Source organism: Saccostrea echinata, unplaced genomic scaffold (genome assembly GCF_033153115.1).
Source record: "Saccostrea echinata isolate AGI-Se365-2 ecotype Australia unplaced genomic scaffold, CSIRO_AGI_Sech_v1 ptg000025l, whole genome shotgun sequence".
Taxonomy (NCBI): domain Eukaryota; kingdom Metazoa; phylum Mollusca; class Bivalvia; order Ostreida; family Ostreidae; genus Saccostrea; species Saccostrea echinata.
The window spans coordinates 9,140,234-9,212,322 of record NW_026889774.1 but is presented as its reverse complement, the minus strand read 5'-3'; the positions used below and the strand labels follow the sequence as shown (position 1 = coordinate 9,212,322).

General features: G+C 32.6%; 5 protein-coding genes across 5 annotated transcripts in view; 3 read left to right on the top strand and 2 right to left on the bottom strand.

Moving 5' to 3' along the window:
- The window catches only part of LOC133191954 (phosphoglycerate kinase 1-like), an 11,511-nt gene extending 3,073 nt beyond the window's left edge, over window positions 1-8,438 (bottom strand). The window contains exons 1-11 of the mRNA XM_061327733.1: window positions 8,294-8,438; window positions 6,544-6,594; window positions 6,151-6,303; window positions 5,734-5,878; window positions 5,227-5,330; window positions 2,717-2,836; window positions 2,473-2,587; window positions 1,943-2,122; window positions 1,754-1,830; window positions 1,448-1,548; window positions 699-797 (exon numbers count right to left, since the gene is read on the bottom strand). Of these exons, the coding sequence (XP_061183717.1) occupies window positions 699-797; window positions 1,448-1,548; window positions 1,754-1,830; window positions 1,943-2,122; window positions 2,473-2,587; window positions 2,717-2,836; window positions 5,227-5,330; window positions 5,734-5,878; window positions 6,151-6,303; window positions 6,544-6,594; window positions 8,294-8,355 (1,207 nt within the window). The 5' untranslated portion in view covers window positions 8,356-8,438. The remainder of the gene's footprint in view (window positions 1-698; window positions 798-1,447; window positions 1,549-1,753; window positions 1,831-1,942; window positions 2,123-2,472; window positions 2,588-2,716; window positions 2,837-5,226; window positions 5,331-5,733; window positions 5,879-6,150; window positions 6,304-6,543; window positions 6,595-8,293) is intronic.
- The window catches only part of LOC133191967 (microsomal glutathione S-transferase 1-like), a 190,902-nt gene extending 176,162 nt beyond the window's left edge, over window positions 1-14,740 (top strand). Inside the window, exons 2-4 of the mRNA XM_061327757.1 lie at window positions 10,483-10,626; window positions 10,976-11,070; window positions 14,419-14,740. Of these exons, the coding sequence (XP_061183741.1) occupies window positions 10,507-10,626; window positions 10,976-11,070; window positions 14,419-14,662 (459 nt within the window). The 5' untranslated portion in view covers window positions 10,483-10,506 and the 3' untranslated portion in view covers window positions 14,663-14,740. The remainder of the gene's footprint in view (window positions 1-10,482; window positions 10,627-10,975; window positions 11,071-14,418) is intronic.
- Window positions 14,741-14,945: 205 nt separating this feature from the next.
- On the bottom strand, window positions 14,946-20,197 carry LOC133192341 (uncharacterized). The gene is made up of 4 exons (XM_061328358.1): window positions 20,002-20,197; window positions 18,775-19,038; window positions 18,366-18,479; window positions 14,946-15,235 (listed from the first exon to the last, which is right to left on the bottom strand). The coding sequence occupies exons 1-4, from the start codon at window positions 20,195-20,197 to the stop codon at window positions 14,982-14,984; spliced, it is 828 nt and encodes a 275-aa protein (XP_061184342.1). The 3' UTR covers window positions 14,946-14,981.
- A 1,857-nt stretch (window positions 20,198-22,054) lies between these two features.
- On the top strand, window positions 22,055-33,222 carry LOC133191962 (titin-like). The gene is made up of 8 exons (XM_061327751.1): window positions 22,055-22,197; window positions 22,890-22,950; window positions 23,299-23,416; window positions 24,098-24,301; window positions 24,536-24,589; window positions 24,984-25,021; window positions 28,785-31,721; window positions 31,887-33,222. Exons 2-8 carry the CDS (start codon window positions 22,891-22,893, stop codon window positions 32,172-32,174), a joined length of 3,699 nt encoding a protein of 1,232 aa, XP_061183735.1. The 5' UTR covers window positions 22,055-22,197; window position 22,890; the 3' UTR covers window positions 32,175-33,222.
- A 23,766-nt stretch (window positions 33,223-56,988) lies between these two features.
- LOC133192590 (glutamate-gated chloride channel alpha-like) lies at window positions 56,989-62,898 on the top strand. Its single transcript, XM_061328581.1, has 8 exons — window positions 56,989-57,386; window positions 57,524-57,588; window positions 58,098-58,159; window positions 58,575-58,810; window positions 59,608-59,690; window positions 59,841-59,969; window positions 60,863-61,206; window positions 61,827-62,898. Exons 1-8 carry the CDS (start codon window positions 57,313-57,315, stop codon window positions 61,965-61,967), a joined length of 1,134 nt encoding a protein of 377 aa, XP_061184565.1. The 5' UTR covers window positions 56,989-57,312; the 3' UTR covers window positions 61,968-62,898.
- The last annotated feature ends 9,191 nt before the right edge of the window (window positions 62,899-72,089 follow it).

Sequence of the window (72,089 nt, the reverse complement as noted above, 5' to 3'; positions counted from 1 at the left end):
AATAACTGACACAGTTTTAAGTCAATTTAACTATGAAAACGTGAGGTTATTCAAGTTAAAAATCAGTGAAATTTTAATTTGAACGTAAATAACATATATCATGTTTATCTACACTCAATCTCGTACTTTTATTTTTTAGCTCAGATATACCATATATAGCTTTAAGTATCTTGATATAATATACTTTTGTACTGAGTTCTTTTTAAATGTATACGTAGGATGAAGATCGAGCATTTTGAATTTTTTTTTTTACAGACGGACCAACCAGGGTCACATAACTCCTCCGGTCTTACCATTTGATTAGTACACTGTATATACACTAGATTCAACCACAACATAAAAATGGCCTATGTCATTGTAGTTAGCAAGAATTGGTGGAATTACCTGCAGGCCACAGGATCACACTGAATATCCAAACATGCAAAAATTTTCAAGTTTGGTATGAACAATTTTTTAGACAACCTGAGAGCTGACCAAAATTTGAACTTAGCTTGTCACATGACATTCAGATGGAAATACCAAGTTAAGTATAGATGTCCAGTTCATCCCCCCCCCCCCTCCCCCACCCACATAAATTTTTTTGCTGGGATATAAAAAAGTACAATGGCCCCTTTCAAACAAACTATTTGGTAAAGGTTCATATCTCCTTTCTTACAAAGTTGCAATTTGGAACACAGTTTAAATTTCAGCAGACTTACCCTCTAACAACTCTAAGCTTGCTCCACCACCTGTAGAAACATGGCTGACTTTGTCCTCTGTTCCAAACTTAGCTGCACAGGTTGCGGTATCACCACCACCTAAAACGGAACCAAACAAAAATCTAAGGGTATGTAAAAATGATTTTTTTCACTTCTCTTAAAAAAAAAATAGAAACATGTCCACAGGACATGAATACCCTCCTCACGGTGCATTTGTATTGCAACATGAAAACACACTTTAAATTGTCTCACCGATTTTTATCAATAAACACAATTTTTTTCTTAAAAATATCTTGAACACATTTTAGCAGTTGCACAAACACAAAATAGGGATAAATGAGGGCAAGGTCAAAAAAATTATGACACAGTTCAGTAGCACTCACAAAAACATAACAGTGTTTGAATTTGGGTTAAAATATCTTGAACAGTTTCTTTGAAACTGAGCAAAACTCAAAGTGTGATGGATGGAAAGACAGAAGACAGAGAAACATGACAAACACTCTATGCCTCGGCCATATTCAAGGAAGGCATAAAAATGATTCTTTGCATTCTACATGTTCTTTAGATATATATATAGAAGCCATTTAGTGATAACTTATTTAAATCAGAATTAAGATCATTCACCTTTTTGTACCCAATGCTCTTTTAAATCAAACAAATAATGTAAGTATGCATTACTGCTCAAATAAACCCTTTGAGACTTTAAAACAAGTAAAATTTGAATTTTTCCTGCTTATAATACAATGTACCAATGATTGTTGTGGCTCCTCTTTGTGTTGCTTCAACTACAGCATCCATCACTGCCACTGTCCCTTTCTTAAAGTTTTCAAACTCAAATACACCTGGAGGTCTGAAAACATCAACATACAAATTTCATTTTAAATTTGAACATGGAACGAGCAACCTGTGTAGCACGTACAGTGCAATAAAAATTTTAAAGTTTCTTTTTGTTCATGTTCAAATGTCTCTGATATTCGGTAAGTTAGACCAGAATCATCAATTGTTTGACTATAAAGTACTCTAATTTAACAAAAATTATTGTTAACAATTCTTACCCATTCCATACAATAGTTTTGGCTCTGCCTATGACCTCCTTAAATTTAGCTATGGACTGGGGACCTACATCCAATCCCTGCAAAGAAACAAAGACCATTGTTCGAGGACTCAAAAATATTCAACATAAATTCAGCATCAAATTGTGGAACAAGCTGTTATTACTTTCACTTGATTATTATTATCCTCACCATACTACCATCTGGGATCCCTGATTCTACGGTGGCGGATCCAACAGTGGCATCCTCAGCAAATTTATCCCCTGTCACAAAGTCTGAGGGGAGGGTGATTGTGACATTGTTCTTGGCAGCTTTATCCATCAAGTTCTTAATGATCTTTGATCCCTCCTCATCATAAAGAGAATTACCAATCTAGACAACATAATAAATGTGGCTTTAGGTTTTGAGAATGAGCTGACCAATCTTAACCAGATTACTAAATTTCAATACAGAATCACACTTCAGGAGTTATCTTCTCATTGAAAATGTACCAGTTAAAAATAAATTCTGATCTATTTTGCAGATTTCCCATATTTTCTTCTGCAAAGAATAATAAAAAAATGATTCAAAAAATGCCAGCAAACATTCTATTACAATGCTAAATTTGAAGTTTTTTTGACAAAAAGAACTTGCAGAAGACCTACAGACATTGATTCAGAAACTTCACTGATTGGCAAGGATTCTCCTCAAACTCACTTTAAAGAGATTCTCTTTAAACTCACCTTCATATCATTTAGAACCTTCAAAAAAGTAAAAGCCATGCCACCCCCTATAATCATTTCATTCACTTTATCCAACATGTTTTCTATCAGCTGAATTTTGTCTGCAACCTTTGCCCTGTAAGAACAAGCAATTCAAATTGACAAATGTAAATACTGGAGTCTATTTACAGTGTAACTAAGATTAGCTTTTCATGAAATATTTATACAGACGAATTAAATGCAACATGAAATTGTGAGTACTTACCCTCCTAAAATGGCTAAGAATGGCCTGTCTGGGTTTTCCAGTGCCTTTGCAAAGTAAGTTAATTCTTTCTTTAGCAAAAATCCTGATGCTCTCTGTGCAAGCTGGCACCCAACCATTGAACTATGAAGAAATGCGACATTTTTCTTTGAAATGCAAAGATATACCGTAAATCTGAAATTTTTACCGTAGATAAATTTTTAGCAGATTTGTGCGTGCAGTGCAATCGCAAAAATATTTTTCTTAAAAATAATCAGCAAAAAAAAAAAAAATAAATAAAATGTAAACAAAAATTTTGCTGACAGCTGGTGTCTATTTTTAACCCGGTGAACAAGTGTTGGTAAGCAGTGGTCATTTTATGAAGCCCGCGTTTACAACAGATTGTTAACGAGATTTGATTTAATAAAGTGTACGAAAACTTTAAACAGTTTAGATGTATTATGTCTTCTAATATTTTTGTCTGATTATTGAACGTTGGCATCGTTTAATATTATATGTACATGCGTGATTTATTGTATGTACATATACATGCGTAACTCATTAACTGTTATAAAAAAAATTTAGTGCTTTTTAATTTTAGCGCCAATGACAATTCGCAAAATGTTGAAACGTAAAAATTAATCAACAGCTTTTTGACACAAATTCACAAAAATAAATCGACGTAAAAATTTCCAGATTTACGGTATGTATCATAGCATTTCTCAACTAAACAAGAGCAATCTAATTAAAATAAACTCCTTTGATCAACTCACATACATTTGCTACCTAAAGTGATCATACGTGAGTGGATCAAAGAATCTAATTTTAATTAGACCAAAACAAGAGCCAATGGGCCTTGACCATTATCAGAGTATTGGACTCTCTGAGACATCCATGCAAGTTTTTTTTTTCTCGCTGTTTTGCCATAATTTTGTGCCCTAAATGAAATTTCAGAATTTACCCTTGTTTCTTTGTTGCTTATTCAAAACCCAAGAAGAAAGATTTTTGTCTTCCACTGACCATGAAATTCTTCAGATGACAACAATACATGTACAATAAATTTCTGAAAGTACCGTATCCCTATCATCTAAACCCAGATCCTGAATATGAAAAGAATATCATAACATTGCTAAAAGGCACTCTGCTCATTAAAATCGAGTAAACATATGTCTGAAAGATATCAAGAAGAAGAATTTCCAAGATGTTTTCCATGGAAAATATAGAAAGAGGTGAGAAGCTGGTTAAAAGGTACCAACAATATTCCTATTCTTTCTCACAGAAGTGAAAGTACAACACATTTTTTTAAGATGTACAGGTAAACTTCGTTATCTTGACATCGACGGGACCATCGGAAAATGTCGAGATATCCGAGGTGTCGAGATATCAGAGTTGAGACTTGACGTCCAAGATGCATCGCAAAACAGAAGCTTATTATATGTACATGACTTCAATATAGACTGTAGCTCAACATATTTCAGAATTCCTTCTATTTTTATTAAAAATCTAAGAAGTTATTTTAAAAATCTTGCTTATAAAACGTGTTCTTTATCGAAATCTTTCTAAATTCACAAAGTTTCAGCACAAAGTTACAGCATTCGCGTGTAACTTCTAAACTTGCCTTTTTGTCAGAACAGGATACAAAATGCCCTCTATAAACTTCGAACCGTATAAAAGTCGACATCCGATATATGGAAAAAAATTAAATGCGGATTATTTTTCTGATTTCATTCAGGAAGAATGTACATTAAAATTAATTATTTAAAGAGATTTGTGTATTTAAACTAATGTAGTGATGTTACAGATGCATGAATTACTGCTGATTCGGTCAATTGTGTCGTTAGTTGGATTGTTTCCTGTTGAATACATTTTAACTACAAAATATCATTAAAACATCTTTTTAATTCCTTCGTTTGAATTATTCAGTGTGTTTGTTATTCATTGAATTTTAGTTATCTTTTTCATATTTAAAAGTTATGTAAGGTTTCGATATATATAACCGTCTGTACATTTACGCAGAATCGTGTAGATTAAGCAATGATATTACCCAAGTTGAACATTAAGCAATTAACTTCCCAAAGTCACTGAGGGGGCTTGGGATTCACCTACAAACAGAGTCTATAGAATTAATAAGAAGCGTGCAGTCAAAACATGGGTGTGAAATTTTGACGACGTCGATATACCCAGAGTCGTCTGTGCGTGACGAGCGACCCTATCTGACAAACAGTTAGGTTCAGTAGAGCAGAAAACTGCCGATGTTGACATATACCAGGTAAATTTTGCTCTTGGGACTGTGAATATACGTCGAGATAACCCGGGTTGTCGACATTACCGAGGTCGACATATCAGAGTTTTTGGAAATCATTTATATAGTAAATACTGCCAGGACCGCGGAAGGACGTCGACATATCCCAGGTTGTCGACATATCCGATGTCGAGATACCGAAGTTTACCTGTATTTTGCAGTTTGTTGATATTTTGCAATAAAACACAATTCATGCCTACAAGAATTTTTTTTTTGAAATGAAGTTACTAACCTATGGGCTCTGTGTGCAGTTCCAAATGCATCATTAACATACACATCTCCTAGTTTGGATAGAGACTGACGGAATGCTTCCACAGCTTCTTTTGAGGCTTTGACCTATGAATATAAAAATACTGAAAAATTCCTCTGTATCTAAAGTATTACTGAAGAGATATAATATCACATTTTAAATAAATTCAAAGGCACAGCTGTAAGGCCTAGCTTTGTAGCATATTTTTCCACATATAGTAAAGCAAGCCTTATGTACTTTTTTTAGGTATATACATATATATATAATTGTAGTTTCAGTTAGGCATAACAGAATTCAAGTACTCCTCTTCTGTATGAATTATATTGATGATAACTGCTTTGAATTTTGCACAAGAAAGATTACTATCTGGCAATAATAAAGGTGCATCTTCTAGACTACATGATTGTATTCATAGAAGATGTATATATGTATTAATAGCAAGAAAAGAAGAAGTTATTGTTATAAGGTGACAAAGGATATCCAAACTACCTTTTCCCCTGCCTCGTTGACCCCTTTTCCTTCCTCCTCTACATGGAAGCGGAGATTTTCTAGGAGAATCACAGAACCAGCAGGGGGGTCGGCACACTTTGCCTCCACCTCAGGTCCTACACAGTCCGATAGAAACTCCACTGACCTGAGCATGCATGAAGGAAAGTGTGAAATCAATGTAAAAATGGTAAAAATGTAGTATTTAAAAAGACTCAATTTTTATATTAATCAAATTACTATTTTAAAAGCCAAATTTTTAGTGGAATCATGATTCTAGTGTGTATTCTTATTCTCAAAACATGAATTCTTAGGAATATTAATTGATGTACATATAAATTCACTTTAAACAGTACACTGTCTATTCCAAAATGTGAAGCAATGAATTTATGATACATTTCTTGGTTATTTCAATCTTACTTTCCTAGCAGTTTTTCCAGCTCTGCTTTAACAGGCAGTAGAGAGTATTTTTCTGAACGTTTTCCATCAGGACGGCCTAGATGACTCATCAAAACCACAGATTTAGCTCCCTTTTCCAGTGCATACTTGATTGTGTCTAAAGCTGCTACAATTCTATAAAAAAAAAAAAAACAATAATAAATAAAGGAAACAGATTTTTTGGGTATAAATAAGATAATAGCTCAAAGTGGCTGTTTTCAAGGTAATCTAGGTAAATAAAAAAAATGTATGCAATTAAACATTATAGAGAATAATAATAAAATTTAATGGGGTTTTGGGGGGGGGGGGCTTATTGGGAATGAGCATTTTTAAGCATTGTCATATGAAATTATTTATAGTCCATTATTTACTCACCTCTGAGTGTTAGTTATTTTGCCTTCTTTCAGAGGAACATTGAAGTCGACCCTGGAATTGTAACATTAGAATTTTTTAAATGTAGAAGTTTTTAAAAATCTCCATATAAAAGGATACATGTATTAAGAAAGATTGCTTTGATCGAATCAAATCAATAAAAAAATAAATTTCAAAAGTGAATTAATCATGTTAATTGTTTTTTCTTTTTTTATTTTTTCAAATCATAATGACTATACAATCCACTTTCAATTTTATAGCTATTTTACTTATTTATTACATTTCTTTATTGATAAAAGTTAGATAACACATGTAGAGATATTTATAGCAATGCACATGTTAATCATGTGCTAGATCCAGGGATGTAACGATACAGCTAAAGCATATCATGGTATATCATGGTATCATGGATTGTATCACAATAAAAATCACAATATTTCATCTTTCATAATTTGCTATATGATATGTGTCTCTGTTCTGAAATGAGAAATTCTCTATCACAATGTGAAAAGATAAAAGGTGAAGATTATTTCTTCACAAATACATTATTTAACATTTAATAAGCTCTGAACACAAGTAGAAGAAAGAGAATTAAATTATTTTTATTAGGTTAAGTTAAAAAGAAATAGCACAAATTGCTATAATGTTTTATATTGTGATACAAAGGTGTATAGTTTTTGTACAATATGGTATAATATTCTTGTGTATTGCAGAGGTATTGACATTAACTTTCAGATTCACTTGCCCTTCGGGCAAGTGATCTCAAACTTTGACTTGTCCAAATGCAAAACTTGGTTGCCCAAAATTAGGAAAGAACTTAAGAAGAAAAAATTAATTTCTGTAAACGTTATGATAAGAAAAAACTGTGATAAAACAGCAGCTACCAGTCAGTGAAAAAATAAATTGATGCTGCATTTGTACATAAATTTATACCAATGTACTCATAAATTTAACCTTTTAATGCACACTGCCATGCAGCAATAACCCTTTCCTTTTAATTTCCTTTCAATGAAATTCATATTTCAAAAAAATATGTAAACTAAATAAATATGTGCAATTCTATGAAAAAAAATTCACTTGCCCAATCGGACAAGTACGTCGACAATTTCAATTGCCCGAACTGAGAATTTACTTGTCCCGGGCAATCGGACAACTGTTAATGTTGATCCCTGTTGCGGTATACTGGTATATAATTATATCATAACACCCTTTATTAGATCCCTCATGAACTACTTGTAACTAGCTGATTTATATGCACCCAAATGCTTAAACCAATGTAAAGCAAACAACAAGAGAATTCTCACAATTATTTAACAAACTTCATGCCGATGTTCTATGCATTCATGAAGTTACTGTGTCCAATTGGCGAAGGTGATCAACCTGCATAGTTTCAACATAAGAAAACCTTCCCTTTTTTGAAAAAAATACTAAATGGCTGAAATGCATTAATGCATACATTTTATCAGTTTATTGTAAACAAGATGAAGGAGGAGGAAGAAGATGAAATTTGACAATATTCGTGAAATATTTTACATTCCGTTCCTTATCAAATGTAAGCTAGCAATAAAGCTAAGGATCAAATATTGTCTGATGAACGTGAAGCATTTAAATTCCGTAATTAACGTCAATTGTAATGTGCATGCAAATTAAACGTGCGTGGCCTTGAGAAAGGTAAAAACAAGGTCAGGAGGCCGGCTCTTGGTCTGCAGATGTTTAATGCAATAATGCTTCAGATGAATGTTTTTAATCATACCTCATAAGTACCCTCTTTCCTTTAAGATCAATCTGATCAATTGCCAACTTGTTCAGAGCCATTTTACACCACTTTTACACGAAGTTTGAAGAAGCAGTCGCTAAATTTATTTTTCTCAACCACTTTTTCTCCTTCGTAAACCAAAGAGTTCCCAGTGTGTAAAATAAAAACGGTTTATGGTGACCAGAATGATTCCGATTTGCTAATTAAGCAATGACTCTATGCGAAGCCAGAGACATGGATTTCTATTTTACTCGAGTCGCAATAAACATTTACATGCTACAAATTCTTGATATAATATTTGCAAAGAAATTGCAAAGAAAAGAAATATAAAACAAGAAATTTATGTTCAGGCATTTTTTTTTAAAATAATGCCGTTACATTTTAAAAAATAAGAGTTTTTTCTTCAGAAATCAAGACCATTTCATAAAATTTATACTACATTATATGTCATCTAATAGGATTTTATGTATTATTTAAATGTGTTGTATATATGTATTAATTGCACAGGCCCGTAGGAAGCAATTTCAGTTTGGGGGGGGGGGGGGGGGCACAGCCATACATTTTTCAGTTAGCACTACCAAAAATTTCCTGACAGGAAAAAAAAAAGTCATCAGACGTTTTTATTGAGGGGGCACAAGCATATAGTATCTATGTTTTTACTATAGTAATCTATATATCGGCCCCCCGTGCCCCCCCCCCCCCCCGGTTCCTACGGCCATGTTGCACTAAGCAAGAGTGGATTTGATATGTCCTATAGCACCGTCTCTCGTTGCTCTTTGCTGTTAATCCATGCACATGTATTATTCAATACATTTTTTAAAAGTATGATTTTCATTATTGTATATGTAACATTGGAATATCGCTCCAAGTAGAAGTGGACCAACTGATGTCCTTTAGCACCGCCTCTCGTTGCTTCTTGCTGTTTTTCTTTGTCCATATATATGTAATAATTTATCTACTGATTTTTACTTGTTAATTTTCCATTATCCTTGTAAATTTAGATGTGCCTGTACAAGTTTCTTTGTCAGAGCAAAATTGAGCATAATTAATATGACTCTGTCTCTTATGCATCCTTCCATCTTTTAATAACCAGGGATCTATGTGCTTAAACTACACACCACTGATATACTTATTTTCTACTCATAATGTTACACTCAGTATGTTGTATAAATGTTAATACAAAAATTATATGTACACAACATTTTTTTTCAACTTTCGTGTCTAGTCGTCATATTACATTATACAAGCTGAACAATGAGTTGTTTATTAGGCTACGTTGTGTCTCGTCATCACATCATTATATTACTATGTACAAACTGAACAATGAGCTAATTAGTTACATGTAAATTGTACCAATGTGTTCTATGTGTATTGATATGTAATCATAACTGTTATATGTCAGGCCCCATGAGGCCCTAATTTGGAAATAAATTCTATTCTATTCTATATTAAAAAAACCAAAAACTTAATTACGGTTGGGACTTTTTAGAATAATTAAGCATGGTATATTGTCCTTTCCATAACGTTTATACAATGTAATCCGGTTTTCCCTCCTTGAGATATATAAGATTAGCACTGGTGTACAATTTCATTCAATGTTTCGCCGAAGACTTCATTAGTGAAGTATGAGAGGCATAATTATTCAAAGATTATAGAGTAGAGATCGACGCATTTTAAAAAAAAATCTTTCTGAAAAACTTCGACAAGCAAAAGAAAAAAACTGCTGCATGTGCGTGCGTGTTGGGGGTTTTAATAATAATATATAAAAACAATATCCCATTTGCTTCATAGACAGGCCCATAGAACGCGGGGGGGGGGCATGGGGGCCCCGGCCCCCACTTTTTCTGAGTATAGTATTTTTCTATAGTAAATTTTCCGTTATATGCTGGTTGCCCCCCCCCCCTGTTTGTTGCAGTAAGGTCGTTTGGACGGTAAATAAATAACTTTTTTTTCTTTTTGCTTGTCAGATATTTTTGGAAGTTGCCCCCCCCCCCACTTTTGAAACCGTTGCTGCGAGCCAGATAGACACACTTGCATTTGACTTTTATACACTTATGCATGCTATATCTAGTGAAATTCCTACAACTTAATCTGTATTATGTATTACTGTATCAAGGAAGTTTAAACGGAAGTATATCAGAATTAACAAGTGTACACGTGTCTATCTTACTATGTGACAGCTAGAGTTGGTGTTTTTTATAACAATCATAATGGAGATTTTAGGATTTGATAACCCGGTGTTTGCCCAGTTTGCTTTCTATTCTACCGTTTTGATCCTGAAGACGATAGGACTTGCATTGCTGATCATCCGAAGTCGCATCAAACGAAAGGTACATGCATTCATCTATGAATACTCACAACACCACTCTCACTGGGGCTAGCTGCAGGGCTGTAGCTTCTGGTCTGAAAAATTTGGGATGGACGATCAGAGAGCTTCAGTGCCACCCGTTGAAAGAAGTCTATATTTATCCCATTTTTTTTTCATTCCAGCGATCTACAGATCTGCATGCATGTGTAAATGTATATTTTTATCGTGCATAATTTGAAATATAGTTCCAGTGTTTCAAAATCTACCTACTGTTATTATGAAATACAGATTGTATTATTATTTTTAAAGTTTGTTCGAATTTTCATGTTTCCAACAATAGATAAAGGTACATTTGTATGTGTTCATTCCAGGTGTTTGCATTTCCTGAGGATTGTTCACAAATTATTGTAGGAAAACATCACCTTAAACCAACCTCAGACGATGCTTATATAGAGAGATTACGAAGGTATATAATTATTAAATAGATATTGAATTAAGGTGGCTCTGTAGACAATTAATGCACACTACAGAGTTCTAATTTCATGATCATTAATTTTGTGCAGTAAGATTTACCTGCCCTTAGATGTAGTTCAGTTCAGTTCTTTATTCCGTGGGACATACATCCCATAGGCATTACAGTACAATATTGTATATTTATCAGTTACATACATAGATGTAAGAAAAAATATTATGGTTTATATTAGAGGTGTAACATTACGTCGATGTATTGTGATGCAGAGAGGGTCAATTTGATTCGTCGATACATAAAATAAAGCATCGATGTTTTTCGATACTTTCTGGAAGTATGAAATGTACATATTTTGGTCTTAGATTATTTGAGTTACCAATATGTCGGAACTCATTAAAAATCCAAAAGAAAAGTAAAATTATATTTCTTAGCAGATAAAAAACTTTAGATCTTTATTTGGCTTTATTTCTTTCTTTTTTTTTTTTTTGTTTTTTTTTTTTTGGTTTTAACCAACAATTATATCAAATTAAAACAAGAGGCCCAAGGGCCTTAACGGTCACCTGAGTACAATACAACAATTTAGAGGATCCATAAACTGATAAATGAAGCTTTAATTGTTGCCCAAAAGCAAGAAAAATAGTATGATAAGCATCAACAAAATAATTGGTATAGAATCTATCTGTCCCCCATTTATCACTATTACCATGCAGACTACTTAACAAAATGTCTATTTTTAATCCCAATTTACTACTTCTCACATTGGTCTCTCTTGGCCTTTGAAGAACATTAAAAAAGATAAGTTATTTTGCCTCACTTTTATTCATCTATTATTTCCAAGTCTACCTGATCATTAAAACTATGAAAGTACTTTTTGTATTATACAATAAATATTCTTGCATAATTCTCTTATTCTATTAACCTTTCAAATACATTATTTACTGTGATTAATTATCAAAGGCGAATGGCAAAGGGGAATAACTTTGCTCAGCAGAGTACAAGTTCATAGAGCCCTGGCCAGGACCAGAACACTTGACTAAATAATCCAGGTGTTCAAAATTCTGGTAAAAATACCCTTGCATATTAAAACTTTTACTCTGTTTGCCTTGAATATGCCCAGAAGCATAGAAGATTTTCAAAGAAATGCATGTTCACTATATAATTAAATAAATAAAGCCCCCTCCCCCCTTACACCAGAACATCTTACCCAGGGGCCATGAACTCACAATTCTGGAAGAAGAACTTTGCTCATCATAACTATACACTTGTTTCTTTGCTTTATTACCAGTAGTAGAAAAAATATTTTGAAAGAAATTATGCATTTTCACCATAAAATCAATAGAGCCCCCCTTTACCAGAACCCCTGACCCAGGGGCCATAAATTTCACAATTTTGGAAGAGGCATTCTTCCTTATCATAACCATGCACTTCCTTTGTTTGAATAATACCCAGGAGCAGAGAAGATTTTGAACGAATTTATGCATTTTCACTATATAATCAAAAGAGCCCCGCCCTAACACCAGAACCCTTCACCCAGGGGCCACGAAATTCACAATTTCTGAGGAGGCAGCCATGCTCATCATAAATATGTACTTAGTTTATTTAATATGTAGGAGAGAGAAGATTTTCAAAGAAATAATGCATTTTCACTATATAGTCAATAGAGGCCCGCCCTAAAACCAGAACCCCTGACCCTGGGGCCATGAAATTCACAATTTTGGAAGAGGCACTCTTGCTCATCATAACTATGTACTTAGTTACTTTATTTAATATCCAGGAGCAGAGAAGAAGATTTTCAAAGAATTAATGCATTTTCACTATATAGTCAATAGAGGCCCGCCCTAAAACCAGAACCCCTGACCCTGGGGCCATGAAATTCACAATTTTGGAAGAGGCACTCTTGCTCATCATAACTATGTTCTTAGTTACTTTATTTAATATCCAGGAGCAGAGAAGAAGATTTTCAAAGAGTTAATGCATTTTCACTATATAATCAATAGAGCCCTGCCCTAACACCAGAACCCCTGACCCTAGGGCCAGGAAATTCACAATTCTGGAAGAGGCACTCTTGCTCATCATAACTATGTACTTAGCTTCTTTATTTAATATAGCAAAAAAGAAGATTTTCAATGAATTAATGCATTTTCACTATATAATCAATAGAGCCCTGCCCTAACACCAGAACCCTGACTCTGGGGGTCATGAAATTCACAATTTTGGAAGAGGCACTCTTGCTCATCATAACTATGTACTTAGTTACTTTATTTAATACCCAGGAGCAGAGAAGAAGATTTTCAAAGGAATAATGCACTTTCACTATATGATCTATATAGCCCCACCCTAGCACCAGAACCCCTGACCCTGGGGCCATGAATTTCACAATTTTGGTAGAGGGCTCAATGCTTACTACAATCATGCCAACAGTTTGACTGCTTGATGTCCAGGAGTAAAGAAGAAGATTTTTAATGACTGCATTAATTTTGGTGGTTTTAGCCCCAGCCCTCAGGCCCCAGGGGGGCAGGGACCACGAAATTCACAATTTTTGTTCCCCTTCACCCATAGATGCTATATGCCAAATTTGGTTGAAATTGGTTCAGTGGTTCAAGAGAAGAAGCTGGAAATGTTCAAAAGTTTACGACCGACGGACGACGGACACCGACGGATGAAAACAGATAGCAATAGGTCACCTTAGTGACTCAGGTGACCTAAAAAAAAAAGAAAGAAAGAAATATGCTGAAATCTGTATTTTCTTTATCAAAATCATTTAAACAATTGAAAAAAGCAGCAAATATAAAAACTTGATATATCATGATATATTGCAAAAATTTTCTTTAAAATCGTAATAAACATCATGATACTTTTTCCCGTCATGATACACATGCAGTCCTAATAATTATATGGAGACGCAGTTTTAAGATAAACAGCATTCTTAACTTTATATTAGACCAAGGTAAAGTAACTGAATACTTTATTTGTATGAATTTGCATGATTTAAACAACAATTATTTTGTAACTTTTTTCCCTGGGAATGGCAGGTATATTCTCTGTTGAAAATGAAATACGTTACATACATGTATACACTTAATATGTACATTTTTATATGATATATGTATTATAATATTTTTTTCAAAGCCCGAAAAAGTTTTCTTTGGTGTTATGAACCTCTTTAAGCGCACTATTGATTGTTTTTCAAACTCTTTTTTGAGCCATGAAATCTCTGGGTGAAGAACTATAAACTGCTTATCGTTGTGATTGATGCATGGATGGATCCATATCATTCAAGTTTTCATTTCCTTAAATAACAAATGAACTTTATGTTAATGAATATTTCTATTCATATTGTTTTAGGTGTCATTTAAATAATCTGGAAAACGTCTTCCCATTTGTGACGGTTGGTCTGCTTTACGTTCTGACAGAACCGGAAGCTTCAACAGCTGCTCTTTACTTCCGGATTTTTCTCTTGTCACGTGTTGTGTACGACATAGCATTTATACGGGCTCTTCCACAACCTTCAAGGACTTTTTCATATCTCACCGGAGTTATTATCATATGTATTATGGCTTGGTCAGTCTTACAGAAAGGAACCCTATAAAAACATTTTTATATAAGTGGTGACTGTTTGATATAAGAAATATACTGAATTTGTTATTTTAAAAATTAATTTATGAAAGATCTTTTAAAAATTTTGTAAAATGTCTGTGGAAAGAATTTTTGAAAAAAAAAAACAAAAAAAAAAAAAAAAAAAAACAAACCAATAAAAAACCAACAAATCCAACATATCAATTAAGATATTTTATTTTCCATGCACATGTTTCAAATAGAGGTAGAGGGTAGACAAATGAGTCGCATTACATTGCTTTTTGTTTTAGGCATGGTTGGACAAGATTGTTGTCTTATATTCATTAATATTATCAAGTCAAATGCATTCTCAATGTATTCAGATCCATAAGAATGATTCCACCAAAGATGGTTGACATGATTGCTATGGCAACATATCCAATACCCCGAGAGCTCATGCGCGAGTCATCTACGGAGATTTTCTGTCTGATGGCGATAGAAGTATTTTTGGGAGGGATGCGTATGGTGTCTACGATGTGTTCAATAATTTCTGTCAGATTTAATTTCGTGGTCGGCTTGTGACATTTACAAACACATTCTCCGAATTCTGAAAATGAACAAAAACCAAATGTAAATACTGTTATGAAGTCTGGTTGTAAAAATCAGTTGTTTACATAGCAAAAATTATCGTTTGGAATCGGATTCCTTGTCGGAATTCCTATACATCTTAGGTCTAAGGGTTAGTGAAAGACTATAATTAAAATGTATCAAAAATACTGTTCAAAATATACATTTCCATTGCTGTCAAGCATCAATAGAACGATAAGATATACATGTACTATATTATATAAATACTGCAACTACATGCTGTGTTTATCACATTATATTAAATTTTTTATACAAATAAATATAACACTGAACCGTGAGCGCATAAATTCTGCACAATCAATATTTTTTTGAATATCACCCGTCGTCAAGCAATGTTGACTGTTGCTTCGCAGGAGGAATCAGTTCAACTAATTTACATGAAGGTATAATATAAGAAAATGCAATTGTGACATATAAAAACGCACTCAAAAAATGTGTTTTTTTAAAAGATCAAAAACGGGTAACCGGGTCCGTTAATGCTGTTGCGTGCGTGTTTTAGCTCACCCGAGCTGAAAGCTCAAGTGAGCTTTACTGATCACATTTTGTCCGTCGTCCGTCTGTCTGTCCGTCCGTCTGTAAACTTTTCACATTTTCGACTTCTTCTCCAGAACCATGCACTGGGCCAATTTCAACCAAACTTGCCACAAAGCATATCCTTGGGTGAAGGGGGTTCAATTTTGTTCAAATGAAGGGGCACCCCTCTTCCAAGGGGAGATAATTAAGAATTGGTGAAAATTTGGTGTCTTCTTTTAAAAATCTTCTTCTCAAGAACCATTGGGCCAGAGAAGTTGAAACTTAAGTGAAACCTTAATTACATAGTGTGGATTCAATTTTGTTCAAATCATGACCCATGGGGGTAGGGTGGGGCCACAATGGGGGATCAAAGTTTTACATAGGAATATATATGAAAATTCTTTAAAAATCTTCTTCTCAAGAACAACAAAGCCACAATTAATCATATTGATATGGAATCATCCTCAGGTATTGTAGATTCAAGTTTGTTCAAATCATGACCCCCGGGGGTAGGGTGGGGCCACAATGCGGGATCAAAGTTTTACATAGGAATATATAGGAAAAATCTTTAAAAATCTTCTTCTCAAGAACCACTGGGTCAGAAAAGCTGAAACTTATGTGGAAGCGTTCTGGGGTAGTGTAGATTCTAAATTGTTCTTATCATGACCCCGGGGAGTAGGGCGGGGCCACAATAGGGAATCCATTTTTTACATTGAAATATGTAGTAAAAATCTTTAAAGAAGTCTTCTTCTCAAGAACCACTGGGCCAGAAAAGTTAAAACGTATGTGGAAGCATTCTGGGGTAATGTAGACTCTAAATTAATCAAATCATGACCCCCGGGGGTAGGGCGGGGCCACAATAAATACTACAAGGGGGGGGGTCAAGTGAAAAACAGCAAAGCTAAAGTTACTCAGGTGAGCGTTGTGGCCCATGGGCCTCTTGTTTAAACTTGTTTTGTTTAAAATAAAAACAGATTTTCACTCTAAAATATCATATCCATAGCCGCAGTGTATGATCTTGACATCGTCCTGACCTTGTCACTGAGTCAAGGTCATTACACATCTTTAGGCCGTCAGCATCAATATCCAGATTTAAATCATTCAAATTCAAGATTCCACAGTTATAGCAAGAATAAGATTTCACTTCACTATCTCCTTGCCAAATGGCATTGACCTTTAAGATGTGACCTTGAGTCATCAGCAACAATAACCTAATACTCAGATTGATTTATAAATATATTTTCAAATCAGGGATTCCTTATCTTTTAACCCAGACATCAAAAAAAATTATATCATTGCTCAGTGTGACCATATTTTTCAGATCCTTGAGTCTGGTTTCACACATTTTGTGATAGAGAGAGACAAATATTGACATACATCTCCTGTCTTTGGGGGAGACACACACACTCACATAAACACAAATAATAGCCAAAGTAGCTGTAGAACTGTAAAACGGGGGTTCTGATCGCTATGGAAACCACAATAGCTACTCTGGGCTTAAATTTCATTTAAATGCTACTAGGATTATTTTATTCTCCCCGTGTAATGTGATGCGTTGGTAGTTATTGTAGTGATCGATGCTATATATATAAACTTCAGATTCTAATGTGAAACAAATGTGTAATAATGTGATTGATTGTCCTATTAAGTGGAGGAAACTTCAATAAATACAGAATGTTGTCCCCCATGGAACTTTCTCTAAAGAAATAAAATTTTGTGTTTTCTTTTATATATATACTTTGATGTCGAAGAGAAATCTTGAAATATCCATAAAAGATATCGAATACAAGACATATAGTTTGTTCCTGGATTTTTCGATTTAAAGGAGAACGAATACTGTCAAAATAAACTTCAGCAAAAACAGAAAATCGTAAATCAGTTAATTATTAAAATAAGATCCCTATACAGTTGTATTATACCGGCCAGAGAATAGTAAGAAAGCTTGATGTTGAATCCAGCCTATTGTCAGGGCGAAGAGTTCCTGGACCCTCTATGAACACTGCGACATTTAAGTCCAGACACGACATAGTCCGGACTTTTAGGTACCCTTTCAAAAAGACATAATTTAAAAATTTTCCTGGATTTTGGTGGGATTTTTTATTCTCATCTCATCATGTCAATCTTAACTTCCACAATGTTGTAGTTTTCTTATAAACTTCTCCCAAAACTTAAAATCCCATAGGAGAATGGGGGATTTTTCATCCCACCTGAAATCCCACCAAAATCCCATCAATAACATTTCATCAAATTTACATATTAATCTATAGTAAAATCTAATAATTGGACCCACTATCATCTTCCAACACCTAAAGCATATGTGTATACCCTTGGAGATAATTATATTTTATATGATCCTACAGATCGGGATCGAGTTTAATTGCATCATGCAGGTGGGTGTGTATACTGGGTCCCCATAATTTTCCCGACCCCCAACTTCCCGTTCCAACTTTTTTTTTTATGCCAGACCTCCAACTCAAAATGCTAATGACATTGTTTCGTATGACTTTTATGTTTACTGATCGAGTGAATGGATGAAAAAAATGAGAATAATTGAATAGAAAAACAAATTTCTTAACCTGGTGGGCTTTCGTCGTATGAATCATTGCAAAGTCGTCTATTGGTAGCACACTGGCTAATGGGGACTAAGGGACACAATCGGCGGAACTTGGTGTTGGTTGTTTCCAGCACAGCTGAAAAAGAAATACAAATGTCACAAAGTGTTAAGTTTGAGATTACTAGTATAACAATTAAAAACTTCAAAAATATAAACATATTTAAATTCTGATAATAGTAAACAATCATGAATATATTTGCAATGGGTTTACAAAAAAAAATCCATTCAGCAAGTTATTTACAAATTTAAGGGCCGGTGTAAAATTTTTTTTACCCACATGATTACAATGTATTTCGGAATTGACAATAAACTACATGTATTAATATATTGAGTTATTCTCAAGAATACATGGTTTTTACAAAATATCATACCTTGGATGTCGCATCGTTTGATGAACATCTGGTGATTGGAATCGGATGGACGGTGGTACTTGTCCAAACGATACAAGTTGTCACTCGTCATTAGTCCGCAACTTTTGATGACATCATTATAATTGAAGCCAGAGCAACGATGACCAGTTTCTGAGACGAAATTGTCACAGGCGATCTTACAGATGGAAACGCTGGCATTTTCTATGTGCAGTGATGCCATGATGTTACCAAATGCTTTGTATTTGACGTCATATAGACAAGCACCTGTCAGGAAAAAAAACTGGACTGTATGCAGATGCTGAATTGTAGTTTTATTAGAGTGTTAACATTATTATGATGGCAATTTAAAATATTTGGCTTTAATTAAGTTATATCTGGATTTTGATTGATTTTTAAAAAAAATTATATCTCTTTTACATTGACGGGAGCTTATCCTTTTTAGATCACCTTATAGTCAAAGGCTCAAGTGTGTGAGCTGTTCTGATCAAAATTTGTCCGTTTTCTGTCGTAATCATAAACTTTTCACAATTTTATCTTCTTCTTCCAAACCACTCGGCCAGTTTTAACCAAACTTGCCACAAAGCATTATTGAGTGAAGGTGGTTTAAGTTTGTTCAAATCATGACCCCTGGAGAGGGGTGGGACCGAAATAGGAGATCAAAATTTTACAATGGAAAATATAGGTGGGAAACCTTAAAAATCTTCTCAAGAAAAGTAAACGAATGATTAGTCATATTAAAAAGAAATTATCCCCAGGTAGTGTAGATTTAAATGTGTTCTAATCATGACCCCCAGGGGTAAGGTTGGGTTCCTAGAAAGTTATAGGGGGAAAATCTGCTGAAGAACAGCTGGACCAGAGTGGTGAGAGTTATGGCCCCTGGGTCTCTTGTTATTATCTTTTATTTACTTTTTTTTTTTTGAATTTATCCATTTGTTTGCATTTAGCTATAGATATTCAAAATGTGATTGTTCATATTAGTGTAGAAGATGGTCAATAACCTTTTATTTTTTTTTTTTTTTCATTTAGGGGGTGGGGTATCTTCCTTTTTATTCTTGATTATACATTTTAGTCCCCCTTTTATGTAAAAACATTTTATTTTTCATTAAATTTCCCTCTATTTTCATTTTTAAAATATATATATATATATATATATATATATATATATATATATATATATATATATATATATATGACATTCCTTCCATCTTAAATCTTAAAATTACGTACCATGGGATTCCTCGCACATAAACATTTTCTCATTCTGAAAGCAGTCTGCTGTCTCAAACTTCACTCGCATCTTTTTCAAACTGCCGTACATGCAGTATCTCTGGTCGGTTACGTCAGGAGGACGCGTGCCCCATAACGCAAATGATGGCTCTTGGCAAGAACCCTCCCATTCAAAGCGGGATCTTATCTTCTTCATTGGTGCATGGAGTCCAATCCAAAATTGTGGATCTCTGTGTACATTGGAAATGCATGTAATTATTTTACGCAATAAGCCATGCTAAAGAAATCACTTCTTACATGTACAAGTCTGTTGGCTGTAGGAAACAATTTCAGTGGTGGTGGTGGGGTCATCAGGCGTCATTTTTAGAGTCACAACCATTAATGAGTTGTTTTTTTTTTTTTTCTAATTTAGCTTTTTCTTATGTATAGTGTAGTATATAGTGGCGAAATTATTGAATGTGCACAATTATAAACTTAAATTTCGTTTTCTACAGTAAAGTATAAACTGGCAAATTTTGGGAGAACACCCCCCCCCCCCCCCCAGTTCCTACGGGCCTGTCTTAATTTAATTCCAGTATTCAGCCTTGAAATTTCTAGCTAAACTCTTACCCTTTCTAAAAAATGAGATGACAGTCTCTAGTATACTACATGTATATTTAAACTTTAAATATGTTCACCAATATCATATTTTATAATATTTTTTCTCACTTTGTTTGAATGATCATTTGATCATGAATGTCTGTCTAGGAGTGGAAGTGTTATTATGAGTAGAAATCAATTATAAATGAAACTGTAATTATTAAAACACTCGTGCAGTTTTACCCGATTGTGCTCCATGGTTCTTTGGTCAAAAAGTATTGTAGGACATCCAGTCTCTTCTTAGAATTAATGGTCAACAAAGTCTGATTGATGGCGCGACAGAATCGTTGTGCTTCGTTCCACGTTACGGATGTTGTATATAAAGTCACCCTAGCCGTTTGAGTGCTGCTTTGGCAAACATGTACACCTACAAAAACAATCGTATTTTTCTATATGTACCAGTACAGGTTATATATAAACGATACTGGTAGGTTCCCTATATATTCATATATTAACATATTTTACAAAATCATACGTTACTCACAATTTTCTTATACAGTGTATTAATTGTTGACTTTTTAAAACAAATTTAGTCAGAATTTACATATAGGTACCAATTAAGCCAAGTTAAACATGTACTTACATATTTTACCTAGCAATCCAATGATGAATAAATAATCCATTATTATTATTTTCTTTTATTTTGTGATATGTACATCGATCTTGAGGGGAAAAAAAGAAACACAATGTTATTCAAGTCCAAGTCCATATTATTTTACCGAAATGTGTGTGTGTGTGTGGGTGTGTGTGTGTGTGAGGGTGTGTGTGTGTGTGTGTGTGTGTGTGTGTGAGAGAGAGAGAGAGAGAGAGAGAGAGAGAGAGAGAGAGAGAGAGAGAGATCCACTTACCACAGACAGTATCCACCAATAAAGAATGAAGGTGTTGATATAATCCATCGGTGATCGATAAATGAATGAAAAAAATGTATTTGCTGTACGTCATGATCATATAATATGTTAAGAAAAAATGTATCAGCCTTTCATTGTTTTATACACGTTAAGAAATTAAATATAATTAAATTTAGATTATATTCTTCTTCGTCTGTTCATTATGACCATGTAATGGGGTATGAAGGTTATGATAAAAGGAATAAAATCAAGTAACGTCAAATCTTCATATCCATTGTAGAGTTCGTATGATAAAGCAAACACATATGTTTTGCGTGTAAATAATTTTATATATAACGTTATAGAAATACTGAAGTCTTGCTATTGTAAAATTAAAATATAACATTAAACAACAAGTATTTTTTAATCTTATTGGTGAACCTAAATGTTACATTTAAAAAAAATATGACATAAAGATTTCATAAATACTATTCAATTAAATATATTTTCACAAAGACATAAAAATTCATGTATATTCCGATTTTTAAAATTGCCGCCATTTACTTACTTATGCCGGAATTATCCGAAAGAATGGCATTGTGGGTAAATATCTTGGAAGCGTGCACGATCAAGGAAAAAATCGAAAGAAGGCGTCACATTGAAATTATGATGGTCATTTAGGGAGGAAAATAGTAGAACATTTATTTTTTAAGCAGATCTGTTGTTTAAGGTAAGTTGTCAACGTAGAGAAAACATTTTAAAGTCAATTTAAAGCATGAAAATATAATTACGGGCGATAACTTCCAAGCTATAACGATGATGGCGATTGTGTGGTTAACTGCCCTTGTAGTCAGTGGGCAAGGGCGACAATTGATTGCGTCGATAGCGCTATTCAGTACATGTAGAGCAATTGTAGTGCATCAATCTTGTTGTTTCAGTTATAATTTTCAATGTGTTTCTTTGATTCTGGGGTATATTTTACTAATTTGGGAGCACATTCTTTTGTTTCCGCTTGTCAATTCAATATGGCGGAAAATTTATGCTCAAACGATAGAGGCCCAGCCGGTTGAACGATTTCTCTAGCAAAGCCATTATACGATCATCTCCGAAACAGTAATGTTCCACATGCCACAATAAACACGAGATCAATGATTTGATACTGATGACCAAAGTACAACTACAATTTTTTTTTTTAATTTCAGCTTTTTCTTTTTAATGTGGACAAAAATGTTTTGAAAATGCTAGGCTATGTAATGTAGGTCATGGGTCATAGTTCATAGACACCATGTGACAACAGTTGCTGCATATTTATGCATGCTTGCAGTACACATTTTTAATGAAAATTTCTTAACTCAATATTTAAATGAAACAAGTACAATTAGAGTATGTATATATATATATATATATATTATTTTTTTTTAGAATGGAAAATATAGGTGAACAAAGTGTTGATGTCAATATTTCATCAGGGAAACCCCAAGAGGTATAAATTATGATTAAATTTTTTTGGTCATTGTTATTATTATAATTTTTAAAGAAACCTGGCTAAATGTTACTATAAAAGTGATGATTATTTCTGTAATCATTACCTATGAACATGTTTTAAATGAGAAAAATTCATGCACAAAAGATGTACAGAAAGTGTAAAGTTAAAATTTTTTACAATTTGATAGAATAAATTTAAGAAATTAAAAGAAAGTATATAGTTTTATAAGGATACGATGTCAATACCCATTTTTGAACCATCACTTTATGCAATAAACAATATAAATTCATAAATAGAGAAAATAAAGGATATATATTTATACGCTTCATATTTTTTATTTTCTAGATCAACAATGCAGCAGATGGCATATTGGAAGAAATTCCTGTGACCTCAACTAATGGCTTTCCCGATATGAACAGTCAAATAACAGCAGTGCAAGACACAACTGAAACAGGGGATCTAGGTACATTATGGATGGGTTCTTGAGGAGTGAATCTGATGCTCTGGCTTGATTCTTAAATTTTGAATCTATGTCATGAATGATTAAGGACATATTAATGTTTAATTCTGCATAAACAGGGGTTGAAATATACAGTAGCCTGACGCCCAGGGCTAGTCATTTTAAGACTTGGGATAGCTAATTTAAATGTAACGATAGTCCGTTGGACTAGCAGAACAGAATTTTTTTTTTTGATCATCAGTTTACCGTAGCATTTCTATATAGACTGGTTTCTTTTGACTGAGAACTAAGTTAATTTGTTCCTGTCACCAAAGCGTTTGACACTTTAATTTGTTACGTTTTCAGTTTGCAGGAAAATTGTTAGACTAGTTAGAGATTTGGGCTAGTAAATTTTTAATGATCAGTAGCCCTTGGGCTAGTGGGTTTTTCAGAAAAATTGCAACCCACTGATAAATGGTAGAAATGATTTTAAAAAGATATACTGGTAGTCACATGTCTAGCTTCAATCAATATTGAAATTCTTACAAATAATGCTGTTTTTAAAGCAAAAATTTTGGACAAGATGTTGAATTGATTTAATTTACACCTGCTTTTATACAATCTCTCTCTCTCTCTCTCTCTATACATATATATACCAGGTACATAATCACATTTAAAGCTATTCTTCTTTTGTTGAATGTTTAGGAGCTGTAACCCTGATCCCGGAGACACAAGTGACATCACTTCCAGATACGCAGGTCATGACACAAGACCTAGAACAATTTATGCAGCAAACACAAGAGTCAATGTTAATGTCCACCATAGAGCAGAATGTAGTTGAAGAAAAAACAGAAGAGAACCCAAATGCCCAAGAGCCAGATTCTGCTGTGGAACCAGAAAGTGCACCAGGTTTGGTTTAGTTTTGATGAGATTATTTTGTTGTTAAATATTTAAGCCATTTGGAGACTTAATGAAAAATTGGAAATATATAATTTTTCTAATGTAATTTTAATTATATTATTACTGTATTTATATATGAATGCTTGAATTTCAGCTGGTAAATTATCAAAAGTGAAAACAGTAGAATTACATTCTTTTTCAATTTTGTTTTGCTTGCTTTAAAAAAAATTGTCATTCTTTCAGCTGATGACATTGAAGAACTTGTTAGTACAAATGTCCTTATACAGGTTACTACTGGTAGGTGAAAAATTATTTTATATTTAGGAAAGTATATATAAAAAAGAAAGTGTTCATATTCATCAGAAGTAAGCTTTCTAACATTAATATCATACAGAATAACTCATAAGAAATGTGTTGTAGAAATAAATGCAACTGAGTTCATATTTTGGCACTTATGATGCATCAGTTTAATAGTCTTCACCTCAAATCTTATTTTGATAGAATTATTTTTATAATCATTCTGAATAGGCTAATTCTTGATTAATCAACTTGGCAAAAAGTGCATTGATCATGTTTATGTACATTTTGAACTATTAATTTCTATAACATGCATTTTTGAAAAAATTGTTCCAGTAAATATTTTGATAAATTGTTCTATTTATTAACACTGCAACAATTTTTTTTGTTGTAGAGGGTGTAGTTGTTCAAACATCTGAAGGTGAAAAAGAGGTAAGACGAGAATCATTATTACTAGTGTCACTGAAGTTCTCTAATCCCAAGAAACAATGTAATGTAACAATATAGTTGTTATATTTTACTTTCGTGGATGTTAAACATGGATTGTTCATATTAAAAGGCAGTTGATTTTGAGACTGCCTGTAAACTTTTACATTGTTGATCTTCTAGTTTACTACCCTGATCAAGAAGATCAAACACAATGCAAATGTAAGGCTTATGATTTGAGCATCTAAAATATGTGTACGATTTCTCTATTTATTCATCAAATTTTTGTTTTTTCTCCATCAAATGTTTGAAAAACTGGAATTTTCATAGCTGTCAGTCTTAAGTATTCATTATTATAATTATAAAAGATGTAGTCCCTACAACGTTTGCTTGTATTGTCATGACCATTTATAGGAGGCTGGCTGACTTGCAATCTAAATCATTTTAATGTTTTAAAGTAAACAAAAAATCTTCAGTGGTTGGAAGCCTAGATGGCCTCTTGACCCCATCCTTGCTATTTTTCATTTTATGATGTTGGCAGCTCTGGGTAATGGATGCAAAAATCCTACAACATGAAAAAATAAACTACAAAATAGTTAAAGATGTCATTCTAAGTATATTTGGGGGCCTATGTCATCTTTAAATCTGCTTTTTTTTTTTTCATTTATTCAGTTGACTTCAGAATTGTGTCTACTAGATACATAGATCTAGATTATGTAGAGAGTCAGATATAAAAAATGTAATGAAAAAAGTGGTCGAACGTACAGTGGATCTTTTCAAAAACATTGAGACTCCTAAAACCTTTATCAAAAAGAAATATTTTGTGTGACTGTATCAAAAATAGAAGATGAACATATTGATGCTACACACATTTAAAAGGGCAGCAGTTTAGTATTATACTATGTTGTATAAAAGTTAGATTTTTATGTAGTCTTCTAAGTCATTATTACACTATTTCTTCAGCTAGATGACATGAAGTATGTCTTTATAATGATCTCTTGAATATTCTTAAATTAGGTCCTTAAATTGTTACTTGTTATATATTTTACTATGTTTTAGGATCAAATTTATAAAATCAAAAAAAAAAAGTGATATAAAAATATATTATTAATATTAAGTAAGTTATGAAATATACCCACTATTTTCAGACATGTAAACATTCAGTACCAAGTAATTCTTTATATGTAGCTTATAACACTAGTTTATAAATAAATGTTTGTTGTAAATGTATGCACTATAAAAATGTTATACTTCATTGATTTATACCAAGGTTGCAAATAACCACTTGCTCACTCACAAATATGAGTAATATTGTCTGTGGGCAACCAACTATTTAAGCATGTTATCACCCACATGGCGAGTAAGAATTTTGTTGGACCTTTTCCAGAACCTGATAATGGTTTATTTCCACTTTTAAATGCACTTTTGTTTTAACTGTTTTCTTCCTATAAAATATTTTCAAGACCCAGAATTGTGTCGATGATACTCTTCCTTAAAAGTACGAAAATTCCTTCAACATTTATTTAATTTTCCTTGTTTGTATCAACAGTAGCAAGTTTTCATCCATATCCTATTGAAATGCACACTGTATATTATTAGCTCACCTGAGCCGAAGGCTCAAGTAAGCTTTTCTGATCAAAATTTGTCCCTTGTCTGTCATTGTCGTCGTAGTTGTTGTCGTAAACTTTTCACATTGTCATCTTCTTCTCCAGAACTACTGGACCAATTTCAACCAAACTTGGCACAGAGTATCCTTGGATAAAGGGGATTCAAGTTTGTTCAAATGAAGGGCCATGCCATCTTCCAAGGGGAGATAATTGCGAATTCATGAAAAATTTATGGCATCTTTCAAAAATCTTCTTCTCAAGAACAACTGTGTTAAAAAATATGAAACTTATGTGGAAGCATCCTCAGGTAGTGTAGATTCAAGTTTGTTCAAATCATGACCCCTGGGGGTAAGGTGGGGTCACTCACAGTGGGCGATCAAAGTTTACATAGGAATATATAGGGGAAATATTGAAAAATCTTCTTCTCAAGAACAGCAAAGCTATGATTGGTCATATTTATATGGAAGCATTCTCAGGTGGTGTAGATTCATTCAGATTTGTTCAAATCATGACCCCTGGGGGTAGGGTACGACCACAATGGACGATCAAAGTTTTACACAGGAGTATATAAGAAAAATTTCAAAAAATCTTCTCAAGAACAACAAAGCTATGATTGGTCATATTTATATGGAAGCATCCTCAGGTGGTGTAGACTCAAATTAGATCAAATCATGACCCCTGGGGTAGGGTGGGGCCACAATGGACGATCAAACTTTTACATAGGAATATATAGGAGAAATCTTAAAAAATCTTCTTCTCAAGAACAGCAAAGCCATGATTGGTCATATTTATATGGAAGCATCCTCAGATAGTGTAGATTCAAGTTCAGCGTTTTTTTTCCTTATATAAGTGGTACCGATAAATGGTACCATTCCCAATGCCAAAAAACGTTAATTTTTCCCTATTCTGAGATAAAATTTCCCAATTCAACTGCCAAGCAACAGACTATGATGGCATCATATTTCTTTTTAAATGAAACATTGTACAAGTTGACTAATTCTTTCACTTCCGCTTAAATCGAAAGTAGAGATTAGTCATAATATAGCGGTACCTGTGGTGTAGCGTAGTGTCATACATTTTGACAAATTGAAAGCATGAAAATGCGAAAAACAAGGGACATTGATTTGAAAAACAATAAATACTTGTTTATTCTTTTAAACACGGAGTAATAGGTAATGAGGTTGGAATAAACGGAAAATATGTTTTATTTGTTTAATGACAGAAAATTCTCCTTTGTTCTACTTCGATGCTATTTTTCCCAATTGAACCATTACCGGACCCTTTCCCAATGGGTAGAAAAAAATCGCTGAAGTTTGATCAATTGATGACCCTCAGGGGTAGGTAGGGGCCACAATGAAAGTTTAAACTTGTAAGAAAAAAGTCACAGTTAGTCAAAAAAAATGTAAGCATCCTTAGTTAGTGTAGATTCAATTTTGTTCAAATCATACCCCTGTCCCTTTTAGGGGTAGGTCAGGACCACTTATGCATTTAAGCTTTGCAATACTAAACTGATTCTTGCTTTTTTTCATAGCCACAGTGCTCAGGTGAGCGATGTGGCCCCTGGGCCTCTTGTTCACAATTAGCAGCTTTTTATTCATTTATTTTTTTTTCCGAAATAAGTGTGTTGAAGACGTTTTCTGTTTTTTTGCTGCAAACATGGTAGTTAGAATAATCAAACTGTGTCTCAGGACAAGCCCTCACCACACCAGGTCCGTAGGACAATATCATTTTAATATTAGAACTGTCTACTACCATGAGTAAAAATATTTCACGTTACGAACTTTATAAAGTTGATAAAACATGCTCTGTGTAATTTTACAGTAGAATTATATAATTCAAAATACATGTCTTGAAAGTGAATGAAAACATGAAATTTCATACAAGTGGTGCTGAAACCCGCAGGAAAAATTTAAATGAAAGACCGTGGACAGCAAAGTATTTTTCTCTGAGATTATAAGAAAAGATCAAAATTTTTTTAAAACTGAGTGAACAAAAAATTGTGGGCCCCAAAAATATCAATGTGGGCTTGTAAAACTTGTGAAGTTAGGAGCCCCTAAGGTTTTTAAGTGTTATTTGCAACCCTGTGTGCAGCTTCTTTGACTCAAAAAAGTATGATTAAGTTGACACTTTTATATATGCATTACATTTAAAAAAAATTGTAGGTAACTGAAGAAGTTGAACAGAAAGAAGAAGTTAAACAAGATGACGAAGTTGCACCAGAGAAATCTGAGGAAGTTATATCTGAATCAGAGGCTCAAAAAACTGTAGAGGACTTTGTACAAGAAACCACTGACAAAAATATGACTGAACCAGAAACTCAAGGTACTTTAGAGGAGTATATCTTGGGACAAGATACTGGTGATGAAAGTGAAGCAGTGACAGCAGAAACTGAAGAAGAGCAACAGGAAATGAATACTGAAAGTGAGAACACAGGTGAAGAAGACATCCCAGAAGGAAATGGTGTTGGAGAAGTTGAGTCCCCTGAGGGAGATGGTGTAGACATTGATGATGACCAGATGGAGGAGGCAGTGGATGAAGAGTTAGAGGCAGAAGAAGAAGAGGAGGAGGAAACTGCACAGACATCAGGAACAGCTGAGGAAGCAATGGAAGAGGAGCAGGGGGAGGAGGAGGAGGAGAAGGAAGATGATGAACCGGAACAGAGTAATCAAAAGAACATCAAATCAGCAGTGAAAACTTACCCAAAACGGAGAGGAAAGGCAGATGAAAATGACGAAGAAGAAGAACCAAGCCCAGAGGAAATGACAAAGGAAACAGAGCCAGTAGGCAAAGGACGGGGTAGAAAATCTGCAGCTAAAGAATCTGATATAGATAGTTCTATATCAGAAACACCAGAACCTAAGACAAGAGGGCGTGGTAGGCCACCAAAGGGAGGCAAACCTACTCCTAGTCCAGCAGTAAGTGATTCTGAACCTAAGAAGAGGGGTCGTCGATCATCTTTAAAAGAAACAGCTGCAGAAGAAAGCATAGAGAAAGTAACACCATCTAAGGGTAGAGGAAGACCTAAGAAAAATGAGGCAGAGGAGGAAGGAACACCAGAAGTAAAGTCTGCAAAGCGTGGTAGAGGAAGACCCAAGAAACAAGTTCAGGAAGAAGAGGAGGAAGGAGAGGAGGAGGAAGAAGAAATGAAGGAAGAGGAAGAAGAGGTTGAAGAAGAAGAGGAAGAACCAGTTAAAAAAGGCAGAGGAAGACCTGCTAAAAAAGGGAGAGGACGTCCAAAAAAACAAGCAAAAGAGACTGTGGAAGATGAGGAAGAGGAGGGGGAGGAAGAAGTAGAACCAGAGGAGCCAAAATCTGCAAAGCGAGGAAGGGGTAGACCCAAAAAGCAAGCTGAGAGTGAAGTAGAGACTACTCCAAGAATAACAAGAAAAACAATTAAAGAGGAACCATCAACTCCTAGCAGTGAAACTAAGAAGAGAGGAAAGGGTAAAAAGAATCAGAGTACAGAAAAAGATGAAGATTTGGAAATGGAAGTGGATGATGTTCCTATTGAACTTAGTGAAAATGAGGAAGAAGAGGAAGAAAATGTTGAAATCAAGAAAAAGCGTGGCAGACCATCAAAATCTGGAGAAAAGACCCCAAAAGGGAGAGGAAGACCAAAAAAAGGGGATTCTGAGGAAAAAATTCCTAAAAGAACTCCTACTGCAACAGCTACATTATCAAAGAAACGTAGCAGAGGAGATGAGGACACTGAATCTCAAGACTCTACAACTGATGATGCGCCCACCCCTGCAAAAAAACAAAGGGGGCAGACAAATGATGCTGCCACATCTGATGCTTCCACTGGACCCAGTGTTGGTACAATAAAGTATGAACAATCTGAAGCAGGACCATCATCCAAAGGTCATACTTTGTTGAAGGAACCTGCACAAGGTTCAATGCATACAGGAGACGTCTATGACTTTGATCAAATAGACATTGACAATATCATGACAGCTCAGCCTGGAACTTCAAAAGATGTGTCCCAAGGCACACAAACCAATTTTGTGGAAGTAGAATTGATTGAGGAATCTCCAGGAAAACGATCTGTCTTGACACAGACAGATCCTAGATTGAAGAAAAAGAAGTTTGGTCCCATTGGACAAGACATGGAGACAAGTATGGAGGATGATTTTGACTCCCCAAAGAAGAAGAGGGGTAAAAGGGAAGAAGATGTAGGATTGTTTGAGGAGATGGAGAACAAGAGGAGAGGTATTAGAAATACAGAGGAAGCTTTGAATTGCCCTTTTTGTGACAAAGCTTTCATTGGATTGGTAAAACATATAAAAGGGAAGCACAAAGATGAAACTGATTATGAGGAGGAGATGAGGAATGCCAAGTGGAGAGAGAAGATTATGAGGGTTTCAGTACAGGGCAATGTAGAAGAAGGGGAACAATGCCCAGAATGTGGAAAAGTAGCCAAGAATATCAAGAGGCACATGGAGCTCCATCAGCAAAACAGAATGCAAATTCCTTGTCCAATCTGTGGAAAGGTGGTGCTAAAAACAGGAATGAGTTCCCACATGAGAACAGTGCATTCTGGACGCAAACCTTACAAATGCCCTCACTGTGATTATGCCTCTGCATTCAGAGGTAATCTGAATACGCACATGAAGGGAATGCATCTGCATACTAGGCAATATCTCTGCAATACATGTAAAGCTGCTTTCAAGACACTTGGAGCCCTGATTGGCCATACGAAGAGAGTTCATGAAGGATGGAAATCACCCAATCAGAAGATTTTTATCTGCTCTGTATGCGAGAAGCGATTCACCAAGAAATACCATGTGGATCGTCACATGCTGATCCATACAGGAGAAAAGCCACACAAATGTGGAGACTGTGGAAGATGCTTCAATAACAAATCAAATCTTATGTCCCATATTCAGTTGGTCCACAAGAAACTGTCACCTTACCAGTGTGACATGTGCCACGAAACATTTAAAAGAAAGAAAATGCTTCTGGAGCACATAGGCCGTATTCATGTCACTGCAGGTGAGGCAGCACAAGCTATCATCAGGAAGTTTGAACTAACTGAAGAAGTAGAGGAGGATGAAATGATGCCTGATGATGAATCTGATGAAGATGAACAAGGAGCTGAGGTAAGTTGAAATGAAAATTTAGGATTTCTTTCAGTAGTTCTGGCTGATTTGTCTGTCATTAAATTTAATCAAAGTTATTAAGTGTGAATTATGTGTATACATGTATTAACGCACTACATGTACTTGAAAAATCGATCAATAAATCATACTTAATATTCCCTACAGGGACAAATGGAAGATGGACAGACCTATGTGACAGTGGCTGGAGCAGAAGGAGACTACCATACAGCTGTTGTCAGTGACCCGACTCAGATCCTCTCGGGACAAGCATTGACCACTCTGCAGAGTGATTCAGGACAGGAGACCATCATCATAGTACAGAGTGCAGATGGGAGTGAGAATGCCACCCATGCTATTGTTGACCAGGATGGAACTGTCCAGTACATCATGCAGCAGCCAGATCAAGCACAATCAGCTGGAGCAGATCCGGTGTATTCCGAGATCCAGCAGTAGGCTACAAAGATTAACTGCTTGGTGAAAGCTTCTACATTAGTATCATCTGGAGAAAATTGACTCTCTTAACTACTTATGCATTGTAGAATTTTATTAGGAAATGTTAGGAATGAGGTTTTTGAAGAAAGTGAACATTGGTCTTGTAATTAAAGTTCTGAATTTTGTGCATCTGGATTATGTAATGAGAAGGATGTTTGGTCAATTTTATGAAAGGAAGGAATTTTTTGATGTATCTGTCACTTTGAGATAAAAAAAAAAATGTGCATAATACCGTGATTGATGTTGTACAACCATTACTATGTAGTGTTACAATACTGAGTCTCATAATATTATGATCATGTCCAAAATTTGTTAGTGTTTTTGTTTTGCATGAATTAACATGATGAATATCATGATTGTTACAGTAAGCATGCTCTGTTAGACTGTATACAATTGTACTGCAGTACTTGCTGTGTTATGCTGTTCAATAAGCATGCTTGGATGACACATTTTTATAGTAGCTATCGTAGCTGTGATCTGCAACATATGTCCATGTGCTTTATATACTCTTTATAAAAATGTGTGGTTCCTAATTAACTTCATTTATTCACAGTGGCTTGACATGATCCTAGTGTAAGTAGATGCATTATGTATGGTCACTGTTGTTTTCATTGCATACACTTGTTTTATTTGCCATCACCATCCTTGTGTTGTTTGTAGGCTTGTAGTTCAGTGATATGGATCTGGTCCTTGCCCTTCTAGAGAATTGATTCTGAAGCTGCATTAAATTAGCTTTGTTTCATTGTTATGTTCATGTACTGTAGATTGATCTTACAAATGTACAGTATCAGTGGTAGAAAGTTACACGTATCTTGCTTTGAATGTGCTAAAATTTCACGTAACAGACATTCCTTTTGTTGGTGATTTTTTTTCATTTCATTGTATGAAGAGATGAAAGCTCTAAGAGTATCAGAAATTAATAGTGACACTCCTTTAATAAGGTGGAATGCATACACATGTACCTATTGTAATTGTAAAAATAATTACATTTTTTAAAAAAGAAAAACTTCAGAATATATATATATATATATATATATATATATATATATATATATATATATATATATATATATATATATATATATATATGTCTCATTCTACACAAATCTGGTACATGTAATGTTTGAAACATTTTGACCGCAGTGCATTCATTATGTTATTTTGATGCAGAGTGAATTAGTACTGGTATTCATTTACTGTGCTTGCAGAATTAAGGTTGTAAATAATGTTTATAGAAGAAGAGATTTTAATTGAATGTAGATTATAAACATGTACACTGATCAAATTTGTAAACATTTTCATTATAGCATGTAATAAATATAAATGATATAACATGGTCTTCCAGTGTTCTGCCAGGTGGCATACTTTTTATACGCCTGTCTTAAAACAGGACATATTACATGTATGTTGTTCATCTCCATCCATCTGTTACATGTAGCTTTTAGTGTCCAGCTCAAAACTTTAATAGTATGAGACCTAGAACTACCAAACTTGGTCATTTATTGTACATTTATAGGTAGGTATGTCTTATCCTTAGAGGTCACTGTGACCTTTAATTCAGGTATATTTTTTAACAAAAAACTAAGTTTTTTTTAAACAGTCCCAACAGATGTAAGAGTATCGCATTAACCTTATGAAAAAATGTTATTTCAAGAAAATACACTCTTTTTATCATGATATTCTTTACAGCAATCTATAACAATGTCTTTTATGTCAATAATGAGAGAAAATCCATGCACTTCTCCCATGAATGTAGTCATCAAGCAGTGGTCAAGGTAAAGTTTGATACATGTAACTGATGAAAAATGCTTGTCAAATCAGAGACTAATTTTAAATAATTTTAGTGAAAGGAGATTTCTAGTAGAGCATCTTTGATCAAGCAGGTGTTATCTATATCTCTTGAGAAAATGGGCAGATAAAATCTGCCTTTGATAGTTCGTGTCAGATTAAAAGTTCTTGTTGACTAGCCATTACTTTCAAAATGAAGATGGGCAACAAGGCGAGCAAAATGCCAATAGAGCTATGAACGTGAAAAATTAAATCTTAATTATAACAAAATTTTCTTTGATATTTCATTTAACATTAAAGTATACTTTAATTTAAAATTTCCAAAATTTGCTAAAATCTCACAAAGATTGAAATTATTTGCCTATGAAAAAGCATACACGCACTGAAGAGGGCAAAATGGACCATTTTCTCAAGCTATAATACAATTTTCGATATGAGTGGGTCTTTGTTCCATTTTTTGAAAGTGTATCCTCGAAGTTTGCGTAAAAAAAATAATTTTTTTAGTTAATAAAAACACGGAGCAATACCCACTATACCTTAAAAATACACTTTTATGATACAACATTCGCATATTTCTGAGAAATACTTGAAAGTCTAATTAATCAACAGTCATATCACAAACATGAGTTAAGTGCCAATATTCGCAGGAGATGTGAAGCGTAGTGGTTAGCGCGTTAGACTCGAAGGAAAATGATACCTACACCACAGGAGATGCACATCAATCACCAGAAATGGAAAATTCTTTGAAATCTTTGTATCAAGCTGAAGGTTGACATGATTTTCTTACTTGCACTGTTAACTGTTTATGATAATTGAACTTGACGGGCGTATCATACGCTCTGGCAATAATTTAATTAATGTTTGCAAGCAATAATTTAATTGAAGACAAATAATTCAATAATACGTATAAATTCAATTATTCAATCAATGTTGATAACAGGCTTTTTCGAATTCGAAGAGAGCAACAATTCCATTAATATGCGCGCATTAATTCTGCAAACTATTGAATAAGCTCTAATTGAATAAATGCGCGCAATAATTCAGAATCTGTGGAAATCTTTCTTAAGATATTGAGTTATGATATGAAATTTCACTGAAAAAGTTCAAAGAAAACTTGAGATATCATCTTGGAAATCATATTTTGCAATGTGTGAATTTCTGACCTTTGAACTTTTGACTTCAAAATCAATATGATTCTCCTATTATAGGCAATAGGGAGCTGTGATATAAAGGATAGCTGCACTTAAGGACATGCGAAATTTGCGACAAAAGAAACTTTCAAAACGAGCATTTTCCTTTTCATTGCAAGAATGGTCAATATCCAATCCACAACTTTATGTAATTACATTTAATAAAAGTGTGTATTTACGAAGTTTTCAAAGGCAGGGGTCATCACAATTAATTTCTTGAATCTCCGTTCGATAATGAGGACGCCCACTTTTTTACTGAATTTATATATACATACTAGTATATGAAAGATTGAAAAAGAGAGAAATCTCGTGTTTGACTGATGAGTGTAAATTTTGAGAGTGATGCAGATAAGCACCAGGAAGATTAAACAGAATATATTCTGAATGTCTGACGTCATAGAGTCAGACAGTACTAGATTTAGCCAAGGCTTGTTGATCAAGTCGTTCAATAGAATACTTGTGATAACTTGATCTTGGAAACTTCATACTATCTTCATTATCAACTGGAAAGCATGAGGAGTAAAGGAAACAAGCTAAACACCCAAACAAGCCAGAGCATTGGAGCTGTTGTCATTATTATCACATTATACATTACAAGTTACATAATATTTGGCCATTCTCAAATGCACCATTCATGTCCAGCATAACAGAAGGAATGAAGCTGGTCAGGTCAAACACTTGTCGATTATCTTTATCAGAGGGATGGGTATCGCCAAAAATTTCGTATCGCGATATATCACGATTTCCCCCCAAGATATCACGATAATATCATGATATTTTTACAAGCAATTTTTACAATAATTTTAAATGAATATTCATAATTTTTCCGAAAAATATGCTGGAAAAACATAACTTCACTTTTTTCATTTTTTTATTGACATAATATCAAGCAATTTTGGATGCTAGAATGCCTTTCTTTTACCCCTTTCAACATTTTTTACACTTCCTGTAATTATAATTTGAAAGATTAAACAAATAAATGAATAATTTTCTGGAATTTAAAACTATGTACCTAAATACCGGTATTTTAGTCTCCGTATCACGATACGTATCACGCAATTAAAAATCACGATATACCGGTATACCGATAAAATCGCGCATCCCTATTAACTAATGGATGTTTATTTTCAATGCATACTAAGTCTCTCTACCTTTAGAATTTTTATATATCTACACATATTCATAACTTGCAGACATTTGGTTTATTTATAGTTTAATAAATAAATATCAAAGTAAAGTATACAATGTATATATTGTTGAATATTCTTTTGCTTAAATGCAAAGATGTTAGCTCATTTGTAACACGTTTATTATTTAAAAAAAAAAAATTAATTATCAAAATTGTTCACTAATTGATGTTAAGATTTTTATGAGTTGTAACTTTCTTTCAAAAGCACTGGTTATATCTTTGTATTCATCAACAGGCCCAGTGGAAGAAATTGAAATTTACAGTTTTCTTTGGACATAGGCTATCAAGGAAAAATTCCTTATACATCCTTATACATTCCTTATATTCCTCGTAGAGCATAAAAACGTAATCAGAAATTAATATTTACATTAGCGGACACAAGCATAAAACAGGTACATGCATGTATAAATCGGCAAAATCCCCCCTCCTTCCCCGGTTCCTACGTCCATGAAAAAAAAAAAAGAAATTACAAGTAATGTAGTGTACATAAAGAATAAATTCACCTCCAACTTTTATTTTATGTTGATGCCACATTGAACTTTTGTTTTTTTAGCAAAAGAATTCATTTCATGACTCAGAGTCATGTTGATAACACTGGATTTATTTTTTTTCTTGATTCTTCCCTTAAAAATGAATTTGCTCAAGTCAGAAAAGCTTTTAAGGAAAGCTAATACTTGTAACAGTACTTAGAGCTAAGTTCTCATCATATTATTAGACAAAACACTGAAAAAAATATAAACTTTCCTGTTTGACTGATGAGTGAATATTTTGAGACTCAAAGACGCTTGTCAACACTGCTTAGCAGTACTTTTTTAGTGAGATAAGCTCACACTAAGTCCCTTACACGCGACATTACCCGTAACCGTTATTTACTCTGACTTTAACACATGGTCATTTGTGAATGTCTCTCCAACGTCTTATATATAGTATACAAGCCTGTTACTCGTTAGCATTGCTTAAACATTTACATAATATAAAGCAGAAATCAATGATCGTTTTATCTACGTTGTTCAAAGGGACATTATTTGAGTTATCGAACTTTGAAACAAAACTTACATTATGCAAATTTCCAAATAAACATTCAATCACAAGGACAAATTGTATATAAAAGCTGTCTTTGGAGGGTGGATGGTGGGGAATATTTCTAATACATTGACAAGTAAAATAATTGTGCTTGTTTAAATACAAGTAGAATTGCATCATACTGCACTCTTTACTGCACTCTGCTGCAATACAATGCCATGCCTGCCAAATTGTCCAATCAAAATTAAATTAGTCATTTTTTTCTTAATTGAATTGAAAAACTGATTGAAAACACACACTTTCTTTAATTTTATGCTTTGAAAGAAAGGTTTCAAAACCAGACTAGAGAGCATTTCTTTTATTCTCATATTCTCAAATATTTGTTTCCTTTGATATGAATCAAAATTAACAATCAGTAGTTAAGTCGAAGGACTTTCGCAAGGTTACGTGTTACTGGTTATTTTTTTATCGAATGACTTATTTGAGTATGCGTAAAAGATCCAAAAGAAATGAACACTCCTTTATGACTGATGAGTGGAATTTTTTGTTTGCAAGAGAATTTATACTGTTGACCATAATAAGAATTTAACTGCATTTTTTTGCACTGCACTACAATGCAATGTCATTCAGTAAAATGAAGTTTCAATTTTTGTTTTACATTATGGTATTGAAAATAAGGTGTAAATTAACATATTTTCTAATATATTTTTATTTCTATAAAAAGTTTTGAAAAACAGACTGGATGGAATATTTTCATTCACATTTTCTTTTAAGATTGTTCTCTTTCATAGGAATCTAAATTAACAATGCAGTAATAATGTCGAAGGATTTTTCGACAAATTTTTTCATTGCCGTTTATTATTTTATGCAACGCCTAGTTTGGGTATCTGAAAGATTGAAAAAGAGAGAAATCTCATGTTTGACTAATGAGTGTTAATTTTGAGAGTGATGCATATAAGCACCAGGAAGTATAAACAGAATATATTCTGATAACAGTATTTAGAGCTAAGTTCTCATCAAAGAACAGTTACTTTTGCTGATTTCTCTTTATTGAAAGACTGATATGGATATATGCGAAACATCCCGAGGAAAATTGGAGTGTCGAGTGAAGTTCTTTAATTGCAAGATAATTAATTTTGTTTCTAAATAAAAATATAACTGTCCTACAATACATTGCATTGTAATACTCGATGTACTGTCTAATTAAAACATAGTTGGTCAAGTTTTATTATTAGGCAAAACAGTGAAAAAAATATAACCTTTCCTGTTTGACTGATGAGTGAATATTTTGAACCTCAAACAAAGCGCCGATGACTTTGTAGAACAATCAAAGAGGCTTTTCAATACTGCTTAGCAGTACTTGTTTAGTGAGATAAGCTCACACTAAGTCCCTTACACGCGACATTACCCGTAACCGTTATTTACTCTGACTTTAACACATGGTCATTTGTGAATGTCTCTCCAACGTCTTATATATAGTATACAAGCCTGTTACTCGTTAGCATTGCTTAAACATTTACATAATATAAAGCAGAAATCAATGATCGTTTTACCTACGTTGTTCAAAGGGACATTATTTGAGTTATCGAACTTTGAAACAAAACTTACATTATGCAAATTTCCAAATAAACATTCAATCACAAGGACAAATTGTATATAAAAGCTGTCTTTGGAGGGTGGATGGTGGGGAATATTTCTAAAACATTGACAAGTAAAATAATTGTGCTTGTTTAAATACAAGTAGAATTGCATCATACTGCACTCTTTACTGCACTCTGCTGCAATACAATGCCATTCCTGCCAAATTGTCCAATAAAATTAAATTAGTCATTTTTTTTCTTAATTGAATTGAAAAACTGATTGAAAACACACACTTTTTTTTTTTCATTTTATGCTTTGAAAAAAAGGTTTCAAAACCAGACTAGAGAGCATTTCTTTTATTCTCATATTCTCAAATATTTGTTTCTTTTGATATGAATCAAAATTAACAATCAGTAGTTAAGTCGAAGGACTTTTGCAAGGTTATGTGTTACTGGTTATTTTTTTTATCGAATGACTTATTTGAGTATGCGTAAAAGATCCAAAAGAAATGAACACTCCTTTATGACTGATGAGTGGAATTTTTTGTTTGCAAGAGAATTTATACTGTTGACCATAATAAGAATTTAACTGCATTTTTTTGCACTGCACTACAATGCAATGTCATTCAGTAAAATGAAGTTCATTTTTGTTTTACATTATGGTATTGAAAATAAGGTGTAAATTAACATATTTTCTAATATATTTTTATTTCTATAAAAAGTTTTGAAAAACAGACTGGATGGAATATTTTCATTCACATTTTCTTTTAAGATTGTTCTCTTTCATAGGAATCTAAATTAACAATGCAGTAATAATGTCGAAGGATTTTTCGACAAATTTTTTCATTGCCGTTTATTATTTTATGCAACGCCTAGTTTGGGTATCTGAAAGATTGAAAAAGAGAGAAATCTCATGTTTGACTAATGAGTGTTAATTTTGAGAGTGATGCATATAAGCACCAGGAAGTATAAACAGAATATATTCTGATAACAGTATTTAGAGCTAAGTTCTCATCAAAGAACAGTTACTTTTGCTGATTTCTCTTTATTGAAAGACTGATATGGATATATGCGAAACATCCCGAGGAAAATTGGAGTGTCGAGTGAAGTTCTTTAATTGCAAGATAATTAATTTTGTTTCTAAATAAAAATATAACTGTCCTACAATACATTGCATTGTAATACTCGATGTACTGTCTAATTAAAACATAGTTGGTCAAGTTTTATTATTAGGCAAAACAGTGAAAAAAATATAACCTTTCCTGTTTGACTGATGAGTGAATATTTTGAACCTCAAACAAAGCGCCGATGACTTTGTAGAACAATCAAAGAGGCTTTTCAATACTGCTTAGCAGTACTTGTTTAGTGAGATAAGCTCACACTAAGTCCCTTACACGCGACATTACCCGTAACCGTTATTTACTCTGACTTTAACACATGGTCATTTGTGAATGTCTCTCCAACGCCTTATATATAGTATACAAGCCTGTTACTCGTTAGCATTGCTTAAACATTTACATAATATAAAGCAGAAATCAATGATCGTTTTACCTACGTTGTTCAAAGGGACATTATTTGAGTTATCGAACTTTGAAACAAAACTTACATTATGCAAATTTCCAAATAAACATTCAATCACAAGGACAAATTGTATATAAAAGCTGTCTTTGGAGGGTGGATGGTGGGGAATATTTCTAATACATTGACAAGTAAAATAATTGTGCTTGTTTAAATACAAGTAGAATTGCATCATACTGCACTCTTTACTGCACTCTGCTGCAATACAATGCCATTCCTGCCAAATTGTCCAATAAAATTAAATTAGTCATTTTTTTTCTTAATTGAATTGAAAAACTGATTGAAAACACACACTTTTTTTTTTTTCATTTTATGCTTTGAAAAAAAGGTTTCAAAACCAGACTAGAGAGCATTTCTTTTATTCTCATATTCTCAAATATTTGTTTCTTTTGATATGAATCAAAATTAACAATCAGTAGTTAAGTCGAAGGACTTTTGCAAGGTTATGTGTTACTGGTTATTTTTTTTATCGAATGACTTATTTGAGTATGCGTAAAAGATCCAAAAGAAATGAACACTCCTTTATGACTGATGAGTGGAATTTTTTGTTTGCAAGAGAATTTATACTGTTGACCATAATAAGAATTTAACTGCATTTTTTTGCACTGCACTACAATGCAATGTCATTCAGTAAAATGAAGTTTCAATTTTTGTTTTACATTATGGTATTGAAAATAAGGTGTAAATTAACATATTTTCTAATATATTTTTATTTCTATAAAAAGTTTTGAAAAACAGACTGGATGGAATATTTTCATTCACATTTTCTTTTAAGATTGTTCTCTTTCATAGGAATCTAAATTAACAATGCAGTAATAATGTCGAAGGATTTTTCGACAAATTTTTTCATTGCCGTTTATTATTTTATGCAACGCCTAGTTTGGGTATCTGAAAGATTGAAAAAGAGAGAAATCTCATGTTTGACTAATGAGTGTTAATTTTGAGAGTGATGCATATAAGCACCAGGAAGTATAAACAGAATATATTCTGATAACAGTATTTAGAGCTAAGTTCTCATCAAAGAACAGTTACTTTTGCTGATTTCTCTTTATTGAAAGACTGATATGGATATATGCGAAACATCCCGAGGAAAATTGGAGTGTCGAGTGAAGTTCTTTAATTGCAAGATAATTAATTTTGTTTCTAAATAAAAATATAACTGTCCTACAATACATTGCATTGTAATACTCGATGTACTGTCTAATTAAAACATAGTTGGTCAAGTTTTATTATTAGGCAAAACAGTGAAAAAAATATAACCTTTCCTGTTTGACTGATGAGTGAATATTTTGAACCTCAAACAAAGCGCCGATGACTTTGTAGAACAATCAAAGAGGCTTTTCAATACTGCTTAGCAGTACTTGTTTAGTGAGATAAGCTCACACTAAGTCCCTTACACGCGACATTACCCGTAACCGTTATTTACTCTGACTTTAACACATGGTCATTTGTGAATGTCTCTCCAACGTCTTATATATAGTATACAAGCCTGTTACTCGTTAGCATTGCTTAAACATTTACATAATATAAAGCAGAAATCAATGATCGTTTTACCTACGTTGTTCAAAGGGACATTATTTGAGTTATCGAACTTTGAAACAAAACTTACATTATGCAAATTTCCACATAAACATTCAATCACAAGGACAAATTGTATATAAAAGCTGTCTTTGGAGGGTGGATGGTGGGGAATATTTCTAATACATTGACAAGTAAAATAATTGTGCTTGTTTAAATACAAGTAGAATTGCATAATACTGCACTCTTTACTGCACTCTGCTGCAATACAATGCCATGCCTGCCAAATTGTCCAATAAAATTAAATTAGTCATTTTTTTTCTTAATTGAATTGAAAAACTGATTGAAAACACACACTTTTTTTTTTTTTTCATTTTATGCTTTGAAAAAAAGGTTTCAAAACCAGACTAGAGAGCATTTCTTTTATTCTCATATTCTCAAATATTTGTTTCTTTTGATATGAATCAAAATTAACAATCAGTAGTTAAGTCGAAGGACTTTTGCAAGGTTATGTGTTACTGGTTATTTTTTTTATCGAATGACTTATTTGAGTATGCGTAAAAGATCCAAAAGAAATGAACACTCCTTTATGACTGATGAGTGGAATTTTTTGTTTGCAAGAGAATTTATACTGTTGACCATAATAAGAATTTAACTGCATTTTTTTGCACTGCACTACAATGCAATGTCATTCAGTAAAATGAAGTTCATTTTTGTTTTACATTATGGTATTGAAAATAAGGTGTAAATTAACATATTTTCTAATATATTTTTATTTCTATAAAAAGTTTTGAAAAACAGACTGGATGGAATATTTTCATTCACATTTTCTTTTAAGATTGTTCTCTTTCATAGGAATCTGAATTAACAATGCAGTAATAATGTCGAAGGATTTTTCGACAAATTTTTTCATTGCCGTTTATTATTTTATGCAACGCCTAGTTTGGGTATCTGAAAGATTGAAAAAGAGAGAAATCTCATGTTTGACTAATGAGTGTTAATTTTGAGAGTGATGCATATAAGCACCAGGAAGTATAAACAGAATATATTCTGATAACAGTATTTAGAGCTAAGTTCTCATCAAAGAACAGTTACTTTTGCTGATTTCTCTTTATTGAAAGACTGATATGGATATATGCGAAACATCCCGAGGAAAATTGGAGTGTCGAGTGAAGTTCTTTAATTGCAAGATAATTAATTTTGTTTCTAAATAAAAATATAACTGTCCTACAATACATTGCATTGTAATACTCGATGTACTGTCTAATTAAAACATAGTTGGTCAAGTTTTATTATTAGGCAAAACAGTGAAAAAAATATAACCTTTCCTGTTTGACTGATGAGTGAATATTTTGAACCTCAAACAAAGCGCCGATGACTTTGTAGAACAATCAAAGAGGCTTTTCAATACTGCTTAGCAGTACTTGTTTAGTGAGATAAGCTCACACTAAGTCCTTTACACGCGACATTACCCGTAACCATTATTTACTCTGACTTTAACGCATGGTCATTTGTGAATGTCTCTCCAACGTCTTATATATAGTATACAAGCCTGTTACTCGTTAGCATTGCTTAAACATTTACATAATATAAAGCAGAAATCAATGATCGTTTTACCTACGTTGTTCAAAGGGACATTATTTGAGTTATCGAACTTTGAAACAAAACTTACATTATGCAAATTTCCAAATAAACATTCAATCACAAGGACAAATTGTATATAAAAGCTGTCTTTGGAGGGTGGATGGTGGGGAATATTTCTAATACATTGACAAGTAAAATAATTGTGCTTGTTTAAATACAAGTAGAATTGCATCATACTGCACTCTTTACTGCACTCTGCTGCAATACAATGCCATGCCTGCCAAATTGTCCAATAAAATTAAATTAGTCATTTTTTTTTCTTAATTGAATTGAAAAACTGATTGAAAACACACACTTTTTTTTTTCATTTTATGCTTTGAAAAAAAGGTTTCAAAACCAGACTAGAGAGCATTTCTTTTATTCTCATATTCTTAAATATTTGTTTCTTTTGATATGAATCAAAATTAACAATCAGTAGTTAAGTCGAAGGACTTTCGCAAGGTTATGTGTTACTGGTTATTTTTTTATCGAATGACTTATTTGAGTATGCGTAAAAGATCCAAAAGAAATGAACACTCCTTTATGACTGATGAGTGGAATTTTTTGTTTGCATGAGAATTTATACTGTTGACCATAATAAGAATTTAACTGCATTTTTTTGCACTGCACTACAATGCAATGTCATTCAGTAAAATGAAGTCCATTTTTGTTTTACATTATGGTATTGAAAATAAAGTGTTACAATACTGAGTCTCATAATATTATGATCATGTCCAAAATTTGTTAGTGTTTTTGTTTTGCATGAATTAACATGATGAATATCATGATTGTCACAGTAAGCATGATCTGTTTGACTGTGTACGATTGTACTGCAGTACTTGCTGTGTTATGCTGTTCAATAAGCATGCTTGGATAAAACATTTTTACGAGTTGATGGAACATCAACTCAGTTACGCTCTTACTCAGGTTTCCTGCATTTCAACCAAAGAACACAGCTCATTTAATTAGTTCCTTCTACAATAATTTATCTTTGAGTTTTAAAAATTCAACATAAATGAAATAGAACATATTTTTTCTACACATTATACCGTTTCTTTTCAAAAACCAAATTCATATTAGGTAAACACAATATCATTTTTATCGAATATCCGGCAAAAAATATAGTGCACTTTAAACTTCTGAAGAGACAAAAGCGTATTTCGTCACTTCTCATATTCCTGTATATGCATATGTGCAGAGTCAATTTTTTTTTAAAATTTCATTTTTTCCAAACATGATTTATTAAATGAATTCACTTAAAAATGCTGAAGAAAAAGGTTTGAGATTAAAATCTGCAAATAGACTGAACTACTTTTCATCTTCCTACGCACTACGCTGTTTTGTTTATAAACAATGAATGCAAATTGGCACGAAAAATCGACAGCATTACTTCAAAAGAAAAGAAAAGGCATACTTGGAGAGATAAAGGAGACACATCAAGGTAATTACATTTATGCATAGTTATATGTAATTCTGGTAGATAATTAAGCTAAGTCTGTGAGTTTATCGATAGTCATACTAATCGAGTATATATATATAAGATTCCAAAGTCCGATGGTGACGCCAAAGTCCGGTGGTCTCGCCAAACCCCGATGGTCTGCGCCAAACCCCGATGGTTTGTTGTCGGTACGGACGCCAAAGTCCGATGGTCACGCCAAAGTCCGATGGCTCGTTTTCTATGAGACGCGCTGCTCTAAAGTGCGATGGTCTGACACGCCAAAGTCCGATGGTGCGGAGAAACAATTAACGTTTATTACGTCACAATAATCCGACGTCAATCCTTGACGCCGTTGTCCTGCATTCAAAAGCAATTATATCTGAATTCGTCCTCGCAAACAGTTTTGTTGATTTTGCTTATTGCTTGCACCTTCCAGAGATATCAGGATTAGTTCTCGCACACCACTCGACAGATTAGGGTAGGTCCTTGCTTTGCACAACCCGAGAGATTTAGGGTTAGTCCTCACACAGTAGTCGAGTGATTAGGGTTTGTCTCGTACCCACCCAAGATATCTAGGTTATAGTTGTTACACACTTTTCGAGCGATTAGGGTTAGTTTCGCACCCATCCGAGAGATGAGGGTTAGTTTTCGCATAATGATATTTATTTATACTTATTTTTAAAATAAGACCTTGGCATGGCGCGGCATTGCAGTTTGGCGCAATAGCACTTTGACGTCATAAACGTTGTTTTTCACACCATCGGACTTTGGCGTGTCAAAGCATCGGGGTTTGGCGCAGACCATCGGACTTTGGCGTGACTATCGGACTTTGGATTATATATATATATATATATATATATATATATATATATATATATATATATATATATATATAAAATTTACTGCATTAATTATTTGCCTTGTTAAATTTTTGCATTATCAAATAAAAATGGATAAACTCTGAGATTACCAAGCACTAAGATAAAGCCCTTGATAAATAAGTTTTTTTAAGCCTATTAGTATCAAATTAAAACAAACTCACATCATTAATTTATTTCGTAATTACCGGAAAATTATCTCGTAATTACGAGAAAATATTCTCGTAAGTACGAATAAAATCTCGTAATTACGAGACCTGGTCTCGTAATTAAATACGAGATTTAAGTATCTCGTACTTTCTAGATAGCGGGGTGGGTTTTTTGTCCCCTGCTTTTATTGAAAGTGGAGGATATTAATTTGGGTCTGATCCGTCCTCCCATTCATCTGTTTCCCTTTCTCATTCTTTCTGTGTGTAACACTTCCGTTTCCATACAACATCTAAAAAAGTCTTTGAGCTTCTTGAATGAATTTTTATATCTCAACTGCCTTTGGTCTAAAGATCGAAGACCCCTATTGATTTTGAGATCAGAAGTTCAAAGGTCAAAGTCCTAAATTTATACATTGCAAATAAAAGTTTCCAAATGATAACTTCATTTTTTTTTCTTTGAGCAGTTTTTCAATAAAATTAAATTTGACAACTCCCTTAATTTAGCCTAAAAAAAGATCATATTGATTTTGAAATGAAAAGGTCGAAGGCCAAGGTCAGAAATTTCAGACATTATGTCTGCAACACTTTGTTTCCGGCGATATTTCAAAAACAACAACAACAAACAAACAAACAACCCACTGAGTTTTTGCAATAAAATTTATATCACAGCTCCTTACCCATGGCTTATAGGAGAATCATATTGATTTTGAAGTCAAAAGTTCAAAGGTCAGAAATTCACACATTGCAAAATATGGTTTCCAAGATGATATCTCAAGTTTTCTTTGAACTTTTTCGATGAAATTTGATAACATAACTCTCAATATCTTAAGAAAGATTTCCACAGATTCTGAATTATTGCGCGCATTTATTCAATTAGAGCTTATTCAATAGTTTATTCAATAGTTTGCCGAATTAATGCACGAATATTAATGGAATTGTTGTTCTCTTATCAACATGAAAATAACATTGATTGAATAATGGAATTTATACGTATTGTTGAATTATTTGTCTTCAGTTGAATTATTGCATCTCCTGTGATGTAAGTATTATTTTCCTTTGAGACTAACGCGCTAACCACTACGCTTCACATCTCCTGCGATTATTGGCATTTAAATCATGTTTGTGATATGACTGTTGATTAATTGGACTTCAAGTATTTCTCAGAAATATGCGAATGTTGTATCATAAAAGTGTATTTTTAAAGTATAGTGGGTTTGCTCCGTATTTTGTTAACTAAAAAAACGTATAGTTTTACGCAAACTTTGAGGATAAACTTTGGAACAAAGACCCACTCATATCGAAAAATTGAATTATACATGTAGCATGAGAAAATGGTCCTTTTTACCCCCTTTAGTGCGTGTTTGCTTTTTCATAAGCAAATACTTTCAATCTTCGTGAGATTTTTGCAAATTTTGGAGATTTTACTTAAAGTATACTTAAATGTTAGATGAAATATCAAAGAAAATTTTGCTATAAATGAGATTTAATTTTTCACCTACATGTTCAAAGCTCTATTGGCATTTTGCTCGCCTTATTTGTCCATCTTCATTTTGAAAGTAATGGCTAGCCAACAAGAACTTTTAATCTGACACGAACTATCAAATACATGTACAATTCAAAAGCAGATTTTATCTGCCCATTTCCCCGAGAGATGTAGATAACACCTGCTTGATCAGAGATGCTCTAACAGAAATCTCCTTACACTAAAATCATTAATCTCTAATTTGACATGCAATTTTTCAGTAATCAAAATTACCTTGACCACTGCTTGATGACTAAACCCATGGGAGAAGTGCATGGATTTTCTCTCATTATTGACATCAAACACATTGTTATAGATTGTTGTAAAGTATATCATGAAAAAAGTGTGTATTTTCTTGTAATAACATTTTTTAATATAAAGATTAATGCAATGCTCTTACATCTGTTGGGACTGTTAAAATTGAAGTTTTTTTTTTTTTAATTTACCTGAATTGAAGGTCACAGTGACCTCTAAACATGATGAGACATATCTTCTACCTAATATACATTAAATGACCAAGTTTGTAATTCTAGGCCTCATAGTATTTAAGTTATGAGCCGGGCATGCAAAAGCTAACAGACAGACAGACGGATGGACATGAACACTATAATATAATATGTCTTGTTTTAAGACGGGCGTATAAAAAGTATGCCACTTGGCAGAACACTGGAAGACCATGTTATATCATTTATATTTATTACATGCTATAATGAAAATGTTTACAAATTTGATCAGTGTACATGTTTATAATCTACATTCAATTAAAATCTCTTCTTCTATAAACATTATTTACAACCTTAATTCTGCAAGCACAGTAAATGAATACCAGTACTAATTCACTCTGCATCAAAATAACATGATGAATGCACTGCGGTCAAAATGTTTCAAACATTACATGTACCAGATTTGTGTAGAATGAGACATATATATATATATATATATATATATATATATATATATATATATATATATATATATATATATATATATATATATATATATACATTCTGATGTTTTTCTTTTTTAAAAATGTAATTATTTTTACAATTACAATAGGTACATGTGTATGCATTCCACCTTGTTAAGGAGTGTCACATGTTAATTTCTGATACTCTTAGAGCTTTCATCTCTTCATACAATGAAAGAAAAAAATCACCAACAAAAGGAATGTCTGTTACGTGAAATTTTAGCACATTCAAAGCAAGGTACGTGTATTCTTTCTACCACTGATACTGTACATTTATAAGATCAATCTACAGTACATGAACATAACAATGAAACAAAGCTAATTTAATGCAGCTTCAGAATCAACTCTCTAGAAGGACACGGATCAGATCCATATCACTGAACTACAAGCCTACAAACAACACAAGGATGGTGATGGCAAATAAAACGAGTGTAAGCGATGAAAAAAACAGTGACCATACGTAATGCATCTACTTACACTAGGATCATGTAAAGCCACTGTGAATGAATGAAATTAATTAGGAACCACACACGTTTACACAGACTAGAAATATGTCCATAGGACATGAATGCCCCGCCGAGGGTATATTAGTAATGCAACATTTTAACACAAATTGAGAAAAGTGAGGTCAAGGTCAAAGGAAAGGTCTAGGTGAAAAAATATTGATGCAGTTGAATAGCTTACATCAGTATGTATCAGCATATGAAGTTTGACACTGATTTAAGAAAAGTGAGGTCAAGGTCAAAGGAAAGGTCAAGGTCAAAAAATGTTGATGCAGTTGAATAGCTCTCATCAGTATGTATCAGCATATGAAGTTTGATAACACTATCTTGAATGGTATCTTTAAAACTGAGCTAAAACTTATTTCAGAAAAGTGAGGTCAAGGTCAAAGGAAAGGTCAAGGTAAAAAATATTGATGCAGTTGAATAGCTCTCATCATTATGTATCAGCATATGAAGTTTGTTAAAAATATCTTGAATGCTTTCATTAAAACTGAGCTAAACACTTATTTAAGAAAAGTGAGGTCAAGGTCAAAAGAAAGGTCAAGGTCAAAAAACGTTGATGCAGTTGAATAGCTTACATCAGTATGTATCAACAAATGAAGTTTGATTACATTATCTTGAATGGTATCTTTAAAACTGAGCTAAACACTAATTTAAGAAAAGTGAGGTCAAGGTCAAAAGAAAGGTCAAGGTCAAAAAATGTTGATGCAGTTGAATAGCTTACATCAGTATGCATCAACATATGAAGTTTGATTACACTACCTTGAATGGTATCTTTAAAACTGAGCTAAACACTAATTTAAGAAAAGTGAGGTCAAGGTCAAAGGAAAGGTCAAGGTCAAAAAATGTTGATGCAGTTGCATAGCTCTCATCAATATCTATCAGCATATGAAGTTTGATAAAAATATCTTGAATGGTATCTTTGAAACTGAGCTTTGAAGAGAGCTAAACGCAAAGTGTGACGGAAGGACAGACGGAAGGACGGAAGGACAGAAGGACGGAAGACGGACATGACAAACACTATATGCCCCGGCCATATTCATGGCGGGGCATAAATATATAAAGGACATGGACATATGTTGCAGATCACAGATAAAATAGCTACTATAAATCAAAGTACTGATACGAGTTGATGGTTGTTCAAGCTTAGCTAATGGGTATTGCTCTAGTGATGAATAAAATGAAATGTCTACTTAGAAACAGAAATTTAAATTTCCATTTGATTTCTGGTGTCAATTTCATGACATGATGCAATGTATTTTAAAATCCAATTAACAAATAATACTTTGTGATATTATGAGAAAACAATTATATTTCTTTCTTTTTATAGTATAATTATACAAGTTGTATATTTATTGAGCATTGCTGCCTTATTTTAACAAATGAAATGCACTTGCACAACTATCATTAAGAATATTAAAACCACAATTTTTGACATTTCTTAGTGTGTATGCAGCAAGTATTCCTTTTACATTTTTTTTATGATCAATTACTAGTATTATACCTCGAATGAATTTTTAGAAAGTCAATGTCTTTTTTTGTGGTCCGTAAATATTTCACAATTAACCTAAGCATTTTCAAATATAGAAAGCAAAAACAAAAATGTAATCTTAATACCAGAAGTTTTATACGGCATCCAGGTTTCAGATTTACAAATAAATGCTACACTAATGAAAGTAATGATACAATCATGAAACACAGGGTCAAACTAATATAGTCAATACAACTGTTGCAGATTTTAAAGTCTTGTGACATTGACACATTATCAACATCGTAGATTTAAATTCAGATTAAGTTATAACAAATAGCTAATTCTAAAAATCATTGTTATGGACTTTATACAATGGTGCAAAAGGAACAGGGAGCAAATTAATCTGACACCATTAGTAACAGTAATCAAACGTTGGGGCTTGATGATTAAACCTGTATTTCTAAATGAGAAGGTGATGATGATAATACTACAAAATCTAAACAGTCTGTATATGTTGATACATGTATTTTAAACCTCGGATATATCACACTGCCAAAACACTAAAACAGTGTCAAGTGATTTAAGGTACGTGGCTGATGAGAGTCATTTTCTTTCAAAAGAAACATATCTTCCCAGGCACAAAGCAATGACCATCTCTTTTGCACTGCCATTTGTGGTTTATGCTTCTACAAAAGTAAAATCAAGGGTCTGAGAGGCACATAGCATTGTATATATTTACAAATATATAAATAATATATGAAAATATATGAAAAAAAGTTTAATTTTCTCAATTTCAAGGATTTTTGGAATTCCCTCTTGTCTAGAAATTTAAGAAATGTTTCTTTTTTCCATGCTTTACTCACATTTAAAAACTAGACAAAATACAATTATTTAGTGCTTAAATTAAATTCTCACTTTCTCAGCCAGTCTGGACAAAACTTGTCAACATTTAATGGTAGGTAATTTTTTAACAAAGCCTCTTTTTTCAAGTAAGCATTTTGCAATGACAAATATTAATTAATTTACTTTAGAATATATACAAAGTTTCTAATCATTTTAAATCAGTTGCTACCAGTAGATTATGTATGCATAAAATAATTGTTTTACCAAAATGAACAAACACTTTAAATTTGTTACTAATTTAAAGATAAAATTGAGTTATTCCCCTTTTAAATATGACACTAATATTTATTACTATGGTATAAACCATGTGTGGCAGTGCCTCTTCGTGTGTCAGTGATAAGATTAATTAATGTAAATATGTTGCTATTTAGAAAATAAATAAATAAAATGTTTCTTTTTCAGTTAATACTTTGTTGTCTTTAAAAATCATATTTTCAAACAATGTTCCTCAAAGTAAAAAGACGATAACATAAAACTGCAATTATCTTTTTTATGAGATTTACATAAATGATATTTTATGTTCGAGAATCTTATGTCTTACAAGTGATTAATGTATATGTGTATATACAGCAGATCGAATTGTTTCTAAATTAATTGATCAATGATATAGATACAATTGCAAAAAGTGCGCAAATTTCAGTTGTGCACTTAATTATGTTTATTTAATGACGCACAAAATGGATTGGAATATTACAATAGATAATTTGTAAACAGAGCTGACTTTGCTCAGTGCAGCTCTTGTCAGCTACACTGACAGTGATGGAGATATAAGTTTCGCCTATTTTACCAGGTCAACCCCAGCCTTAATACATGTAGTAAGAGTCGTGCTCTTTAAATTTGGTATCGTCTTGAAGTTTTGTACACAGCCGAGCCATTAGCAGTGAGGAGAAGATGGCGCTATTATCAACATGCAACACGTATATATGTAGGACTCCAAAGTCCGATGATTGATATATATATATATATATATATATATATATATATATATATATATATATATATATATATATATATATATATATATATATATATATATGCACACTAGTATATATATATATCAATATATGTATAATATGTATATAAAACAGATTAAATCAAGAAGTTTAATTCATTGTTTACAAGTTAATATACATGTAAATGACATTTTGAAGACAAAAAATAGAAACAACATGTAAAATAGCGTAAAATGTATGTAAAACGCATTGCATAAATCTTAAGTGCTTCGCAAAAATTATTGCATGATTATTTATTGATCGCCATTTGTTTAAAATCTACCTGTTCCCTCCTGAGAAGACCTCGATCTTAATTACCCATGCTTATTAATTACATGATGCTTTTAGCGAGCAGCCTTTCGGGGAATCTATCGTGTATCTTTATATACGATATACTGGAACGCGTGCCTCCTCAGAGAATCCTGGCCTATTCCCTTGCATTATTAGATCTATCTTGTTTCTTAACTTTGGCGAGTAGCCGTTCGGAAATAAGCCAAGGATACTGTGTTATTTAAAGTGTATACAAGAATACTGGTGTATGATGGAGAAATGGAACTAATTTAGAGAATGGAGGAAAAAATTATGGCTGGAAAAACTTACAGCGAAAAAGGAAAGTTCTGCGTTTTATTTTATATTTTAGATTCATTTTGATAATTTCTCAGTTTCTTACTGAGGTTGTCGCCCATCAGAGTATCTTGCCCATAGCTGAAGGACCTGTATGAAACAGCGGTATAGGTTCAATTGAACTTGAATTTACCATTACTAACAAAGAGCATGATTTTATGAACTTGTAGACAGATTGATTTTTGTATTTGTTTAGGATTAGCGCTTAAGCTAGTTGTTAAGTATACTAAGTATGATCAGATAAATTAAATTAATTTATTCCTTCTTTTTATCATCCAACACTTTAAAAGCTGTGTGAATTTACACAAGTATTGAATTAAATACACTACACAGGTCACCAACAATATACAAGCCAATATACAGCAATATATCACAGACTGGACAGCTAGGACCCCACTACCCCCACGGATATACACCCCCTGGGCTACCCCCCCCCCCCCCATATTTATTATACTTATTTATCATGTACATGTATCTATATGAAAAAATAGAAAAAAAACTCTCAAAATTACCGTTTCATACAAAAATACCCCACTATATATGCATAATAAGGTCATTATATATAATAATTAAGTGATGATGGGGAGTGGACTGGGGTTCTGGAGACATCTTTTGTGTCCCCCCCCCCCACAAAAAAGGGGGAGGGAGAGAAAACAATACAAAACAAACCGAAAGAAAAGAAATGAATAAAAAAGCATTCTTATTATTGACTGATAATGATGAGTGGTTTTTTTGTTTGTTTGTTTATTTATTTGTTTTTGTTTTGTTTTGTTGTTCCCAGTTGTTTTATTATTAATATGGCATTAAATGTGCTCAAAAACTGAATAGCAGGCGCATTATTCATATTTTTCTTACTTTTTGGGCAGTGCCCCCGCCCCGGCCACCCTTTTCAAGTGAAAGTGTGACGGTGCACATTTTAATGTTTTTAAATTTTGACATAATTTTATATAATCAATAATTATCAATATTTTTATCTTCATTATTTTATTTTTCTAACTAAAATTATAGGCAAGTTTTATTTAAAAGTTTATGATTTCGAGAATAGGAAATTTTTAGAATTAAGTGTGGCTTCTAAATAAATAAATTAGTTTGTTCAGATTAACATTCACGCATAGGTTTCCTTTATTTCTTGGTAAAAATGTTACAGTTTATTTTAGAATAATACAGTCTCACATATTGGCAATTATCAAATGGTAAAGTTAATTTGTAATATAAACATTTGCTTGTCTATCTATTCATCTGTCAGTACGTAGGTATTTGAGTTAATTGCTATCACTTCGGGATTAACTCTTAAGTACCTTCTATACACCAGAGGAAAATATTTTTAGGACATCTAGAAAATTATAGTGTGTAAAGGTGTAAGTATTGAGCTTATCTATCACATTTTCAACATAAGGTGCCTTGCATTTACCCCCAGGAAAAATGTTCAAAGACAATGAAGTACTGATGAACATAAATACTGTTGTTTACTTAAGTGGGCAAAATATCTGCAAATGAAGTATTCTATCTATTCATCTGGGCCTATTAAAGTGTTATGAATGTTTGATTTGATCAAAAATTAAGTAATAAATTGCATACATGTGACAGAACTGAAAAATCACAAGTGGAGATTTGAAATTTTTCAGCTGGAGTTTGGGTCTCAAAGCTGGAGATTTTTTATCGACATTTTTCAAATCGCAAAAGACCATCCAACCCTCTAAATTCAGGAAAAAATACCTTCTCCCAGTTTATTACTTTACAAATTTTATTTTATAAAGTTGTTGTCTAGTTTTAAGAAAAATATGATAAAGTTTTTATTCAAATGAAGTGAAATTGAGTATTCAAAATAAAATCAATTCATTTACTAGTAAATTAATTAAGAGTTAACAGCATCATTAAAACATTGGATAAAATTTTATTTTTGATTTGGTATTGATATATCAACTAGTAAGTGAAGTAAAACATTCTAAGGTTTTATGTAACAAACTCTATGTCAGTAATTTGTTTAGAATATGTACAGATGAAATAAAAGTACCCTCTCAAAAAATATACAAATTAGAGTCAGGTATATTTTAGCAACACCCTGTAGTTTGATCTATTTTTAACTAGAGTGTGACCTACATTATAACTGTATCTTTTAATGACCACTGCAGCATTAGAAGACGGGTAACTGGGTATTTTAGCAACTAATTACAATGTTTTGCATTCAGTAATAAGCATCAATGGTCATTTATCAAGTTGATATATCACTAATTTTTACAACCTAATTATACGACCTCATGTTGATTCCTACGAAGCCTACGACCTCATGTTGATTCCTACGAAGCCTACTGCTGTGAAAATGGCGTTGTTATCTCAATTTCTTTTCATTCTAAGCAATTATATGAAACATGATAAAAAATATTGCAAGTAATATTTAATTTGAAGAATTTTTAAAACACGGAAGATTTAAAAATTAATCGGGAGGGGCGGAAGGGGGGTGAAATATCGGGAGATTTTGTCTCCCGCCGGAAGAATCACACGTATGAAATTGTACATTTCAATTAGTTTTATTCTTGATCAAAGGGCAGATCACTCTATTTGCATAAAAATACCACAAAATCAGAACTCTTTAGTGTGCAGTGTATAGAGGACTCTTAACAATAGATGTCAGAAAAAAGTGAGAAACTCTTCGGCAAGTTAAATCAAGCTCTAGGTAATAAGGGACGCTATCCTTGCGAGGCTCCGTTAGGAATAAATATCGATTAAATTCTATTAATGACAATTGTAATTAAATATAATAATCCCCCTTGAGTGACCTCTCAGAGGACAGGTTGGAGGTTTAAGTTTGTTCTCCCGTCTCCCTCCCGTCACTTACGCTCGAGACACGAGACAATAAACTCTGTTAATCTCAGCCTTGTCATATTTTAAGGTCAGTATTGAAACATTTATTTATTTTATATTTATAAGGAATATTTAGTATTTTTAATTAATAATTTAGTTTTATTCTAAATTAACAGTTTGGATTATTAATTGTAAATTAAAGTTAGGATCTATGCATTTATTGTAAAAAGAATAATCAATGGTCATCATATTATTAGGTATTAATTCCTTTAAAAGTTAATTAATCCAGAAAATAAATATCATGCTTCACCGCATTATTAAAGTTAAGTATACGATTAAAATTGTGTTTTATTTTCCATCTATAACATTTCATTTTATTTCACTTATGTTGAAATGTATCGGACGCCATAACTCTTGTAATATTTTTAGCACCATAAATGTAACCGGAAGTACTTTTTCAATATGGCCGTCAATGTTTAATGGCGGACCACTGTATTGTTTCTTTATTATCCCTTTAAGTTGTTTGGTAATTTAATACAAATTAATATTTCATATTTTGTATCTTACTATTAATTAATTATCATAATTAATACTTTGTAAATTAATCAATCTTTATTATATTGTAATATATTGTTCACTTACGCTCGAGACACGAGACAATAAAGTTAACTGTTAACCTCAACCTTGTCATATTTTAAGGTAAAAAAGGAATCGTCCAAAGGGCCAAGGACATAGGTGTTGCTGGACGTAAGGCACACACCAGGCGATAGAAGCGCACCGTAATAAAAGTCTTGGATCCGTTCCTGTTCACATTTAAAGTAGAACTCTAGATATAAAGAATTCATTTAATACCCACTTTTACAGATGACACAGATATGTGACCTTGGGCTACATTAGAGAGATTTGGGCTTAATGAAGATATTCCAGATCTTATCCGGCGAGCATTGAGATTTACAAGAATTACAATGGAACAGTCTTCATTTCATCGATTGGAATGTACCCGCCATGGATTGATACAGTTTATGTCACAAAGTAATGCTTCAATAATGCTTAAAATACTTTCATTTTAACAAAGTTTTTGTGAAAGTTGTGGGAGATATATATAGCAAAACACGTCGCTGCCTGCCAAGCTGAAACGCCCTTTCAAGAATACCTTTCATTGATTAAACACGTAACATGAATTTAGAAACTGGTCGGGTAAGATCTTTACACACAACCTTGTGATCTCAATTGACCTCGATGAACCTGAAGAATTTTCCGTCATCGCTCTGAATGAGTATTATGCATTCTGGAGAGGCAGACCCGATAGTATTGAAGTGACATTTAAAATCTTCTAGGGTTATGACTTGAGAGAAACCATCATGTTTCTTCCTATTCAGTATGGACGCATTGTGCACTTATTATCTCTATTTGGAATTCTTCATGCTTTGCCAAGGTAAGAAAACCGAATACCTCAATAAAACTTCGGTGTATCATTACGATAAATTTTAATTAATAAAAAATGTTTTTAAAGGCAATTACAAGTTTTATTTCGGTCTGAATTATCTACTTAATTAGCTTGTTTATGTTTAGCTGGGAACAACTCGAGAAGAACTTGACCCAAAACAATTTTGATATACCCCCATGGACTTATACAGGTAAGTTGTGAACATTTTCAAAATAGAATCGTTTTCAAGTTACATGTACTGTTATTTGTCTTCGTACAATACACTTACGTCTAACTTCTACATGACTTTAAAGGAATACAAAGGGATTTAAAATTTTTCAAAAAGTTCTTAACGACCTTAGAGATTACATACAGACTTTAAATGATTTGTTAATTATAATTCCTTGAAAATTTTCACAACATTTAATTATGCCCAAAAAAATCCCTAAAAACAAACAAACAAACAAACCAAAAAAAAAAAAACAAAACAAAACAAAACAAAAAGAAACAAAACAAAACAAAAAACAACAACAAAAATAGAAGAAGAATTGGATAGGCATTCGAGTGCAGCGAATTTCATTTTCTACAGAAAAACGTGTCTTTTTAATATATTGATTTTTCGACGAAGTATTGAGGTTGAAAACATATAGTTGGTGTATCTTAACTATGACAAGACTGTTTGCGATTCTCATTATAATGCTATGTAAACCAACATTTCAGGTAATTCAACCCACATATCTACACAACTTCTTTTCACCCACGTACAGTCGGCGACATTATCGGTGAGTAATAATATCTCTTCCAAACCATTTCTATTGATTTTTTGTTGAATATAAAAAGTAATAGATATGACATAAACTTGTATCGATCAACTATTTGTTTTTAAATATTTCATTAGAGATTTTTTAATATTTTCCTCTTCGTTCAATAAATCCAGGGAAATGCGAACTGCATGCCATTTGGAGCAAATACTTTCATGTCGCATTATTGATTACAACTGCAACGGTCTTAGAAGAAACATATATGTAAATTTTACATGAGAAATTTGCACCAAACAGATGATCAAAAGAGTTTTTATTTGCATTTTAAATAAATATTTGGTCAAGTTAACGAATTAAATTTTGATCTATTTACTGTCAGTCAATGTTTTGAGTTTGTTCTTTGCACATTTACCTATGAACGAAACCTTTGCATTAGGAATTGGGAAGCTCTTTTCATCTAATTCAAGAATGGGAGGATATCCGTCTAAGATACAACGCAAATTCTGTCCAATTTGCGGGGAAATATGTGTTACTGGACTTGGATAAATATGTGTATATATGGACACCTGATAGTTACATACACAATGCCATATCTGAACTGCAGCACAGCGTCACCAAACCAAATGTATTCATCCGCATCTATCCCAATGGAACACTGGTAAAAAGTACTAGGTCAGTTGTACCAATGACTGCTCCCAAAACCTGCTACAAAAGATAATTAACCAGACAGCATGTATAGAGAGTATAGGACATTTATCCATCGAATTAATTTATTCTTCAAAAAAAAATTTCAATATAATTAGCATTGTTTGTGAAACTTTGTGGTCGGGGTTTTCATAATTTGAAGCATTAATTTGAATGTCTTTACACGTAATTTTGATAATGTTCAAAAACCTTTTTTTTAAATAGACGAGGAAATATTTTAAAATCTTTGAATGAAGGACTTTCAGACAAGGTTAAGTTTATATAGATTTGAAAGACAAAATTTCATGTTTGACAATTTAAGGATTACCATCTCGACTCCCACTTAAGTCACAGCAATAAATGAATTATGGTGGTTATGATGATTAGAATTTTAAAATTATTTTATGCAAGTCAGTTTAGTTATGCAGAAATTGCATGGAAACGTATATGTATCGCAGATCTTGATGACACAGAGATTTTTATGCGAAAGAGATCCAGCTTGCATGAAGCAAATAATGATTAAAGCAATACTTGGTGCCATAACCATCAACTCTAACAAGTAAAGCTTAGAAGTATTAGAAGTGTAAATTACATTTACCTCTACAGGTCATATCTTTTATGCAGGAGTTGTAATCCATTGCTTAGGAAATTTTCAGGAAAACAAAATTTGGCATAACCTTAACATTTGGCAGAGTTTATACACCATATTGCTTCAATATGAATATATTCAATATGAAATTGTGCATAAATCAAGTTGTCTATTTGTTGATTTATTTTATTTACAGATTAACAGTAAGAACACCATGTCCCCTGACGTCAGTTGGCTTTCCGCATGGTTCTCAGATATGTACAATGGTGTTTAAAAGCTGTGAGTAGCGTTTGGGGTATATATATAAATGACAAACAAATTCAGAACTTTATGCCAGGCGATTTTTGTTAACATTTTTGCATTTTAAACTACCTCTCTGTAATAAAATATCGACGAACACACCTGAACAAATTAACCTTAATTTTATAGACTCCTTTACAACATCTGAAGTGAATATGATTTGGAGTCATCCTAACCCGATCAGATACAGTGACGAGTTTTCCACCAGTGGCTTAAAAGTTGCCAGTGTTACAGAAACAGACTGTCCCCAAAAATCAAGTAAATATTTTTGTCAAGCGATATAGAAAAGGTGAATATAATATTTAAACAGAATCATTTTATTTCATTGGATTTGAATTTATAATTATAGTTTCACATTCGTATTAGAGAGTATATTATTCTTCGTACTATTCTCATTAAAGATACATTTGTAACTCTGGTCCTCTACAAGTTTTGCTGCAATATCAGTATTGTGGAACGGAACTGCAAATTAATCTAATATTAAGAAGATTGTCTCTCTTTCAACGTCTGAGGAAAACTGACTGAAAATCTTTATTAAAGCTACAGAGACTGTAAACCAGCTTTCTTTCATGTGCGAGAAATACCCCGCGAGTTTGCGACCTTCCTTTACTCACGAATTATTGCCGCGAACCATTCAATTGTATATTTATGAAGAATGTTTCTTAGGCTCAAAATTAATGGTCGCAGATAGATTTCAATTTGAAGAAATTGCAAATTAATGTTGTTGCTAGTGATACATGTAGTTTGTTTAGTTTACAGTATTTCGCCCTGTTTTAGGGAATCCTGCTGTAAGACATGATATACGGAAATTGTCAGGAAATCTTTGCAGATATACATGGTGTTGTTTTCTCAAGAATGTTAAATGAAACGCATCCAGATTCCATGATATTTTCTCAAAATTTACCGTTTTTGTGTTTTATGATTATGAATAAGACATTCGAGTGTTGCTTTTGTGAAGTTTGGAGGGATATCTTTAATAAATAAGGGCGGGGGGAGCACTACCCAAGCGCACAGAGGTAATCCTGAGGTGAAAAAACTGAACTAAAAATTGTGTCTTGAATGTGACCCCTTGCGTGAAATACTACTTCTGAGGAGTTATTCTTATCCCATGATATCGAATCACCTCATTTCATCTGTGTATTTATTTACAGGAGAAAGTCCATGTTTGAAACTCCAAGTCGGTATAATACGGGACTTTAGTCAACTGATTTTACGTATCTACGTCCCAAGCGTGTTTTTAGTGATTCTGGGATGGATGAGCATGTGGATTGACAAGGGCCAAGTTGGCGCGCGCACCAGTCTGGGTGTGTTATGTGTACTCTCTATAGTAACGCAACTAGTGGGCGTGGTTTCACTTGGGAGTGGGCTTGAAGGCTTAATTGCAGTTGACATTTGGATGGCAGCTTGTATGTTCTTTACAATTATTGCACTCTGTGTGTTTGCTGTGGTACACAATATGAAGCGAAGGAAGGATAAAAATAAACAAAAATACAAGGTACTCCCATTTCTCTTCATTCATTCAAAGGTTGATTTTGATATATTCCATTGAACTCGAAATAGAAAAAATAACCCCAGGGTCTAACACATCTGTTTCGTATTTGAATGTTTTACTAGAGAAAGACTTCGATGGCAATCTAACAAACTTTATGACAAACGTATTGAGTTTCTTATTCCCTTATTTATATATAAATATCCTAGTTGATTCGAATTTGCTAGCATGTTTTACGTACGAACAATTTGTAAACCGAGACAGGCTTCTGACAAATAAGTTAATGTAACTGGGTATGAATAATCTCGCTAAAAGCCATCAATTTTGAAATCCCATAGTATATACAATGACCTTTTTTACGGTTAACTCCGTTTACCTGATAAACACAAAAGGTTCCCGGCGGGTGTGACTGGTTGACAGGGGATGCCGACGAAGTACTTTTCGATGGCACCTGTTCCCACGCGTCTGTGTTTTCTGCCCTCAGTTTGTACCGTTGCATTAAAATTTTGATCATGATTACTGTTCGTTTTCTCTCCGATAAATATCCAATTTAGTCCTTTTCTTTCCAAAAGCATTTTCATTTTACTCACGTGCTCTTTAATAATAACTTCTCTGGCTTTATTTAGGTGGGATCTGAAGACGAAGAAGGGGCATCTTGTTGTGACGTCCAACATGGAAGACTTCAAAATATATTCAGAGTTGTCTACCCTCTCTTGTTTATAATATTTAACGTTGTGTATTGGATATATTTTTTATCGGTAGATTAATATCCCAATTTATTACAGAACGTTTAGTACATGTATTTTTCTATCAATAATTACACTTGATTCTCTTGTTGGAATATGTCTGCATAAAACTGACTCACTAGAAGCGGGGAATATCGATTTCCAGGGTCTCTCCCTCCGTTTGTCTGTCACTCTGTTTGTAAAACTTAAGTTTCTGGACAAAATCCAAAAAAGTCCTTTAGCTTTTGCAATGAAATTCTTGTTCTTAACTTCCTGTGGCTTGAAAAAGACTCCTATTGATTTTTATGTCCAAAGGTCAAGGTCAGATTCACATATTGTAGAGAATGGTTTCCGGATGATAAGTATACATGTAGTTCTCTGATTTTTTGCAATGAACTTTTATATCAAAACCCTCTATAACTTAAAGAAAACCTCTATTGATACTAAGTTCAAGATCAAAAATACACATTTTGCATTAAATGGTTTCCAGATGATAACTTAAAATTTTTGAGCTCTTGAAATAAAATTTAATGCGATGAATCTCTTTATGTAAAGAAAGACCCCATATTGATTTTTTAACCGAAAGGTCATGCTCAATCATCCCTTTCTTTCTCCATCTGCATTTTAAGGTTTTCCACCTTTTAATTTACCCTTAATTGGGGAACATAAATTCCCTGAATTAGCTTGTTAATTCACAATTATATATGAATAATAATTCGGTACTTTAGTTTAACTCAGAATGTGGATTCATGTTTTTTAAAGGGTTATTTGTCTATAAAACATACTAGTTCACCTTTGCATCATAAGGACCTACATACATGTATAGTAATATTGATACATATATATTTCATTGTTAGTACGGGTTCATTTTTATTAATGTGCCATGACATTATTTTGCCTTAAATGTATGAAGACTGAATGAGATAAATTTTTAACAAATTTTATTTCAAATAAATTCTTGTATTTATTGTATATCTGAAGTGTTTCATTTTCTTATTTAAAATTTCCTAGAATGTAACTGAACAGATGCACAACATTGTCTTTTGCCGCTGCACTGTACATGTAGTCTAAGCATTATGCATAATTGTGAATGGATTCACTTACTTTGCATACACTTTAGAATGTTCTCTATTTTGGTTTCTTAAAAAATTATTTAAGGAGAGAATCATTATCTTTCAAAACTTTTTCTTTAAAATTTAATTATATATATATATATATATATATATATATATATATATATATATATATATATATATATATATATATATATATATATATATATATATATGTATAAAGCACTAAAAACCAACAACACTGTATATCCTAAGTGTCGGATCTACTAAGTAGATACAAGCCCACGGATGGAAATTTATATAAAGCACTATATATATATATATATATATATATATATATATATATATATATATATATATATATATATATATATATATATATATATCAATATTTGATACAAATTTTCCTTGGAAATATATTTTTTTCACGAATAAATCAAAGAAAATGTATGCATCCTGAAATAAGTTTCCCTCAGGGGACATAACAATATTAGTGGGAAGAAAAAGAAAAACTATACACAGTAAGGAATACAACTGCTGAATAATTATGCACACACGTATTAACTGCGTGATACAAGACAATTGTTCATTCTCGTATATTGCAAGAGAAAACAGAATTTGTCACTTGTGTTCATATAATGAAATTGGCGATGAGATCCACTACTTATTTATTTGCACTGATCCACACATAAAGCATTATAGACTAGCATGTTTTTTTTTTCAAATATTATATACAAATCTTAATCTTTTTTTTTAATTTTGAACAACTACTTAATATATATAAAAAACAAATATTAATTGATTAAACTGTGCAAATAATCTATTATGACTATATTTGATAGTCAGTGTTGGCTCTATTCGTTTATAACTTTTTTTTCTCACGCATGTATTTTTGTAAAGGTTTCTTGTTTGTAATACCCACTCTATAGCTATAGTTTATGAGAATGCATATAAACTAGCCTTTTGTCATTTCCTTTAACTGTGTGAATTGAGAAAGTATTACAAAAATGACATTTACAAAAATCCATGCTTGAAAAAAAAAACATTAAAGAAAAAGAGAGAAACAAAGTTAAGAGTAAAAAAATATATCTTTCAATTATAGTTCCTAAATATCCACAGATCGAATTTGAGTATTTCATTTTTGTTATTTGCATTAAATAGTTGTTCAAAATTTAAAACATTGGATTAGTGAAATAACATTTCGATAGATATGAAAGGTCATCCTTATAAAATTGTTTGTTTGCCCTCTCCCAATCGACTGACTAAATAAAAATGGCCCAACTCAAAACTTTTTTTGACCTCCAGGAAACAATTTTTTTTAAAATTCATTCCAAAGGTTTTTCATCCCATTAATAACTATTCTAAATTTACATTTGCAGGTGTTTTTTGAATTAAATAAAATTATCCCTACCTACCTACCCAATTTCTTTAATCCTGATTCGGGAGAATGCAAGCAAACATTTTTTTTAAAAGATGGCCCAAGTCTAGAATGCTTTATACATGAACAATGTGCAATTTAATGAGTAGTAGAATTCATCTCCAATTTCATTACAAGAACATCAGTGGCAGAATATCTTTTCTCTTCACATATTAAACCATCTTGTCTCGATCGGAAGCTATTCCTAAACCCTGATTATTACCAGAACAATACAATAATTGTTCAAAAAAATCGTCAATCATTCTTGAGTTGCATGTCCGTCTTCTCTTCTTTTAACTCAATTCTGTATTCTGTACATTGAATTTTAGAATTTAATATCCAGTTGACTAGTCTCCAATGCACAGCTAACATCACTGATGTTGAAGAACTTTGATTTACATTGCATATCTGAACAGTCAAATATATAAGTTGTATATTTTGGTGGAAAACATTTGCTATGTATATGTACATATTAGTTACATCTGTCACAGTTTTGTAAATAAGGTTATAACTACAGTTTGGTCTTTCATGTTTTATTCTGATTTAATTAAAAATTGTAAAATTAAATCCGCAGCAAAAATAGCCATAAACAGATATCGTTTCACATGTTTGGTATTTCAACTGTTACCGCTTCAGGGACCACAGATATTTATCAGCAGGGTGGGACAGGTGCAAAGTTTGATAGGGCATATACTTTTTGGAAAACTTCTGTCTCAATTATCATTTTCAAATTGTCTGTAAATCAATAGGCTGAAAATTTTTAGATCTACCTGTGATCTATTTAAAAGTACACGTTATTACAAGAAAAGCAGTACCAAATGTCATAGTTCCTTGAACAAAAATAAGTTCTATAATGGTCGATTAAGAAAACACACCAATATCGATAGACTGGCCTTAAGAAGATGATGGATGTTTTCTATCAAAATTCAAGTCTTCTTATAATATAATAATAACTTCTAAATCAGTAGTACTGTATTAAGAAGTCATCTATTCCACTCCTAGGTGACTTGTGTTAATTAATAAGGTTATATATGTATAGTTATTAATTTGACTTTTTTACACCACATAAAATGTTGACGGGATATATGCTTTTTTCATTCTGTATGGTATGCCTATGACTTTTTAACCGTGGTTTTTTCCCCAACGGTTCCACCCGGGTGATAAATATTGACTAGTCAGTCATTTCAGTATTGTCATCTTCTTTTTCATTCATAAAAATCTGGCTTTTCCGATCTTTTTTTTCTTGGATTCAATTTCTCAGCTGATACATTAAAAACACTTACCTTGATCATCTCGTATTCTTCTTGTACTATTCTTCTTTATGAATCCGTAGTACCTATGAAACTCTTCCAAATTAAATTTCCATGCAGGCATAATATTAAACAGCAGGATGTTGCTTAAACGCGGAAAGGAAAACGGAATGTATAACGGAAAGAAAATACGAACATGGGAAATGTCGGATTACTACTTCGACTTATATTTTTACTTACGACTTACATATCTTATCCATGTATACCGATTCATCATTTTCATAATTTGGGGGATAAACTTAGCCCAAAGATAACAAGGATATATTTTGGAACGAGTGAAAATATCAAAGCTTGTGAAACTAAAAGAAATTAAAATTTCAAAGTGCCAGATACAGGTATCTTTGTTTTCTAATATAGCTTCCAAAGCATGGTAATTAGGATTGTATCATACAACGACCAAATGCATATTTCTGGGAACTGATAAATATTTTCTTTTCTTCAAAACCCAACTAGTCGGCGATGAGAAATTCTTTTTGTATTGCAGAATTCGAAGGAGGTAAGGGGATGCATTCATTCCATATTGCTGTTGATGCAGACAAAACATGTTCTTGAACAAGAATCAGGGATGTCAAGTACATAACTACTAAAATTATTCATTAAATTAGTACATTAAAATTTTTAGCAATATTTGGTGCAAATTTGCCCAGTTTCACATTGTTTATATATATATTGTCTGTAATTTTTCATTTAAGTGTTATGCATAAATGAAATAGACAATGTTCAAACGACGTCACATTAATTTACATGATTTGAATAAGTATTGAATTGTTTGCCATTGTTTATCATGTCATTACACGGACTGATAATTAAATTGAATAACGCGCATTATTTATGGACATATGCACATAGAATGTGCAAGTACACAAATTCCATTACCTAGATATCACTATTAGTCCAATAGTCACAACAGAAAAAAATTCAAACGTGTATTTCTCTTCCAATCTATCGACTACAAGTTTAACAAATATAATGGAGATTTTTTGCACTTTAATTGTGTTTAGAAACTGGTAGCTTTCCAAATCTTTAATCCTCAGAGAAAACAAAGTTTTGTTGATCAAATATTGTAAAGGATGTACTATTTATGTCTTTGATGGCTTACTATGAGAAATGAAGGAAATTCTCACGAGATTGCAACATATATATATTCTTAACCCTTCTAATCTTTTAATAGCAGAGGACATTGTATATATCTCATCTTATACTTAAAATTACATGTCCCGTAAAGAAAATTGCATGATTATTGTTGCGATAATTAAAAAAAATTATATCAGTTATTCATTTAGTGTGTTTCGAAATTTTGATGGTTTACATAGCATATACATGTATTTGTGCTCCAGAGTCAATACGAAAGTTGATTAGATGGACATCCGTGCATACTTTGGAAGGATATTTTTAAATATCTGAAGTCTAAACAGGCTGTACATCAAGTGAGGATGAATTTTTACAAGAATTTTGGTTACATCGCGTATTTCTCCCTGTTGGAGATTATTCATGCTTTATCAAGGTAAAGGATATTATAGATGGTATGATTTTTTTTTTAATTTGTACATGCTGTATATCACATTTTTAATGATACCGATGAATAATTTGCTTTAGAAATATACAATCTTAGAACATTCTGACATACATGTATTTAATTATTTGTCGTTTAGCTGGAAAGAACTAGAGAATAACTTAACCAATAAGAATTATGATTTAGCCCCTTGGACATATACAGGTAAGTTTATACTTTTCAAGACGAATTTGCAAGAATTCAATATCTATACATTTGTACATGGAGTAATTAACACATCATTTAAAGGCTTGGTTGCTACAGCTGTAGATAAAGTGCAGCTGCTACGAATTTCAACATTTTCTAAGCTTATGAAAATAACATTTTTATAAAGTGAAGAGCCATACACTGAAGGAGAAACTTATTTGTATTGAAGCTTATGCTAATTAAATGCAAAACGTTAAAGATTTCTTTTCTCAGAGAAGATTCTTTTCTCTTCATTTTATTAACCAATATTTCAGGTGAAATAACCCGCATATCAACACATCTTATATTTACCCATGTCCAGTCACCAGCATTTTCAGTGAGTGGATATATATTTTTTCTTGCAAAATAATACAGGGCATTTTTATTTGTATAAATGCGAAAACATATTCATGTCTATCGATTCATTCTTAAATGTTTCATTGATATTGGAAAAGTTAAACGCATGTTGATTACAATTTACACAATTAACTGATAACACAATGATAAATGAGCTATGAACAATACTGTAAAATATAATATTAAATATATTACTTCGAGCAAATTATTTTTGTCTGGTAAGCTTTATCTAAACAGGTGCATTTATTCAATATTTGCAAAAGTACATTTACATGTATATTATACAGCAGACACTGTAGTATTGCATGTTGTAAATTTTAGATTTACCGGATCGCAGTAATTTTTTTATTTACTGCCACCCGATAAATTCAAAATATACAAATTTACAGTATATTTTTGTTTATTGTTTTTACCTCATTTATATTACTAAAAGTTAACCACTATGAGACTAATAGTCGACACAATTTACAATTTTAATCAGGAACTTGGAAGCTCTTTTCATCTGATTCAAGAATGGGAGGATGTCCGACTGAAATACAATCACAGCTCCGTCCACTTTGCTGGAGAGTACGTGCTTTTGAATGTGAACAAATATGATTTAATATGGTCACCCGATACTTACGTAACAAACACCATATCTGAAATACAACACAGCGTCACAAAACCGAATGTATTCATACGCATCTATCCTAATGGGACCCTGATAAAAAGTACTAGGTAAGTTGTAGAACAAAGCTCTCGGCATCTCGACAGAAAGCAAAACTGCAATTTTTATTGAGACAAATTTTAAGGGTATTATGGTGACATATTTCTGCCACCTATATGTAAGATAAATTATGTAAAATGCAACATAATTATGTAGACATGTGACTTATTTATGTCAACATGCAAAATAATTATGTTGATATGCAAGTTACTAATATCTTTAGAGAATCTAATTTTAATATTCTTAAACATACTAACGCCATTATATGACATCATACAAGCAAAATACAACAGGATTATGTAGACATGCGACTTATTTATGTCAACATGCAAGATAATAATGTAGACATGCAACTTATTTATGTCAACTTGCAAGATAATTGTGTTAACATGCGAGTTAATAATGTCAACATGCGAGATATGTATGCTAACATGCAACTTAATTATTATCTTGCATGTTGACATAAATACCTTGCATGTTAAAATATAACTCGCATGTTGACATAAATAAGTCTCATGTTGACATTAATAAGTTGCATGTTGACATAATTAAGTCGCATGTTAACATGAGATGCATGTTAACATCATTATCTTGCATGTTAACATAAATAAGTCGCATGTCAACATAAATCTGTCGCAGCTTGCTTGTATGATGTCGTATACTGGCGTTCGTAGGTAATTTTACCAGCATTAAAATTAAATTCTCAAAAAAATTGGTAACTTGCATGTCAACATAATTATTTTGCATGTCAACATAATTATCTTGCATGTTGACATACTTTTCTTGCATGTTAACATAATTTATCTTGCATGTAGGGGGCAGAAATATGCCACCATAGGGTATATAGGCATTCCAACTCCTTTTCCACTTAAAACTACTTAAAACTCAAAGTCTTTGAATTTACTAACACCAAGCTGTGACAAGAGAAATTATCGTATTAATATAATAAAGTAATTTAACATGGCCAAGAATACGAGGTTTAGAAATGCAATTTTTTTTCTGCAAGTAATGTTTTTGAAATGCAGTGAGTTTGGAGGCTTAGCAGACCCTAAATTAAAGAAGTTCCTGTCCAAGGCTAAAAGGTGTGCCAATACACTAACCAAGTCCCTTCTTAAAGAATAATGTCAAACTACATGTACTTTAGAAAATAAAAATGAAAACAATCTCTATTCTGTGTGTTTCATGTACCTGTAACTGAATTTTTTTCTGTTCTTCTAGTTTAATGTAACAAATGTTATCAAATCTCTATGTTCAGACTAACAGTAAAAACACCATGTCCACTGACGCCAGTTGGTTTCCCACGTGGTTCTCAGACATGTAAAATGGTGTTTGAAAGTTGTAAGTGTAATTTTGGCTTATAAAACATATTACAAATAATTGTTTTGCTCTATCGCAATTTCGTTCAAAATATGACCGGTTACTGATTAAACATGTTTAATTTGTATTTTCTTGTTTACGCCCAGTTTAACAAATGTCATGTTTTTAAGTGTAGATAATCACATTGAAATCATGATAATATAATTATATTTTAGATTCCTATACCACTTCAGAAGTGAGCATGATTTGGAGAGAATATGATCCCTTTGAATTTAGAGATGATTTTTGTACCAGTGGTTTGACTATTACCGGTGTTAAAAAGAAGAATTGTCATCAAGAATCAAGTAATGGTCATAATCATACCGTACAGAAAAGTAAAACGTAGTATAATTTTAAAGAAAAGTAATTTGATTTACAATGAATTATCTAGCTCATAGACTTTTCTCATAAGAAGACCTGGTTCTTGGGGGGGGGGGGGGGTCCCAATTTTAGGAGAAAATCGATCTCAAGATGAAACTTGAAATGGTTAAAATATTTCAAAAGAAGGTCAAACTCCAAGGTCAAGTTCAAAATTGTTGGTACCCAAGGAAAGGATATGTCACAAGGAATACACTGGTGAAACATGAAAGCCCTAGCTCTAACCATTCAAAACATATATCCAAGGTTAATGTTTTTCAAAAGTAAATCAACTCAAAAGGTCAAGGTCAAAAATATTTATACCCAAGGAAAGTTTGCAGGGAGCTATTTTTGCCAGAAACAATATTTTTTTCCTCACAGAGAATTTCCTCGGGGGGGGGGGGGGATTCCTGTTTATGAAATCGTTCGCTACAATCTTATGATACATTTTCAAAAGCACTGTAAAAGTTCGTTATAATAAAAATTAATTAACAGAAAGAATACATCAGAATGCAAGTGCAAGTATAATAAATCACTAACATGAAGTTGTTCAGTAATTTTCATGTTTTAACTACATCTCGCCTTGAAAATTATATATACTATACATGTAAAGCATAAAGAAAAAGGCAAAAAATAATTAACTAGTATTTATTCAATAACTACAGAGAGTCAAACTCTAGTGAAGTCCAAAATGAAAAAGAATATATATGTATCTGCATAGTGAATGGTCCATTTTGGAAGTTTCCTTTTTTAAATCAGGAGAACTAAGGGGGGGGGGCGTTAGATTCTATCTTTATTCTGAAGTTTTGAAACATTATCATGCCATCATGCCTCATTTGAAATCAACATTGTTATCTTGTTATTATTACTTGAACAGGAGAATATCCATGCTTAGAACTTCAATTCGAATTAGTAAGGGACTTCAGTCAGTTGATTTTACGCATCTACGTCCCAAGCGTGTTTCTGGTGATTCTTGGTTGGATAAGCATGTGGATTGGAAAAGGCCAAGTAGCCGCGCGCACAAGCCTGGGTGTGCTATGTGTACTCTCCATAGTAACGCAACTAGTGGGCGTGGTTTCGATCGAGAGTGAATTAGAAGGTGTAATCGCAGTGGATATTTGGATGGCAGTCTGCATGTTCTTTACAATCATGGCACTTTTTGTGTTTATTTTGGTTCACAACATGAAGCGAAGGAAAGATAAATTGAAGCAAAAATACAAGGTACCCCTTTCACATCTCCTTCATATTATATTTCATATCATAAAGCCATTTCAGCATTCTAGAAATAATTTGACAATTTGTCAGTTTGTGGAACTTCAATTTTTAAATCAAAGTAATGGAACTTTTATTTTAGTATATTAAAGTCTTAGTTTCCAAATGTGCGAACGTAGTGAGCACAATGCATATGTACAACTCAAGGCTAGAATTTTCATTTTAGATTTAATGTACTGACTTCCTTTCCAACTCGTGTGATTCTTTTAATTCAATTTTATAATTTGAAGTGAATAAGCATTGCAAAATTATTCACTTAGAGGTTCTTAAAAAAAAATTTTAATGATATTTTCCGTAACTTTGGGTACTTTGATAGAAAAAATTGACACGCAAAAGTATTTTTCTTCTTAAGGTAGAATGTTACACCAAAATTTTATTTAATGATGATTAGGAATACACTTTCATCATGGAAAGATTGAAATTAGCTCTTAATTATTTTATATGATTTTTTTTCAGAGAACAAGTTTGTTGATACCCTTGTAGTGTCAACTTATTTGATAGTATTTGTCTGAAAATTGTTTTGCGTATCGAAGTAACTGGGAGACGTAAACAACATATACAGTTAATTAGGGTATATT

What these genes read in the sequence shown, in the direction of transcription:
- LOC133192341 (XM_061328358.1), bottom strand. Translation starts at nt 20,197, where the DNA reads ATGAAGAAGATAAGATCCCGCTTTGAATGGGAGGGTTCTTGCCAAGAG. An exon ending in TATGTGCGAGGAATCCCATG is followed by an intron (nt 19,039 to 20,001) that starts GTACGTAATTTT and finishes TTTTCCTGACAG; the next exon opens with GTGCTTGTCTATATGACGTC. An exon ending in ATACGACGAAAGCCCACCAG is followed by an intron (nt 15,236 to 18,365) that starts GTTAAGAAATTT and finishes GTTCATTTTCAG; the next exon opens with AATTCGGAGAATGTGTTTGT.
- LOC133191962 (XM_061327751.1), top strand. Translation starts at nt 22,891, where the DNA reads ATGGAAAATATAGGTGAACAAAGTGTTGATGTCAATATTTCATCAGGG. An exon ending in CATCAGGGAAACCCCAAGAG is followed by an intron (nt 22,951 to 23,298) that starts GTATAAATTATG and finishes TTTATTTTCTAG; the next exon opens with ATCAACAATGCAGCAGATGG. An exon ending in GGAACCAGAAAGTGCACCAG is followed by an intron (nt 24,302 to 24,535) that starts GTTTGGTTTAGT and finishes TCATTCTTTCAG; the next exon opens with CTGATGACATTGAAGAACTT.
- LOC133192590 (XM_061328581.1), top strand. Translation starts at nt 57,313, where the DNA reads ATGTTTCTTCCTATTCAGTATGGACGCATTGTGCACTTATTATCTCTA. An exon ending in ACACTGGTAAAAAGTACTAG is followed by an intron (nt 58,811 to 59,607) that starts GTCAGTTGTACC and finishes TTTTATTTACAG; the next exon opens with ATTAACAGTAAGAACACCAT. An exon ending in AAAATAAACAAAAATACAAG is followed by an intron (nt 61,207 to 61,826) that starts GTACTCCCATTT and finishes GGCTTTATTTAG; the next exon opens with GTGGGATCTGAAGACGAAGA.